The 72,089-nt window shown below is 37.3% G+C and overlaps 2 protein-coding genes across 7 annotated transcripts; one reads left to right on the forward strand and one right to left on the reverse strand.

The window, feature by feature from the left end:
• Positions 1 to 15,335: 15,335 nt before the first annotated feature.
• Positions 15,336 to 51,195, reverse strand: LOC144616127 (uncharacterized). 6 transcript variants are annotated; one of them, XM_078445665.2, is made up of 6 exons: positions 50,508 to 51,195; positions 49,700 to 49,819; positions 47,278 to 47,333; positions 45,286 to 45,378; positions 17,784 to 17,903; positions 16,944 to 17,024 (listed from the first exon to the last, which is right to left on the reverse strand). In XM_078445665.2, exons 1-3 carry the CDS (start codon positions 50,961 to 50,963, stop codon positions 47,313 to 47,315), a joined length of 597 nt encoding a protein of 198 aa, XP_078301791.2. In that variant the 5' UTR covers positions 50,964 to 51,195; the 3' UTR covers positions 16,944 to 17,024; positions 17,784 to 17,903; positions 45,286 to 45,378; positions 47,278 to 47,312. The 6 variants fall into 6 exon arrangements, with proteins under 6 accessions (XP_078301792.2, XP_078301796.2, XP_078301791.2 ...); XM_078445666.2 differs by lacking the exons at positions 16,944 to 17,024; positions 17,784 to 17,903 and adding an exon at positions 15,336 to 15,469; XM_078445669.2 differs by lacking the exon at positions 47,278 to 47,333.
• Positions 50,621 to 58,830, forward strand: NPY2R (neuropeptide Y receptor Y2). The gene is made up of 2 exons (XM_060653929.3): positions 50,621 to 50,801; positions 55,680 to 58,830. Exon 2 carries the CDS (start codon positions 55,689 to 55,691, stop codon positions 56,835 to 56,837), a length of 1,149 nt encoding a protein of 382 aa, XP_060509912.1. The 5' UTR covers positions 50,621 to 50,801; positions 55,680 to 55,688; the 3' UTR covers positions 56,838 to 58,830.
• The last annotated feature ends 13,259 nt before the right edge of the window (positions 58,831 to 72,089 follow it).

The following is a 72,089-nucleotide window of genomic DNA, read 5'->3' on the forward strand; positions in this document are numbered from 1 at the left end:
TATATGTATATACACACACACACACACACACACGCATGTATATGTACATATATACACGTATATGTGTATATATATGTATATATATGTGTGTATATACGTATATATACGTATATATATGTGTATATATGTGTATATAGATATATAATATTCTCCAGAATATTTATTTATATTTCTCCGATTTACTATAGATGGGTTTTTCCAGTTTTTAGTTATAAACAGAACTGTTATGAATATTTTTCTATATTTTTGATGCAAATACTTATTACTGTTGGGTGTATATGTAGGAATATTATTACTGAGTCATAGTGTATATTTGTATTCAGCTTTGGTACACACCATAGACTGAATGTTTGTGTCCCCACCAAATTAGTATGTTGAAACCCTACCCCTCAACGTGATGGTATCGGGAGGTGGGGCCTTTGGGAAGTCATCAGGATTAGATGGGCTGTGAGTCATGAATGGTGGGTGAATATACTAATTTATATCCCCACCAGCTATGTATACAAGTTCCATTTGTTCCATATTCTGAGCAGTATTCAGCAGTATTATTCTGGAGAATGTGTGGGAACATTTCTTTTTCTTATATAGCTTTACATTATTTTTCATTGTTTTACAACTTTATTCAAGTTATATTTATATAGTATACAACAACCCATTTGTAAGTGCATAGTTCAATGATTTTCAGTAAATTGTGTTGCAACAATCTCAATAATTCAATTTTAGAACACTTTTATAGTCCTCCAAATTTCCTTCATACCTGTATATGATCGATCCTTTCTCTTTCCTCAAATTCAGAAAACCACTGATCAGCTTCCCGTCTTTATAATTTGGTCTTTCTCAAAACTGCATGTAAATGGATTCATGCAATTTGTAGTATTTTGTGTTTGTCTTCTTTCACTTAGCATAATGTTTGGAGGCTTTGTACCATAGTATGGAGTTTCATCCATATTATTTTGTATATCAGTAGTTGTTTCTTTTTATTGCTGAGTAGTATTCTTTTGTATGTATACACCATTTTATCTATTCACCAGTTGATGGGCATTTGGATTATTTCCAAATTTTGGCAATTAAAAATAATGCTGCCGTGAACATTCACATACAAGTCTGTGTGGAAATAGGTTTTTATCTACTCCTAGATCACCAGGAGTAGAATTACCCGGTTGCGTGGCATACTTTTTTTTATATTGCTGCATAAAAAATCACCAGAAACAGCAGTCATTTATTTCCTCACAGTTCGGTAGGTCAAAAGTCTAGACTGGCTTACTTGGGTTCTCTGCTTAGGGTCTCATAAGATTAGAGTCACGTTGAAGGTCGGCTGGGCTCCTACTTGAAGATTGGAGAATTCCATCCAAACTCATTCAGATTGTTGGCAAAATTTAGTTCCTTTCTGTTGTAGCACCGAGGTCTCTGTTCCTTGTTGGCTGTGAGCCAGAAACTGCTGTCAAGTTCTAGAGATAATCAACATTCTTTATCAGGTGGCCCCTTCCATCTTCCACCCAGAAATGGCATATCAAACTCTTCTTTTGTTTCAGATCTCTGTGAAATTCCCTTATTCCATCAGTTGGAAAAAATGCTCTGTTTTTAAAGCGCTAATGTGATTAGATTGAGTGGACCTGTACAACCTCCCTTTAAACTTCAAAGTCAATTGGTTAGTAACCTTAACTATATCTGCAAAATCTCTTTTGACATATAGCCTGCTGTACACTTAATGGGTACCCCCAAAATTCATCTGTTGAAACCCTAAAGCCCAAAGTGAGGTTGAGAGTTAATTCTTTAAGAGTTAATTGGTTCAGGGGGGTAGCACCACTGGATGGGATTAGTGCTCTTATGAGAGACACAAGAGAGCTTACTTTCTGTGCTCTCTCTGCCATGTGAGGATATAATGTTCATCTGCAAACCAGGAAGAGTGATCTCAGCAGGCACTGACTCTGCTGGTACCTTGCTTAAATTTGGATTCTCCAGCCTCTAGAACCAATACAAATAAATTTCTGTTATTCAAGATATTTCGGTCTATGGTGTTTTTTTCTTATAGCAGCCCAAACTGACTAAGACATAACATAAACAAGTGTGATATTTCCTTATATTCATGGTCCTGGGGATTTGGGGAAGAAAATCTTGGGGGACTCATTTTGAAATCTGCATACCTCATATGGCCATGCATGTTTACATTAAAAAAAACAATGGAGCACCTGGGTGGCTCAGTTGGTTAAGCGTCAGACTTCAGCTCAGGTCATGATCTCATGGTTCATGGGTTTGAGCCCCGTGTTGGGCTCTGTGCCGACAGCTCAGAGCCTGGAGCCTCTCTTTCTGCCCCATGCTCTGTGTGTGTTTCTCTCTCTCAAAAATAAACAAATGTTAAAACAACAACAACAACAACACTAACAAGTGCCATACTGTTTTCTAAAGTAGCTGTAGTATTTTACAGCAGGCATACCACTAATTTATAAGGATTCCAGATTTTCCATATCCTTATGACAATTTCATCTTGTCATTTTTATGACCATTATGTTATGTATATATGAATGTATAATGTGGTGTATCATTGTATCTTGACTTTTACTATGGATAATGATGCCGAATTTCTTTTAAAAAAAATTTTTTTTTTTTTACGTTTATTTTTGAGACAGAGAGAGACAGAGCATGAACGGGGGAGGGGCAGACAGAGAGGGAGACACAGAATCAGAAGCAGGCTCCAGGCTCTGAGCCATCAGCCCAGAGCCCGATGCGGGGCTCGAACTCACGGTCTGTGAGATCATGACCTGAGCTGAAGTCGGACACTTAACCGACCGAGCCACCCAGGCGCCCCAATGATGCCGAATTTCTTTTCATATGCTTCATATTTTTTGGTAAAATGCCTATTTAAATATTTTGCCCATTTAAAAATGGTTATTTTTCTTCTTAGTCATAAGAGTACTTTATATTTCTGAATATGTCATCATCAGAAAAATTATGTAAATATATCCTATGATTCTAGCTTATATTTTCACTTTCTTGATAATTATTTTAAGGAAGAAAATGTTTAAATTTTGATAGAACCCAATTTATGTCTTTTTCTTTTATGGATCATGCTTTTGATATCAAATGTAAGTAATCTTTGCCTAACCAAAGGACACAAAGATGTTCTAGTTTTATACTTTTAAAACCTGCATTTAGGACTTTGATCCATTTTGAATTAGTTTTTGTATATTATATGAAGTATGGGTCTCTACTAATTTTCTATTGCTGCCTAACAGGTTAACACAAATTTAGGAGCTTAAAACAACACACACTTACTGTCTCATAGTTTCGTTGGGGCCAGTTTGGGCACAAGGTAGCTGCATTCTCTGCCCAGAATCTCACAAGGCCACGATCAAGATGCCAACTGGGCCACATTCTTATCTGGAGGCTTAATTGGGGAAAGATGCATTTCCAACCTCATTCAAGTTGTTGGCAGAATTCATTTCCTATGGCTATGTGACCAAAGGCACTGGCTTTCTTCTGGATGTCTGCTGGAAGCTGACCCCAGGTCCTAGAGACCACTCACAGTTCCTTGCCATGTAAGCCTCCTCATTATGGCTGAATACTTCATCAAGTTAGCAAGGAGATTCTCACTCAAGCCTGCTAGGAGAGTCTTACACAATACAATGTAATTACGGGCATCATTTCCCATAACTTCTGCTACATATAACATTACCGAATTAAGGAGTGACATCCCATCACTTTTGACACTTCTTATTAGTCACAAATCATAGGTTCCAGCAGCTCGAGGGGAGAGGATTACACAAAAGCATGGACACAATACAGTGGAAATATTGGCGGTCATCCTAAGGTTTATCCAACACAGAGTCTAAGTTGATATTTGTTTCTTGATTGCACCCTTTGTTGCAAAGACTATCCTTTCCTTATTGGTTTATAGCGGCAAATTGTTGAAAATCAGTGGATCATAAATATTATAAGGGTTAATTCTTGGACTCTCAATACTGTTCCTTTGATCTATATGTCTATGTTTATTCCAGTACCAAAGTTTTAGCCCTCCAATTTTGTTTTTCTTTTTCAAGATTGTTTGAGTTATTCTGAGTTATTTTCATTACCATGTATGTGTTAGGACAGATTGTAAATTTTTCCAAAAAAATATTATTCTGGGATTTCAACAGGGATTGTATTGAAATACAGACGAAATTTAGGGTGAATTGCTATATTAATATTTTGAATTTTCTAATCCATGAACATGGGTGTCTCTCTTATATTTATATCTTCTTTAATTTTCTCATTTTTTTTTGTAATTTTCAGAGTACAGGCCCTGAATTTATTTTATTAAATGTACTCCTATATTATTCTTTTTGATGCTATTGCAAAAGTCATCATTTTCTTAATATTGTTTTCATACTATTAATTGCTTAAATAAAGAAATACAAGGGATTTTTGTTCATTGGTTTTATATTCTGTGACCTTGCTAATCTTGCTTATTAATTCTATTATTATTTCTGTGTTTACATATAAGATCGCACTGTCAGTGAATGAAGACAATTTTACTTTTCCTTTTTAAATTCTAATGATTTTTTATTTCATTTTATTGGCCTGTTATACCATGTAAAATACCCATTTAACTATAAGTGGTGAAACTGGACATATTGATTTATTTCTGACTTTAGGGGAAAAGCATTAATTCTTTCACTATTATGTATGATCTTAGGTGCAAATTTTTCATAGATCCCTTATCAAGTTGTGGAAATTTTTTTTCTATTCATAGTTTGCTCAGAATTTTTATCTTGAAATTATGTTGGATATTTTCAAATACTTTTTTTGGATTTATATATAAAAACAATAGTTTTGTTTTATTTTTCATTCTATAATATGGTATATTAACTGATTTTGGATTTTAAGCTAATTTTGCTTTTCTGGAATAAATCCCTCTTGGACTTCTTTATATATGTTGCAGCAAACACTCTTTGCTAATATTTTGTTAAGGTGTTTTGCATTAAATTAATGATGCACATTTGTAATTTTTTTTACTTGTGATATCTTTCTTTGGATTTGGTGTCAGGGTGGATGGCCTAATAATATTACTTGAAAAATAGTTCTTTTTTTATATTCTGAAAAAAAAAATGTGTATGGTTAACATTTTTTTTCCTTAAATGTTTGATAAAATTCACCAGTGAATCCGTCTGGACCTGGGTTTTTCTTTGTGAAAATATTTTAAATTACTTAATTCAGTTTGCTCATTTCATATATGTTTATTCAAAACTTCTATTTCTACTTGAAAGATCTTTTTTGTGTCTTTGTAGTTATTTATCCATTTTACCTAAATGGTCTAATATGTTGTCATAAATTTGTTTGTAATACTCTATTATAATCCTTTAGTTGCTTTAGAATCTGTAGTGGTGCTTCCTATTTCATTTCTGCTTTTGGTAATTTGTAGCTCCTTTAATTTCTCTTTTGGTCAATTTACGTAAAAGTTTATCAATTTTTTAGATGTAAATTTTTTTGATGTTTATTTATTTTGAGAAAGAGAGAGTGTGCGCACATGGGAGTGGGGGAGGGGCAGAGAAAGAGGGAGAGAGAGAATCTTGAGGTGTTCCATGCTCAGCACAGAGCCCAATGCAGGGCTCAATCTCACAACCATGAGATCATGACCTGAGCCGAAATCAAGAGTCAGACACTTAACCTACTGAGCCAACCATATGCCCTAGATTTTTAAAACCTAGCTTTGTTTTTATTTTTTTCCTAGTTTTTAAATTTTCTGTTTCATTGATTTCTGGTCTGATATCTATTTCCTTTCTGCCACTTTGGGTTAGATTTACTCTTTTTTTCCTAGGTTCTTAGAATGAATCAGGATTATGGGTTTTAGATCTTTCTTCCCTTCCTATATAAACATTCAAAGCCATAATTTTCTTTCTAATCACTGCTCTAGTTCCATCCAATAAATTTTTATGTCATATTTTATTTTCAGTCAGTTGATTATGTTTTCCCTTTCTTTTTGACTTCTTATTTAGCCTATAAAGTATCTAGAAGAGCACTGTTTAATTACTAATACTTGATGTATTTCCAATTTTCTTTCTGTTGCCAATTTCTAATTTGATTCAGTTGTAGTCAGAGAACTTACATTGCATGATTTCAGTCTTTTCAAATGTATTTAAGCTTGTTTTATGCCCTCACATATTGTCTATAATGGAGAATGTTCTATGTGCACAAAACAAATGTATTCTGTTTTCTGTGGGGTAGAATGTTCCATATATGTCCCATATATGTCAGTTTGATCAAGCTGGTTGATAATGCTGTTCAAGGATTGTGTATCCTTACTGACTTTCTGTCTAGTTGTTATGCCATTTCCTGAAAAGAGAGTATTAAATTTCCAGGTGTAAACTTGAATTATATATTCCTCTTTTTAATTTGTCATTTTTTTGCTTCATGCATTTTAGGACTCTGTTTTCATATATATATATATGTATATATATATATATATATATATATATACATATATATATATATGTATTTATAATGGCTATACCTTCCTGACATACTGCCCTATTGCCATTTTTATTATGAAATAGGTCTCTTTCATCTTTTCATATTTCTTGTTTTAAAGTTTTGCTTTATATTAATGTAGTCACTCCATTTCTCTTATGGCTGTTTCCATGGTAAATATTTTTCCACCTTTTCTTTTCAACTTATTAGTCTTTGATTCTAAATTCTTAGAATGATGACTAAATTCTTAGCATTCTGTTCTCAGAAAATGGAATAACATCCAATTATGGTTATTCTTCACTCTTGAAATTTCAACAAATAAATGGCCATTTCTTTGGAATTTTTTAGATATGGAACTACTGAAAGGGATAGAAGGACACTAGGTAGAAAACATAAATAAACTCCCCAAATTTTGGGCAGGCAAATTTCATAAAGCTTGGAGAAAACTAAGTATATCAAAAGTAAAAAATGCTAAAATACTTAGTATAAATGTAGTTAAATAGTAGTAGTTTGCATGACTAATTAAAGGAGACCAGACATATAAAGCCATTATATTCATTCATAATGTAGGAATTTTTGTATGTTTTATTTACAGCTATATCCCCTTCACCCAGAACTGTGTTTGGTCCAGGAAAGATTCTCAATATATGTGTTTTGGATGAATGAAGGCTGCCTCCAAAGAAACATTTTATAAGAAGAAACTATAGTAGTATAACCAAGAATAAACATTAGTGAATTGTTAGAGGGATGCTCAAACACTAGTAAGGTGATTCTTATAAGAAGTTGGAAAGCTACACAAAGATTTCTGATCTCCAGTGAAAGGAAAGAAAAATCACACTATTTGGGACGAGTGGGTATTGACAACAAAGATTAAACAGAATACTAGAATTATAGTTAACACACATGTGTTCTAATCCTTGTTTTTTTCTTTTTTCTGTTCCTTTCTTTTCACTTGGACAAATCAACCTAATTGTTGAGATGTAGAGACTGAACAACCATGTTTATGGTTTCCTCTGCTTTTCACATTGAAATATTTCTTAAATGGAATATTACTTTTGCCTTTTCTGCAGAAGGGAATTATTTTCAGTAGAAAAAAAAGATAGAATGAACATTTCCATGGAAATACAGTACATATGAAAATCACTTAAGATGCAGCCTACAAATGCAAATATCCGGAATCCATTGCCCGTTCCATATATTGATTTACTAGGTTTTAGATGGTACCCAGAAATCTACATTTTTACTGATCAGTCTAGATTATTCTGATGTAGGTGCCCTGAAGGTTAGACGTTTATAAAGTATAACCTTGGTTAAGAACTAAGTTCAGCCAAGGGTTGGGGAATAGGCTATCCAAGAGCATCTAGATACTCCAAACTAAGACTGCCTTCCAGCTGAGGAATATAGAAGGAGAAATTAGTGGAACATATATTATTATGGAAATATTTTTTGTAAATTATAAATTTAAATATTTAAAATTACTATGAATACTTTATATTATTATTATTGGAGATCATAGAAAATATAAGAGGAGTATTAAAAGTTGGTGAACTTATATTAGGGCAAAATGATGTACACATAATAAAAGCTATTACATGAAAGAATATATTTTGGTAGCTCCCTGGGTAGAATTAAAACTTTTTTAATGTTTGCTTATTTTTGAGAGACAGAGACAGAAAATGAGCAGGGGAGGGTCAGAGAGAGAGGGAGACACAGAATCCAAAGCAGGCTCCAGGCTGAGCGGTCAGCACAGAGCCTGACATGGGGCTCACCCACAAGCTGTGAGATCACGACCTGAGCAGAAGTCCAATACTTAACCAACTGAGCCACCCAGGCTCCCCTCCATGGGTAGACTTAGAGCTATTTGATCAAATATACAAAGAGAGAGATTTTATCTTTGAAAAATAACTTCTTGAATATCAAAAATGTTTATATAGGTAAAAATTCAGGAATCGTTTTGACTTCAAGGATGGTTTCCGGTTATACACCAGAGATCTCTATTCTCAATTCTGTTCTCTGTAGCATTATTTATTAGTCATAAATGATAGGCATTATTATAATATTTGGAAATATTAGCCTGAGTATTTTCATCTGATACCTCCAGTTTTTCTCCTACCCAGTCAGCTGAGTGAGTAATCCTGTATTCGTTGCTATAGGGAAGGAATGTAGAACAGGGAAAAAGTATTCTTTATTGGCTCCTGAGTTTAAAGTTTAGGTCTTACAGTATTCTAATAAGATAATGCATTTGTGTAAGTACACAGAAAACATGAATTCTGGCATCTAAGATAAAGGTTCTGGTTGGAGAAGGAGAATTGGGTGAGAAATAGCGATGTGAGTTTTGATGATGGTAGCTTCCTCATAAATGGTGCCTGGGCCCTGACTTCATGCCCCACCAGGATGAGTGGAGGGAGATATGGCAGTGGGGAACTGTGTGCCGTCTCCTGGATACAGTGGATATCAATAGAGTAGCTATAACTGCCTCTTGTGTCTAGACAGATAGAAATTCCATGGAATCTTACCCCAGACTCCACGAGCTCCGTATTTGCAACAGAGCGACAGTTTGAACTGTGTGCAGGGTCCAGTGTGTCACAGAAAAAGAAGTGGATCTGAAGGGAACTTTTAGAAGGGAACAAAGTATAATACGGCAGGACCTGCATGTAACAAGACCTACGTTGTCATGAGCATGAGAAGGGCTCAACAGATTCCAACATGGTCAGATGACAACCTGAGATACATTCTTTCCTGCCAATCCCCCACCATCTGCCTCATATCTCACTGGCATCATTCGAACCTTCCTGGAATTTAAAGGCAATTCTAGATAATGTCAACTGAGTAATGTCAACTAGATAATGTCGATGTCAATTACAAAGATTCAATTTTTCCACTTGGAGGAGAGGGTCAACTTAAGTGGGGTGATAAAACCAATAAAGAGGCTCACATTAGCTCCACTGTATATGTATACAGTGTATGTATATGAAAGTTAGGTATATGATGTATATGAAAGTTAGGAGAATAACAAAACCATGTGAGATTGTAAATGTGTGGGTGTTTGGCACACGATCCAAAAAGTAATAAATAGTTGGAATTATGGGTCAAAGCCATCAAGATGATATGTTATGGGGATAATGTGAGCATAATATAAATATTCGAGTAGAGCCTGAGAGCTTAGCTGCAGAGAGTATAGTTAAGAGCTCCAATGAACATTATAATGCATTAATAAAATTATAGTGACTAAAGAAAAGGATGGCCCTAATCAACTGCATTGGAAGGATAGTAGTGAAGTGTGTGTGTGTCTGTGTGTGTGTGTGTGTGTGTGTGTGGTGGTCATTCTTTGTAATGTAATTTACTTTAAACTGGTTTGAGTTCAGAGAAATATAATAAACGGAAAATTTTTAACTGGGTCCTGTATTCTATGAATAATATGACCATATACTATATTTCTGATTAGCTCAGGGCAGTTCCATTAACACCTGTTGTCTTAGTAATTTGCAGGTTTTACATAAAGCAATTGGAAGAATGGAGACTTGTTTTTATCTGTAGATAAGAATTGGTCCAATGGGGAAAAGATACTGACTCATTAGGTGGCTGTCTTCAAACAATAAGGGCTATCACATGCAAGAGGAATTAAACTTTTCTCTGGTGCCAGTGGGTAGAATTAAGACCACTTAGAAAATATCCAAGAAGAGGTATTTTCACTTTGAAAAGAGAACTTTTTATATATCAAAACTCTGAAGATAGGGAGGCTTCCCCAAATTGAAGTGAGTTTCCTGTCACTGGTAGGGAAATAAAAAGACCAAAATGGTTTCAGTAATGATATTGCAGAGAGAATCATATATCGAATGGTGGGGTCAAGTGAAGTTTTGATCTTTCCCCAAACTGATATTTTTATAGTATTTAGGTTTAGAATCATGTGGGCAATCAGAAAAGGATTTGAAGAATAGAGAGAGAATGATTGTCAGAAACCATTATAGGTTACAAAGGGAGTTTCTAGAATAGAAACTGTTGAAAAACCTTAAGTATTTTCATGTTCTCATTTGTTACAAGCCAAATATATTATTTCCTGTGCTGCTCCTTCTACCAAATAATATAAAAATCTTGCCAGTACACTTTGCATAAAATAAATAATCTGAAATGGGGAAATTTTGATTTCTATAAGCCAACTGGCATCCTCTAGCAGAAAACACAGCCACTCTCTGGAATTGCAGAGCACCAGTGAAAGATGGCCCCTAGGCACTGCCTGCCTGTGAACAGTAGAATGAGAACATGGAAAATCTAGCACTTTCTGTTGCCTTTACATATGTATCTACTAGCATGCTTTCAGGAACAAGTAACAGAAGATCCAACTAAACAACAGAGATACTGGGGCGCCTGGGTGGCTCAGTCGGTTGAGCTTCTGACTTCGGCTCAGGTCATGATCCCATGGTCTGTGAGTTTGAGCCCTGCATCGAGCTCTGTGTGGAGCCTACTTCAGATTCTGTGTATCCCTCTCTCTCTGATCCTCCCCCATTCATGCTCTGTCTCTCTCTGTCTCAAAAATAAATAAACATTAAAAAAAATTTTTTTAAATAAAAAAATAAACAACAGAGATACTATGTGGCACAGCAGGAAGCCCAGAATAAGGCAGTTACAGGTGTGGTGGATTCAGTGGTTAAGGGTGTCCAGAAACCAGGTTGAATTCTCTCTGTGATTCTTTTTGGTTTTCCCTTCATAGCTGAACAACATGAACAACCATATAAACTGGAAGAAGCTGCACAGATATTAGATATTGTTCTCACATTATAATGTCCAAAGGCAAAGAAGAGTAATATCTGTCTTATGTTGCTTACTAAGACAAAGTAAACCTTCCCAGAAGCCCCACAGCAGATTATTGCAACAGCAGACAAGTCATTGGATAGTACTGTAAATGCGCTCGTGGCAAGAAAAAAAAATTACTTGTAAAGGAAATGGAATCACTGGGAGTGGCCAGGTACACAACGGATATTCAGTGTCTGATCTGATTCAGTGTTCTCTCAGCAAGGAAGAAAAGTGATGGGAACCAGATGGACTGTGGCTAGGTAACTAACAATGTCTGCTACAACCCTCTTGTGCCAGGTTTCAGTGCCTGCTTTGATATGAAAATGGCTGTTGTATTAGGTTCCTAGGGCTGCCATAACAAAGTACCATGGGGATTCTTGGAAGGGAGGCTTAAAGCAACAGAAATTGATTGTCTCACATTTCTGGAAGCTAGAAGTTTGAAATCACGGTGTTGATGGGTTCATGCTGTCTCTAAAACCTACGGGAGAATCCTTCATGGTGTTTTCCTAACTTCTGGTGTAGATACATCATTCCAATCACTGCCTGCGTTATCACATGACTGTCTTTTCCCTGTATAAACACCTTCTTAATAAAAACACCAGTCATATGAGATTAGGGCCCCCCCTTAATGATTTCATCTTAATTGCATCTACAAAGACCATTTCCAAAAAAAGTCATATTCATAAGTGCCTGGAGTGAAGACTGCAACATACCTTTTTTTAAATGTTTATTTACTTATTTTTGAGGCAGAGAGAAAAAAAAGAGAGAGAGAAAGAACGGGCAAGGGGCAGAGAAAGAGGGGAGACAGAGAATCCTAAGCAGGCTCTGTACTGCCAGCACAGAGCCCAATGCAGGGTTTGAATTCACAAACCATGAGACCATGACCTGAGCCAAAATCAAGAGTCAGATGCTCAACCAACTGAGTCATCCAGTCGCCCCTCAACACATCTTTTTGGTAAGGCACAATTCAAGCCTAACATCTATGTCGTGATGCTCTTTTAGGGATCCAAAAGCTGTAAGGTTGCTTCTTCTGAGTCTTCCTATATGAAACAAGGTCTAAAGTTTCCATTCAGTGAGACAGCATGCTACAATATATTAGAAAGAGCACCCAAACAAGATTTGAAGACTTTCATACTATTTGGGTCATCTTAAGAAAGTCACTTATTTTCTCTGAACCTGTCAGTTTCCTCGCCATATCAGAACTTCCCAATATGATACTCTGACCCAAGGACATTACTTATCTGGTCTCTGAGGAGCTCTCCATGCAGATGATCATCTGATCATAAGTTGTAGGACTTCATGATCTTCCCTCTATTAAAGCAGGTTCTATGAGGCAATGTGGCATTCTCATTTTCTATAATACAAAACATCTTCCCTTGATGAGAAATTTGCAATTTGAGGTGTTGGTGGTTTAATAAGAGAAACATAGGGGCGCCTGGGTGGCTCAGTCGGTTAAACATCTGACTTTGGCTCAGGTCATGATCTCACAGTTTGATAATTCAAGCCCTGAGTCGGGCTCTGTGCTGCCAGCTCAGAGTCTGGAACCTGCTTCAGATTCTGTGTCTCCCTCTCTCTCTGCCCCAGTCCTGCTTGTGCTCTGCCTCTCTGTCTCTCAAAAATGAATAAACATTTAAAAAGTTTTAAAAAAATAAGAGAAGCATAATTATTGGCTGAGATATTAAATTATGAGAATAGGAAAGTATAGAGGCAAATAAAGTCAAGTTATTGAAGATGGAATTTGTGAAGAAAAATACCCTGACCTCCAGTTACAGGAGCAGGATGGTTTAGAAGAAAAGGGGGTTTCTTGAATTCCATTGGCCTCTTTAACAAAGTTTGAAGAGTCCAATTGTATGAGTAGACAAGCCTAACACAGAACCAACTGAGATGAGATGGCATAAAGTTAGGGGAATGGGCACTACATGTATGAGATCGCTTATCCTTATACATTCTAGGAGAGTCACAAGGATTTAAAGAGGCTCAGGAAAAAATAGTGAGAGTTGGCTCTGATGCTGGGTCGGACACACACTCATGCTTTAGTGACTATAGTAATTAATATTTATGTCTGCCTGCTACCTTTTTCTCACCTTTCTCTAATTGAACATACCTCCCTGTCCTCAGGAGTGTATCTATAATATAGCTGAAACTATCATATTCCCTTACTCTGGTACACTGGATTGTTTTTTTGTTTTTTTTAATGCAACATCATCCCCTTGGGCAGGAAACAGGCTAATAAACCTGGTTGGTCTTTGAGGAGGGCATAGACCACAAGTATCTACTTTAGATTTGGCTGAGGAGGGTAACGGACAAAGAATAAACTCCCAGAGGGTTGGGCCAGCCAACACACAAAACAATGGAGAAAGACTTACAGAGAGCAGGATCAGTGTCTATTCAAGGTCCGGTTATTTCTGCTATAATATGACATATATGTTCCTAAAATTCACTGCGCTATGCAAAATCATGCTACAAAAACTACAGAGCTTATGGGGAAAATGAGGCTAGGGGCATAACAGTCAAAAACTGTCAGTTACATATAAACATAAAAAGGAGCATAAGAAAAATGGCAGCACGGTTTTATATATACTAAATGGTTAAGGAATCCATAGATATTATAGTAAGTTCATCACTTTACCCTGAAAAAGACCCAAAGTATGCTTGTCTTACGGGGGCATTGGAAGGCGTATAGCTTGTGAGTTACTGTGAAGTGGTAGAAGAGGGTTATCTGAAATTGGCCAGAACATTCTAATGCCAGATGGGGATGGACGTGGTTTATAACATGCAGTGAATGGTGCTAGCTGGTAGATGTTTAGAGATGTGTGTCTGTGCCTGTGTTTGGGTATTTCTACTCATTTTTCTTCAGCTAGCTCGTTTTCTGTGTTTGTCCAGTGTTTTTTCTGGACTCAGATTGCACATAAGTAAACACGAATTTAGTGTTATGTTCTACTTGTTTCCTAACACATCAGTCCTTTTGGAACACTCATATTTTTAAAACCAGGATTATAGTGGACTGGGTTATATTTCTAGAATAAAGCCCATTGTCTGTCCATCTAAAGGTGTTTCATGGCAATATATCTTAGTAAAACCTTTTGTGTTTGATAATCTAACAGTTTTTAAAAAACTGATTTTCACCCCAAGTTTGTGTGAAAGCCACAAAACCAATAAATTGGACACATATTCTGAGATCCCATTTTATACTGTTGTGACCTTGCTATTGATACACCTCTTGCTTCAGTAAAAGTAGGACTTGGAGCGCTGGCTGAGTATTCTATAGAGCCAGCTTAAATCAAGACTTATAATGCTGTTGCTGTGTGTTTAAAATGCATCTTTGTGCTAAATCACTTTCTTTCTGAGGGAAAATAAATTAATCAGAACAGAAAAGAGGAGAAAAATCAATTTTAGTTGGCATAGTCAAAGACCAGTTCAGCATTTCCCTTACAATGCTGATTTCCACACATTTCTAAATCAACTAGAAAAATTCTCCTTCGGGTGAATATTGCAAATATTGAATTTTGGTGTTTTTGTTTCATTTTTTTTTTCATTTAATTTTCTTTGTAAATATTATTCTTTAAATAGTTTACAAACATAATATTTTTGTTTTCTTCATTCTGTCTCAGAAAAGTGGCAACCCCAAATAAAATGTGTATTCATCTCCTAGGGCTGGCACAATAAAATACCACAAACTAGGTAAATGAACAGAAATGTTTTCCTCACAGATCTGGAGACTAGAAGTCCAAGATCAAAGTGTCGGGAGAGTTAGTTTCTTCTGAGGTCTCTTTTCTTGGCTTAAAGATGGTCATTTTCTCCCAGTGTCTTTACATGGTCCTTCCCCTGTGCGTGTCGGTGCCCTAATTACTTCTTATAAGGACGCCGGTCATATCGGATTAGGTCTCCCCATATGACATTATTTTACCTCAGTTACTTCTTTAAAGGACCTATTTACAAACATAGTTACGTTCTCAGGTAGTGGGGGTTAGAATTTCAACATATGAATTTTGAGAGGACACAATTCAGCCATAACAACGCGTTGAAGTGAAAAACATGGATAGGTTAAGTATGAACTGGACTTGGAAGGGCTTGGGTCCCAGTTCTTTACTCACCAACTCTGTGATTTGGGGTAGTAATCTAATATTTCCAAATTGTAGTGATTCTGATGGAGCAGGGTGTCTCTCCCAATTCCCAGAAAACAGTCATCCACGTGTGAGGTTCTCATCCTCCTTCCCACACTATTCCTTTCAGTCTGAAAACCAACACAGTCTATGCAGAGAAAGGCAAATGTCTTACTGGAAAGTTTAGAGTGAATTTATTTTTAAATTTTTTTTAATTAATTTTTTTTAATGTTTATGTTTTGAGAGAGAAACAGGGCACAAGTGGGAGAAGAGCAGAGAGAGAGGGAAACGCAGAATCCAAAGCAGGCTGCAGGCTCTGAGCTGTCAGCACAGAGCCCGACGCAGGGCTCGAATTCACAAACCCTGAGATCATGGCCTGAGCAGAAGTTGGATGCTCAACTGACCAAGCCACCCTAGTTTAGAGTAAATTTAAAAGAGTTACAACTTAAGGAGAAAGAAATTAAAATCCTATTTTGCACTTTCCCTTGAATCTCAAGAAGGAAAGCACTTAAATATTTGTGTCCTTTCAAAGAAGGGTATGCCCCCATAACACTTTTCTTTATTTGTCTTTTTAAAAAAAAAATTCTTATGTTGATTTATTTTTGAGAGCCGAAGAGACAGAGCATGAGCAGGGGAGGGGCAGAGAGCACAGGAGACACAGAATATGAAGCAGGCTCCAGGCTCTGAGCTGTCAGCACGTAACCCAACACGGGGCTCAAACTCATGGACTGCAAGGTCATGACCTGAGCTGAAGTTGGCATCTTAACCGACTGAGCCACCCGGCGCCCCTCTAAACTTATGTCTTTACACTCAGCCTTAAGTTCATGTACTTTGTCCACCAATTCCTCCTTCTTCATTGCTCTCTGCTCTTGTCTGAAGCTCCTTTGCACTGCAAAATTCCACTTTATCCACAAGGGTGAACCCACGCCACTCACTCTGCCATCATGCCCCAGGAATCAAGCAGATTCAGGAGCAAAACAGAACTTTAGCCATCAGTCTCTAAGCTTTGCAGAGAACTGAGGTGGAATGGAGATAGTCAGTTGGGGGATGGTTGTGGGAAGGGAGATGTTCAGCCACATGCGCAGAGATAGACACTGATTCTTTCAGATAGCCTGCTAGTGCGCTACCCTCAATGTGTCTATTCTCCCAAGGAGAGATATCCATTCATTTTTCCCCTGGAACCAGGACAAAACAAAACAAAACCCTACTATGAGAAGATAAGCAATGCCTCTCCAACTGCTATGCAGAAAAATGTTTTCCTTCTTTGGATTTTTTTCTGAGGGAAGGCAGGGGGTAGCAGGAAGAAGGTGACAAGGGGAGGAGGAAGGGTCCTGCAGGAGTTGGAGTCTAATGGCTGCTATCTCTGGGGCCCTGGGAAGTGTTTCAGTTTCAATTACATTGCTAGGATTCAGAGTCAAGCAGTTTGAATAGGTGACTTCTCGCTACTTACATGTAAGTTTCGTGTAGTTTTTAGTGCAGACTAAAACTATACAGTACTTCAAGGTCTGTAAACCCTGTTTTAAGATACATTTAAGTTTTTCAAATGATTACCTTTTGGCTAGAACCACTATTTCCAGAAATTCACCAAAATGACCAACGCAAAGGGAAAGGGGAGAGGTACCTGCTATATGTTCTCTAGGCCTTTTAGAAACATGGAGTTAATCCTTTGGCCACACCCATGTGAATCTTCAAGAAAAGTGATATTGTGGACATCAAGGAAATGGGCACTTTTCAGAAAGGAGTGCCCCACAAATGTGACCATAGCAAAACTGGAAGAGTCTACAATGTTACCCAGCATTCTTGTTGGCATTCTTGTTGGCATTCTTGTTGGCATTCTTGTAAACAAATAAGTTAAGGGCAAGATTCTTGCCGAGAGAATGAAGGTAGCTATTGAGCATATTGAGCACTCAAAGAGCCAAGAGAGCTTCCTGAAATGTGTGAAGGAAAATGATCAGAAAAAGAAGGAAGCCAAAGAGAAAGGGACTTGGGTTCAACTGAAGTGCCAGCCTGCCCCACCCCGAAAAGCACACTTTGGGAGAACCAATGGAAAGGAGCCTGAGCTGTTGGAACCCATTCCCTATAAATTTATGGCACAATAAATGTAAAAAATAAATAAATAAATAAACCCTCCAGACTATAAAAAAATAAAAAAAACAAAATTTCAAGTGATTAGAGATATCTTTTTCATGCCATTCTGATCCTATCCCCCCCCAACAATTTATTGTAGAGATATTGCTTTTTAGGAAAGAATGTATTTAAATATTAAGTGTCGAGTAAAAATTACTGACATCCTAAATTTTCCCTATAATTATAATCTCTGAATATTCACTTCTGATGAGAACATGTAAAGTCTAATGACAGGAAGCATTATCAAAGATACAGAAATATTTCATAATAAATAGTTCAACCTATTGGATATCCATAACAATTCTAATTTGTACATACCTAATAGTTTGGCCAGAGGTCAAACTATTCAGTTCTTTGAGATGTGCACCTTCCCTGTGTGGCTGTTTGCTTCCTCAAATCCAGAAAGGAAGAGTCTCCTCTCAAGATGGATGCTATAATCTGATATAATATAACCACATACATGTAATCACATCCCTCATTACTTTTGCTACACTCCATGGGTGAGAAACAAGTTACAGTTCCCACCCACACTAAAGGGGAGCATACCATAAAAGGCCATGAACATCTTGGTGGGGATTATGGGGGTGGGGGCCACCTTTCCTCCCCAGGTACATACATATTTACATGGGCTATTTCACTTACTCTCAATAACTCTGTGACATAAGTACCATAAATGCCTTTATTTTACAGATGAGAAAATTGTGGCCCTAGAAAGATTAAATAATTTGTCCATGTATATGCATTGGAGTTTTGATTCAAGTTGCGGGATCTAAAAGTTGAGGTTGCTTGCCTTTTTTGGGTTAAGGTTTATTATTTAATAATCAATAAAAATTTCATAATAAAGTATATTGCAAAAGGGTAATGTCTTTTCAACTACTTTAGAAAGAATATATTTTAAAAGATTATTAATGTACTTACTCCATATTATTATTATCTATTCAAATAAGTAGTAAATTCCCTCTCAAGGTTAAAAAATTCTGAGCCTGAAATGATCTTCTGTTGGATTATTTGGACTATATTGATGAAAAATACAAATTTCTAGTATTTTATTCACATATTCATATTGGTTACAAGATCGTGTATTTTAGTGATAAAATTCTGCATGTCAAAGATATATTTAAACCCAGATATTGAACTTAATTAAAATTTTCATTAACCTTGTTTCAGTACACTTTGAACTATTTTGTTTTAATCACATTTCTAAAAGGAAGGGGAGAGAGAGACAGAGAAAACGACCTGATCCTAAGCATTTAGTTTCTAATTAGCTGTAAGTTAGCTTTAAAGTGATGCAATGGTACACATAGGTCATTGTAATCATGAGCAGTGAATTCTTACCATGTTATCATTTAAGTTCTCTGAAATATAAAGTAAATGGCAAAACCTCACGACCCCTGGGTGGCTCAGTTGGTTGAGCATCCAAATCTTGATTTTGGCTCAGCTCATGATCTCATGGTCATGGGATCCACTCCCCATTGGGCTCTGTGCACTGAGCATGGAGCCTGCTTGAGATTCTCTTTCTCCCTCGCCCTTTGTCCCTCCTCCACACACTTGCGCACATGCATATGTACTCTTTCTCTAAAATAATAAAAAAAAAAAATGCAGAAAGTGAGGACTTAGCAGACTAAGTAACATTTGTTGCAAAACACCCAATTTACCAAGATACCATGCTCATTAGTGGACAGATTATAGGTATTTTGCCCAAACAACTAAAACTGGAAAGTGATGACCACAGTCTCTAATGTTAGCTTTCACTGAGAGAGAATGCCCACCAGTACTCAGAGCCTGGGAAACATATACATTGACAGGTCAAAGTGAAGGACTGTCTATTAAATATCTTTAGGAAAATATTTCCTAAATCAACAGCCTTGGAAAAAAATCAGCATTTTGCCAAGCAGTGAGTAATAATTTATGTATCCTTCAAAGTAAATCTTGGATTGGTCAAGCAATTTTCTCGGGATTACACAGCAAGTACAAAACAGAGCCAAGATTGAAACTCTGACAATTGGACCCAGTAAAGCCTTCATCTAGTGCTTCTCAATCCTGGTGCCCATAAGAATCACCTGCACGGCTGGGGTGCCTGGGTGGCTCAATGGCTTAAGCACTTGACTCTTGATCTTGACTCAGGTCATGATCTCACAGTTGGTGAGATCGAGCCCCATGTTGGGCTCTGTGCTGACAGTGAAGAACCTGCTTGGGATTCTCTCTCTCCTTCTCTTTCTGCCCCATCCCCATTTGCTCTCTCTCGCGTGCTCTCTCTCTCTCTCTCAAAAAAAAAAAAAAAAAGAAAAAAGAAAAAAGAAAAACAAAAGAATCACCTGCACAGCTTTCAAAAATTATAAATACTTTGGCCATATATGAGACTAATTTAAATCACAATCCCAGGATTTGGAGCTCAGGCATTTATATAGCTTTAAAAAGTATTTCTGGGGATGTTCAGTAAGTAACCAGGGTTGCAAAGCATGATTTTATGCTCTATTATCATTATATGCTTATTCATATCAGTAAATTTTAGTACCACATCAAATTCTCTCAGCTATGTCTCCTGGTTTTATTGTTTGTTTTTATTTTTTTAACTTTTATAGTTAAGAGGACATAAGTATTATGTATTTTGGGAACCATATTCATTCAGATTAAGCCACAGACACAAATTCTCATAGAAACCTATCAAACATAAATGGGTAACAAAATGTGATTTTTTTTTTAAAGCAGTGTTATCTTAGTTTTGATTAATTTGTTTTTACCTCTTTATGTTACTTAAAAGAAGACTTCGTTTTTCCTGGGGCCTGAATTCATGCCAGTAAATGGATGTTTTTCTAACCCCTGTGCTCATGTGCTTTAATAAATGTTTTAAAGCTTCACAAAACATGGATTTATACTGTTCAAATCATTTTGGGATTAGGTCCAAGTTAATCATTTGTTCAAATGTCAGTACAAGCTGCAATTTTAGGGCAACTTTAGGTAGTTCATTTATTTCTTTTCTGAGCATTAGATAACAGGGTTGTCCTAGCCTTCTTTTTTTTTTTTTCAGTATATGAAGTTTATTGTCAAATTGGTTTCCATACAACACCCAGTGCTCACCCCAAAAGGTGCCCTCCTCAACACCCATCACCCACCCTCCGCTCCCTCCCACCCCCCATCAACCCTCAGTTTGTTCTCAGTTTTTAACAGTCTCTTATGCTTTGGCTCTCTCCCACTTTAACCTCTTTTTTTTTTTTTCCTTCCCCTCCTCCATGGGTTTCTGTTAAGTTTCTCAGGATCCACATAAGAGTGAAACCATATGGTATCTGTCTTTCTCTGTATGCCTTATTTCACTTAGCATAACACTCTCCAGTTCCATCCATGTTGCTACAAAGGGCCATATTTCATTCTTTCTCATTGCCATGTAGTACTCCATTGTGTATATAAACCACAATTTTTTTATCCATTCATCAGTTGATGGACATTTAGGCTCTTTCCATCATTTGGCTATTGTTGAGAGTGCTGTTATAAACATTGGGGTACAAGTGCCCCTATGCATCAGTACTCCTGTATCCCTTGGGTAAATTCCTAGCAGTGCTATTGCTGGGTCATAGGGTAGGTCTATTTTTAATTTTTTGAGGAACCTCCACACTGTTTTCCAGAGTGGCTGCACCAATTTGCATTCCCACCAACAGTGCAAGAGGGTTCCCATTTCTCCACATCCTCTCCAGCATCTATAGTCTCCTGATTTGTTCATTTTGGCCACTCTGACTGGCATGAGGTGATATCTGAGTGTGGTTTTGATTTGTATTTCCCTGATGAGGAGTGATGTTGAGCATCTTTTCATATGCATGTTGGCCATCCAGATGTCTTCTTTAGAGAAGTGTCTATTCATATTTTCTGCCCATTTCTTCACTGGGTTATTTGTTTTTCGGGTGTGAAGTTTGGTGAGCTCTTTATAGATTTTGGATACTAGCCCTTTGTCCGGTATGTCATTTGCAAATATCTTTTCCCATTCCGTTGGTTGCCTTTTAGTTTTGTTGGTTGTTTGAAGCTTTTTATCTTCATAAGGTCCCAGTAGTTCATTTTTGCTTTTAATTCCCTTGCCTTTGGATAACAGGGTTGTCCTAGCTTTCTGATAAGAGTTTCACATTGATCTTATTCAAGAAAATCAGGTTTACGATCATGGTAATAGTGAATTTCTAGCTGTCATTGGTTTTGAAGAAACTAAGAACTAAGTTTGCCTTAATTAACTCCAGATACAAATTAACTAAAATATATATTACCAGGTACTCTGCTAAATACTTTTAACTTATTATCTTATTATTCCTCACAAATATTTTATTCTTATTTTTCAAAGGCTGCTATTTCCTTTTTATGCGTGAGAAAACCTAGCTTCCCAAGCTGATGAGCAACAGAGCTCGTATCTATCTAGACAGGGATATTTGAGATATCACATGCCACACTTAAAAATATATATGGTTTTTCAAATCCCTACATTTAAATCTGTTTCAAATCTTTGGATCAAGATATGTTTAATTAAATATACAGCCTAAGAAGAATACTTTTGTCATGTAAAGCATAAAAAGAAGACTGTGGATTAAGAAAAATGCATTTTTGGAAATTGAAACTATACTAACCCATTCTAAGAAAAAAGTTCTCCTTCAGCCTTAAATACCCTGAGACATAATCATAATGGAAAAGAATTTTGAGAACAACAGCAAGAGTCTGGAAGAGTCTGTTTGACAGTGTACAATTTGGGAAGTTCAAGAGACATGAGGATATTAATGAGAACTTTCTGATATTAAGCCACTGCCATGATTTAAATGATTAATTATGATAACATGAAGATCATCCCACGATACTAAATCTAGCCATGACCGATTTTTGTTCATTATGACCATTTTATTACAAAGATATGAAATTGCACAGAATAGAACTGAGTTATTCTGAAACTATTCTCTAATAGGTAGAAAATTTAAAAATCTTTAAAAATGGAATTGGATCTTAATCTTCTACTTCTACTTAATCTTTCTAATGAGAGGGAAGAGATACCTCATTCTATACCAATTTCCCATAGTTAGCTTGACAGTCTTCTTCAGAAGTAATTTTAGCATATCATTAAGGCAAATATGGTTAACCAAGTACCATTTGAAGATAAACAAAGTGTGGCTTTACATAATAATTGCAAGGAATATGAAGAAAGAAAAAGAAGGGATGTGAACTTTTGTGACATCTGCACACGTATTTGTTAATGCACAAGGGAAATGCAATCGGTGAAAATGGCATTATTTTAAAAGTTTTTCAAAGTTGAAGAAAACGAGATTGCTCTAGATGAATAACAGTTAAGCCCCAATAGGGAAAATAATTCTATCTCTATTAAAGCCAACCTCAGCCCTGCTGTGTAATCATGTCTTTAAATACCCAGCCCTTATAGCCTTGTCTTCAGTCTGTTTTTCTCAGTATTGCTGAGGAAATGGAGAGATCATTTTGCTTCATATACAACTCGTGGGTTTTAATGTTGGTAAAGACAGTTAATTGCAATATCTAGATGATGGTGCCTTGTCACTTTTTATGCATAATTTTTTATTAAAGGGCTGGTCTAAAGTGTAGTTGCTACTAAAAGTGACAAGATGGTAAACTACTAGTTACTGCTGGGTTGCATTTCTAAGAAATGATGTATATTAGTTTTCTATTTGTTGCAAGTAATATAATTTAAACTCAAACCAGTTTAAGCCAAAAAAGAGAATTTAACGGGTCACATACATGAGAAGTACCAAGGGTGATGCCTCTCTCCCTCCATCTCTCAGTGCTACCTTCAGCTGGGTTGGCTTCATTCTCAGGCAGTCTTTCTCTGTGGTGAATGTCCACCAGTAGTCTAAGGAGTACAGTGTTCCCATAGTGATCATACATCCTGGTTCACTTAGGACCGTCTGAATTTGTGCCTATTGTATTGCAATGTCGATAGTCTCCCCTTTCACTCTCAGAAGTGTCTTTCTTGGACCATAAAGCATACGGTCACCCTCCCTTATAGCCAGGGTAACCACAAAGCTTGCGACATATGCACAGTACAACACAGTTTTGTCATGTGGCATCTCTTTCACATTTACTCAGTGCCAGTTCTCTCTCCTACCTTGGTTGGAGACTTAGCTTCTATGAGTTTTTTGCTCACTGTAAATGATAGACAGCTCTGTGGTCATATGTAGTCACAGAATGGCTTCAATTCAGTTATAAGAATGTGTCTACCAAGAATTTAGTTTCTTGTTTTCTTTTTTTTTTTAATAAAGTTTCACATTTTAATCTTTCTGCAAATGTTCCACCTCTCTTCCCCTTCCACCAAGAGGTTAGCAACTGACTACCTTTGAAGAATACTGGGGTCATCTGATTTTCCCCTCATTCACATCTTTCCTATTATGGTACCTACTGTTTCAAACACACCAAGAGGAATGTAAGGAGATAGAAGAGAGGTGTCGGGTGAGGATAGCTCTTAGGAGGCTGGACGTCTTCACAGGCTTTGTATGGCAGCTGATTAAACTTAATCTTTTGTCCTTGAGGCACTTCTAGTTTATTCGACTGGGGCCCACTGAAGTTTCTTTTATTTTTAAAAAAAATTTTTTAACGTTTATTTATTTTTGAGACAGAGAGACAGAGCATGAACAGGGGAGGGTCAGAGAGAGGGAGACACAGAATCTGAAACAGGCTCCAGGCTCTGATCTGTCAGCACAGAGCCCGACGCGGGGCTTGAACTCACGGACCGCGAAATCGTGACCTGAGCTGAAGTCGGCCGCCTAACCGACTGAGCCACCCAGGCACCCTTGAAGTTTCTTTTAACCTGGTAGATGGGTGTCAGTTTTAGGTAGTTACTAGCAAATTCTTTGACAGCCCCTAAAGGTTCAGCATTCACATCTCACTCCCTGCTGCTAAGGTCTCTGCACCTTTCTAGGCAACCATGTTGAGCTAGACCCTTAAATAACTCTGAACTGCCTCCATTCTTCTTTGTGATCCACTTTGGTTCACAAGAGACATTTATGAGTCTTCTGCCCCGTTATACTCTAAGAGTTCCAGATGACCCCAATGCACCTCCCTCTCTCTTGTTAGCACAGGCTGCTACAGCTATTTTAGAAATGAAGCTACTACAGTCCTGTGTCTCCCAATTGCAGGAATATATTCCAAACTCTCTGAGAGGTCCCATGGAAGCCTTCTCTAGAGGCCTAGAGGTGAAGATCTCATACCTTCTCCCTCTTAGGTGGATTTAAGGACTCACAGGATGGCAATGAGGATCCCCAAGGAAATCTTACAACATCCTACTTTTTTTTAACACTTTGAAACTTTTGCAGAATTTATCTGGTGAAGGGATCAAAGTATTGTTTGGCCATTTCTTTTATATAACATTCTAGCTTTGGTTTTTCACATTTCTTGCATCTTGGTGTCTCTGTGGAAATTCCACTTAAAACTTCTATTACCTTAGTGATCCCAGAAAGAACACAATTCTCTTTCCTTTAATGTCCAAATAATCACCACAAAAGGATTATGTTTGATCTTGCTTGGGACACATGCCCATGGAGAGAGGCTTATATGATGGTCAGTCTAGGTCATATACTTATTTTTGTGATGGGGGAGATGGGTCTGTGTGAGTAGCAGCTCTGCCAGAAGAGACAGTGTGGTAAAGTTTCACCTTCAAGACAGGAAAAAAGTGGCAGTAGCTATATATTTCTTTTGTTTTCAAATATAATTTCATTTTTTTCAGAGAGCATTTTAATTCTTTTAAGCTAATTGAGACTTGCTTTATTGACCAGTGTATGGACTATCTTGATGTATGTTACATGTATACTTTATTTTTTTTTATTTTTTAATGTTTATTTACTTTTGAGAGGCAGAGAGATAGAACATGCGTGGGAGAGAGAGAGATGGAGACACAGAATCTGAAGCTGGCTCCAGGCTCTGAGCTGTCAATAAATTTCAATAAAAACAAGTTGGTTGATGTTGTTTGAGTCTTCTATAAATTCATTGGTTGTCTCTCTACTTGTTCTGTAAGTACTGAGAATGAGTGAGAATCAGGTTGAAATAGGCAACTATAACTGTATTTTTCATTTAGTTCTTTCTGTCAGTTCAACTGTCTCATCTTAGTTCTTTAAGTTTTTGTTTCACATCTTTTGAAGAATGTTTGAAGCATATTATGCATTTAGGATTATCATAACTTCTTGGTAAATAGAACACTTGACATACTTATTTTAGAAGTCCCTCTTGTCTATGCTAATATTTTGTGTTCTAAAGTCTGCTTGGTCTTAGTTTTCATTAACTTTGGAAAACTTTCAGACATCATTTCTTCAAATATGTGTGTGTGTGTGTGTGTGTATGTATATGCATATACTACATATACATACATAAATACATATACATATAAGTATTTTTCTTCCTTTTGGCTAGTTTTGCTTGCTTTAACTTCAAACTCACTGTTCTTTCCCCACCCCACCCCTAATAGGCTCTAACTTGATGGTAAGTTCATCTAGTAAGATTTTTATTTCCAATACTGTATTTTTCCTATCTAGAAGTTTCTTTTTTCATATATTCCATCTCCCTCTTAATTATGAGCATTAAGATGTACCCATTTACATATCTGAGTATATTCAAACACTTAGGGTAACTGTATTAATGTTCTTAATCTGCTAATTTTATTATAGTTGCCATTTTGGTGTCTGTTTCTATTATCTGATTTTTCTCTTTGTTATGAGCCACATTTTCCAACCTCTTTGCTTATTTATTTATTTTTGACTGGATGCCAGATATTATAATTTTTACATGGTTGAGTACTTGATTTTATTGTATTCCTTTGAATAGTGTTGGAATTTGTTCTGGTAGGTAGATGACTAACTTGTGGGACAGTCTGATCTATTTAAGGTTTGCTTTTAAGCTTTTTTCAGGGTAGTTTTTCTAGTATCCTCTAACCTTGGGTTTATTTAGCTCTATTTCTTAGCCATGACCATTTTTTAAATCTCTACTGATTGCCCTGTATATCAGGTGAGCCCTCTCAACTCTAAATAGTGAGAATTCAAAAGATTTTCAGCCCCTGCATGAGCTCTTGGAGAGTTTCTGTCTCACATTTCTCTAGTAATTGTTCTTTCCAAGGAAGTGTTATTTTTCTAGTCTCATGAGGACCTTCTCTATGCATTCACAGATTAGTGTTCAATCAAAAATTCAAAGGACAGGTTTTATAGTTCTTTTTTTTTTTATATTCTGTCCTGTAAATCTTTGACCTTATGACCTCTCCAAACTCTGATCACTGTCTTCTCAACTCAATGAGATAAATGAGCCATATTTAGAATTTCATACTCTTCTCTTGAAATGTTCTCTGGGAAGAAAGCTGGTTGAATTATAGACGTCATCTCATTTGTTTATTTTGTACCAGGGACCATGGTCCTGCACTATTCTCTTATCTGTAAGGATAGCTGTTTTCTATATCTTGTTCAGTTTTCTAGTTGTTTACAGCAGGAAGGTAATTCTAAACTCTGTTACTTCCACATGGAAGGAAATGCTGCCATCAGTAATTTTAAAAATAACATTTCCTCTGTGATTTTTTTTTTTAATTGCTTATAAGCCCTACGTGTGCAACTGGGGAAGTGGTTTTCTTTAACACAAAAGGTGCTCATATCTACTTGTCCTAAAAATTTGCTTGAATGAAATTCATTACACAGATGATTTTCTACATTTTTCCTCATCTTGAAACAATATAACTGCTCAGTGGAATACACAGAATGATTTTAATTTGGATTTTCTTTCATCGTTATATTACTCATACAGCTGGCTAGATTGATTTTTCAGCAATTTGTATGGCTTATAAAGTTTGTGATTCTTTCTGTTATTTTGTAAGAAACAATGAAATCCTTACCTTTATGCCTAGATTATTTTTAATATTCTAGGGAAAAACAATCTTCCTTTAAACCTGGGAACTCTAATTTATATATTTGATTTTTCATATTTTTTTCTTTGCAAAATGTTAAGCTTTTTGTTTTCATAGTTCCTGTATTAGAGTAGGAATGTTAGTAACTGTCCATTTTTATGAAAAATTCAAAAATTTAATATTAAATATTTACTTGGATATTGACATGTTTAAAACTATGTGATATAGATAGACAAATAGATAGAAGCATGTGCAGATGAATAGATAGATTCTCTGTGATAGTAACACCTATAAATTTGGACTCATGAAATTATTTTGTGATAATTCAAATAATATAAGTAGCCTACTAGTGATGAGATTTACCAAAATGGTGAAAGGCTCTTAGTAAAGTTAAGCATTTAAACAAATTACAGTACCCCCTCAATTTATATGTCTCTGTATTACTAGGAAAGTCAGAATGTTTTAAAACTGTGAAAAAACACTTCGCACTTTTTATAAGACAAGGAAATTAATTCCTAGGCTCATCTAAGTTTTCACTTGCACAATTACTTCATGGTACATTCAGAAATTATATGGTACACAGAATATTTGTAGTGAGGATTTGTCCTGATACTTGAAGACGCCTAGAATCCCTTGATCTCACGCAATAAATGGCAGTAGTACCTTCTCAATCCCCATCCTCGTGGCCTCTAAATACCCCTCACAACATTTTTAAGTGTATTCTTTAGGATGGCATCATCTGTAGATTGAAATATTATTCAAAGAGTTAGGAAGAAATAAATCTTGGTATTTATAATGCACCAACCATTTATCTGTCCCTTTAAGTATCTTCTCTAAAAGAGAATGGAGAACAGTCTCCTAACCAGAACACTGAGAAAAACACTGGTGAGAACAGCACAAACTCCCTTGAGAAACATGGTGGAGGCTATTCTTCATAGAGTTTATCATCTCCAGAGAGACATGGAGAGGCTGCCACTAAAATAGACTTCCTGGTTTCAGTAGGGAATGATGGGATTCCCAATGGAAGAAGCCAAACAATAGAATTTAACCGTTTAAGGTGGGTGTAATTTCCATTATTGTGGAAATTATGGCATTAGTCCTAGAAGAGTAAGTAGAATGTTTTTATCCACCTAATAACTAATGGCTAATCAGTATGGGATCCCTAGGGCCAAAAGAGTTGTTGCCCCTCTCAGTTATTGCCTAAGTTAAATCATATAACTTTTTAATCTCTGCCACATTGCTCTGCTGCCCACACCCCCGCCACAAAAAGAAAAGAAACAGGAAAAGAAAACCGGAATTTATTTGAGTTGTCATGAGGGAAAACCATGGAACGTAACTCAACTCTTGAGTCTGAATCAGTTCAAAGACCCATAATTCTTCAGTGAGGAGCAAATTAGTAATTCCTGGGGCTCAGGAGCCAGAAACCACTGTGCTTCATTAATCACAGTAAAGGGTAATTAGAGTGATTTGGTTTAAGGAGTTTGGGTCATAGTCTGTGACTCCAGAATGTAGCGATCATCCCAATTTCTGAATGTATGGTTTGTGTTGATCTACTTGGCAACTCTCATGGCAGCCACATTGCTTGTCTCTTCTGTGAAATGAGAGATATCGTGAAGTACCAAGTAATAGTTTGTGGGGCCCTCTTTCCTTGCCAAAAATGAAGAAAAGGAAGTTTTAGGAAATCACAGATGTTAGTGTCACCATCAAACACAGATTCAGAAGGAGTGATTCTTATATTTCCCCACTTAACTCCCCTATTTAGTCTATACAGAAATTCAATAAGGCAGTAACTCCTTAAAGGTGATCAAGGTATATTTCATTTACTATTTGGTTTAGTAAGCCAAAACAGTTCCTGGCACCTGGAATTCAGCTTTTGATATCACATATTTCATAATTTGATCACAGTGAGTAGAAAACATCAGAAGAGGTTTGCTTTTGCCTGGCAGATACAGCCACGCCCCATCGCCCTCTGGCCTTTCAAGACTGTGTCAGGTCCCTGACTCTGGGCCATAAGTAAATCAATAGAAATTTTGATTATTTCATCATACTACAGGATTATACATGTGTTGACTTCATACCGACAAGACCTACTGAGAAACAACATACCCTAAATGTTCTAGTAAGAATGAGAAATAAATCCCATGAAAATTCAGGGTCTGTTACTTTAGTAATGTTTGGGGGGGGGGGCAGTAGTGGTCTTAGTTATGTAGAAATACCCCATCGGAATGTAAGATTAGTTGCATTAACTACCGCTAAAAGTGATGTACATCAGTCACTTGGTGGATATCTTTGGAGTTTAGGGATAACAAAAAACTACATTTGGTCAGAGTCACCCAACTAATTTACCAACAATCTAGAAACCATTAAATTTGAATAGATCCTAGAGAAAGAGAAGCATTTGTGACTGGATGACAGAGAAGTGTAAGCTAATGTCACTTGGCAATTTGATCCAACAGATCTAATGATGCTTTATGTATGTGTGTTATGCAAAGCCTCTCCGAGGCCCCAACAGGAGAATCACAATGACAGCCCCTTGGGCTTTCAAGTAAAGTCTTCTTGGTTAGAAATATTATTTTGAGATACTGCTGTTGGTTTTCAATAGGAGCTTTGAAGAGAGTGACACAGGACACCAGGAGAACATGCAATCCGTTTCCCATCATGACTATTTGGGTTTAGCTAATCTGCTAAACCATAAACTTGAGTACTCCTAGTGGCATTCCATCCCCAAATAAATGTATTAAGAGCAATTCCATGGCCTGAACAAATAATGAATCTACAAGTTGCAGAAGCAGTTGGCCCACATTCTTTATGTGTTGTGCCTACTTTGCCAATGGATGCCTCTCTTTCTTTTTTTTTTTAAATGTTTTTTAATGTTTTTTTTAAATTTATTTTTGAGACAGAGAGAGACAGAACATGAGCAGGGGAGGGGCAGAGAGAAAGGGAGACAGGCAGGCTCCAGGCTCTGAGCTGTCAGTACAGAACCTGATATGGGGCTCGAACACACAGACTGTGAGATCATGACCTGAGCCGAAGTCGGATGCTCAACCAACTGAGCCATCCAAGCGCCCCTGGATGCCTCTCTTTCAGTACATATTTATAACCTCTGGGAGAGTTCTCTCTGACACAGTGATGAAAAATGTGAGTTTAATTTCCAAATTCTTTTGCATAATAAACTGGCTCCATCCAGGAGTGAAAAACTGTAGCATTCACCAGTAAGGGGTGGCCCTGAGAGACAGTCTAGGAGGAATTACTTCAAGTTGGGCATAATTTCAAATGGAGCCTATGGTTTTCCCAAGATTTTCTGGAAGAGGAGATGGCCAGAAGCATGGGTTTACATACATTTACAGGAAATTTCCAATGATTATTTGAAAGGATTAGAGGAATAGAAAGAAGCAGGCTTGCAGGAAGAAGGGATCGTGGATATCTGAGAGATGTCCTAGAGTGAGGACACTTGTGAACCATGTCAATGCTTGCTCCAAGACTAAAAGTACTCAGTAATCAGGTGGATAAGAGGACCTACTCTGTAGAGCGATTCCTTACTGGGTGCATGAGCAAAGCACCAACAGTGATGGGATAGAAGTTACACAGGGACTCGACAACATAGACTACCTCTGCAAAGCCCAAACCTCTCCCAAAGCCCCTAACTGAATCCCAAACCCACATTAAACAAGCCAACATGACGTCTACTTCATAATTAACATAACAACTATTGGGAACCTGGGGGGCTTAGTGGGTTGAGCACCTGACTCTTGATTTCGGCTCAGGTCAGGATCTCAGGGTTTGTGAGATGGAGCTCTGCATCAGGCTCTGTGCTGTCAGTGCACAGAATCCTGCTTAGGATTCTCTCTCTCTCTTTCTATCCCTCCCCCACTGTCTCAAAATAAATAAATAAATAAATAAACTTATTAAAAATCTATAAACTTAAAAAAAAATCTATAAAATAACAGCAGTTAAGGTACATCTTTAGTAAATTCCACCCTCTGCCTACAAATGTATTTGTATTTGGTAATACAAATATTTGCCTTGTAAATGTATTTGGTATTTCGTACCCAGCTAAGTCTTATGACAGAGTCCCTAACTCATCTATCATCACTTTCTCAAGTCTCCCTTACCCTGCAGATCCAAAGGTCATTCTTTGAACCAAATCTTACTGGATAAGAGCCATGTAGAATGATTACTGGTGCCAGAAAAATAATTTCTACTTGGAAATGTTTTAGGGTATTTCATGTTGGACTTTGAAAAGCCCATGCTATTTGCTTTCATGTCAAGGCTAAGAAACAAAGCCCAGTAAACCTTCTCAACCTATAAATAAATTTGAGTACATTTCTCCCTCTTATAGATCCTACAACATACACTTTCAGAAGTGACTTTCATTAAACTGTGAAGTAGGGACCCCCCCCTAAGCCATAAAAGAGTTACCAGATCTGTACTACTCAGTTGGCTTTGTAGGTACTGGCTCCACATATAAAGTACAATCCTTACTTCTTACTGTTGAGCCTGCCATACTCGAACAAATGAGATTCACTCTCAAATATTGTACTCTGTGATGGCCTTCACTGCATAACCAATTTGTCCAGTTGTGCCCTGGTAAAATGTGGGACAGATGATGATGACGATGATGATGATTGTTAAAGTCTACTTACTTATAGGGTAAGGTGCCTGGGTAGCTCACCCTGGGTGAGCCTGGGGTGCCTGGGTAGCTCAGTTAGTTAGGTGTCTAACTGAGAGACAGAGACAGAGAGAGAGAGAGAGCGAGCACATGATTGGGGGAGGAGCAGAGAGAGGGAGAGAGAGAATCCCAAGCAGGCCTAGTGCTGTCAGTATGGAACCTGACACAAGGTTCCAACACAAGTCTAACGTGCAACCAATTGAACCACCTGGGCACCCCTAGATCCTATTTTTAAAAATGCAAATTAATATTCTCATCTTCTGTTTTTTTTTTTTTAACTAATCAAAGGCATGATACAATATGGAACACAAAATATTATTTACCATCTGGGTGGATTGCATAGAAGGTAAAACAAACATACTTTTACTATACATTGTTACGGGCAGACTAAATACTTTAAACAAATTTATCCTACCAGAAAGAAAACTGTTCTAGATGTGTTCATACAATATCTGGGAATAAAAAGGTTATAATATCCTCAAAATAAATAAATAAATAAATAAATAAATAAATAAATAAATAACACCTGAATAAGCCCATCAATCTGGGTGAATTTTGCCAAGGGTTGAACATAATTCTTTTATATCTCAGGTAATATAATATAATCAAAGTAAATAAATTTCACTTCTCTCAAACCTTCTCCAACTTACTGTACAAAATCAAGTTTTGCCTTTCAGTATGTTCTTTCAGGCTTTAGGACAATCTTATACTTTATTTTAGGACAAAACTTTCCCATTGAAAACAAGAGAAGAACCTCATATTTCATACACTATTCTATTTCATATACATATATGCTCCTGCCCTAGGCTCAAATTACCCATAAGAACTACAAAATTTAACCAAATTAACTAACTTCTATTTAACTGGGAAGTACATATGGATGATTATTTATCACATACAGGCCATTCAGCAAACAAGCAAAACTCACCAACTAGAGCCCCACACATCACTTTTATATCTCTTAAATGTGACAAAAATAACAATATATATTTATGAACAAGACCCAAGAAGATAGCCACTCTGTAATATACTGAACTAAGGACAAAAGTTTTGTATACTAAAAACTATGCTTTATGACCAAGATATCAATATTCCTTCTTACTTAAAAAGTTATCTAGGAATTCAAAGATTATTTATTAACTAGGTTTAATATTAGTCTGAGGTTGTAAAGTTAACTAACAATCCTGGATATCATGTTTTAAGCTTACACATTAGAAAATATTATGACTGCTGATACAAAACAATTTTTCAGCCCTGTGATCCAATTTAGAGGGACACAATTTTTACATTATCCATAATTATAAATATTTTGTTTTTGATCACTGAAGCAGTATAAGAAATCTAGGCAGTTTAGATGAGCTAGTATAAACTAGTATCAAAACAAACACAAATCTGGTAATCACATCAGGGAAAAGTCATATAACTGTGCTTTTAAATCACACTTATTTAAGTAATCTGATCTATCTCAGGATTTGCCTTGATTACATGAACTTGGATTTTTTTTTTTTTTAATACTGGCTTTACTCTTATTTTTTCTTTTTTTTTTTTTTTTAATTTTTTTTTTTTTCAACATTTATTTTATTTTTGGGACAGAGAGAGACAGAGCATGAACGGGGGAGGCACAGAGAGAGAGGGAGACACAGAATCAGAAACAGGCTCCAGGCTCCGAGCCATCAGCCCAGAGCCCGACGCGGGGCTCGAACTCACGGACCACGAGATCGTGACCTGGCTGAAGTCGGACGCTTAACCGACTGCGCCACCCAGGCGCCCCTTTTTTTTTTTTTTTTTGAGAGAGAGATGTGAGTGGGGGAGAGGAGAGGAGCAGGGGGAGAGGAGAGGAGCAGGGGGAGAGAGAGAAAATCTTAAGCAGGTTCCGCACTCAGCATGGAGCCCCACCCAGGGTCTCAATCCCACAACCCTGTGATTATGACCTGAGCTGAAATCAAGGGTCAATGTTCAACCCACTGAGCTACCCAGGTACCCCTGAACTTGGATTCTTACATAAAAATATTTCTTAGGTTTCAGTGAAAAGGAAATTTTTTTCTAAAAGTCTAACATAGGGAAATATGAATAGTTCAGCATCTTTATTTTGTACAAACATGGGGAAATATGAGTTTTACATTATTATTCTTATTAGTCTTATTATTCTCTGAAAACCAGTTACAACAAAGCTCCTTTAATTAGAGGAACTTCAAAATCTAATTAATTACTACCTAATGGAAATAGGAAATATTTTACACTCTTACAAAAGATAAAGACTTTGCCTTATTATTGACATGTAAGTACACAACTTTCAACTTCACTCCCATAACCTCAGCTATGGGTAAAGTGAACACAGAAACACAAAAATACACTACTCCAGACCTCAAAAAGATGTTCTCTTTTCTAGTGGGCACAGAATGATTCCTTAGTTGATTTGTGTATACAAGTAGATAAATGATCACAAAATAATAAGAAAGTGAATTCCCTGTCACTTATCACGCAACAGAGAATAGATCCCCATCATCTTGGTAGGGATCATCCAATGGCCAGATCATTGTTTTCTGTTCATTGTTGCCATTATTGAGGAATAACATTTCCTATGTGCAAACTGAAACCAGAATCTATAAAAGACAAGAACCGGAAACAAACAAAAAATCAGTAGAAATAATAAAACCTAGGGTATCAAAGAGTCAGCAAAGGTAAAGTTTGATTGCAAGTTAAAATATTTCAGAAGGAGAGGAAGTGACAGAAAGAGAGAGAGAGAGATCTCTTGGTTGGCCAGTACAGTATAATTGGCTCCATTAAGAGAGTTTGGTTGGGGGGCATCTGGGTGGCTCAGTCGGTTGAGCACCTGGCTTTAGCGCAGGTCATGATCTCATGGCTCGTGGATTCAGGCCCCGTATTGGCTCTGTGCTGATGGCTCAGAGCCTGGAGCCTGCTTCAGATTCTGCGTCTCCCTCTCTCTGTGCCCCTCCCCTGCTCATGCTCTGTCTCTGTCTCTCAAAAATAAATAAATGTTAAAAAAAAAAAATTAAAAAAAAAAGAGTGTACTTGGGCATCTTGGTGGTACCTCCCCAATCACTAAAGTATAAATTTCAAAAAGTCAAACTAAAATAAGGAACATGAATCACACAAATATAAACGTGTCAAATATTTTATTCAACTTATTAAAAATGGCCGAAACAGTGAGATGATAGGGTTGATTCAGAAAGCATTTGAGGGTCTGGTTATTTATAGACAAGTTGATGAAGAAATATTAACATAAGATTTCTAATTTGGTAAAGAAAGCACTTAACGTCCTACAGCAAAATAAGCTACAACCTTTGGGTTATCTCTCGTACCAGAAAGAAATCATTTGCAACTCTACCGGTCAAAAATATATAAGTTAACGTGTAACCTAACTAAGTCTGGGAACTTTAATCAGTTGTAAATAGAGAGTTGAACAAAGAACATTTTCCTAGGTAATAAATTAAACCTTTGGAGGGCCTGGTAAACAATGCCACTGTATATCATTGAAAACACATGCTACTCACTTTTTTTTTTTCTGGCCATATTTCACAGTTGTAAATACTTTTTCATAACATCAACTGATGGGCACATCAACTCCAACAGATCTAAAACTAACTCAACTGTCATTCTTTCAAGACAGATTTCTTTCTTTCTTTTTTTTTTTTTGACTTCTTATTTTGATTAAAGCCATCACTATATCCTCAATCATCAAGTTCAAAGTTTGATAATCAAGCTATCCCCTACATCCCTACAAATAATCACCTACTCTAATTCTTTCTTTCTTTCTTTCTTTCTTTCTTTCTTTCTTTCTTTCTTATCTTTCTTTCTTTCTTTTTGAAAGAGTGGGGTAGGGGCAGAAAGAGAGGGAGAGAGAGAGAATCCCAAGGGGGCTCCACACTGTCAATGCAGAGCCCAATGTGGGGCTTGAACCCATGAACTGATGAGATCAGAACCTGAGCCAAAATCAAGAGTTTGACACCTAACTGCCTGAGTCACCCAGGCAACCCTAGATATTTCTTTTCCAACCTTTTGAGATCTCCCCTCGAAGTTTCATCCTTGTCATGTTTTTGTGTGTATTCCCTAAGTCTCTAGGTCAGTGTTTTCAAACCTGAATGAGTAGCAGAATCACGTGGAGAGTGTCAAAGACAGACTCTAAGGTGTCTCTCATTTTCCCTGAATCCTGGTATTCAAGCTCTGTGAAATGTCCTACTCTTGAGTATGGGCACCATGTGGATTATTTCTAACCAGTAGAAGAAGGCAAAGGTGTTGGAAGGTCCCCTCAATGATTATGTTACATAAAATTGTAACTTTCCTCTTGCTAGTAGACTCTCTCCCTCCCTTGGTGGCTTTGATGAAGTAAGCCTCCATATAAAGAGGCCCATAAAAAGGAGAGAAAGAGAGAAGCTTCCAGGCAACAACTAGCAAGGAGCTGGGCAATCAGTCCAACAACCCACAAGGAACTGAGTCTTGCTAACAGCCATCTGAGTTTAGAAGCAGATCCTCCCCCAGGAGAGCCTCACATGAGACCCCAGCCTTGGCCAACATCTTGATGGTAGCTTTGTGAGTGACTTGAAAGCGGAAAAACCTGGCTAAACCACTCTCCAGTTCTTGATCCACAGAAACTCTGAGATAGTAACTGTTGTTTTAGCCGAAAAGCTTGTACTAATTTGTTATGCAACAAGGTATAACAATAAGGGCACTTTTAAAAACTACAGGACCTAGTCCCATGTGAGTCTTTAAGTTTGGATGAAAAGCAGAAATCTGTAGAGTACTTTGAAATTCTCCATGTAATTCTTTTCTTAGAATCTGTCTCTATTGTAAATCACTGCTCTAAGACATACCCAACCCTTCCAAAAAACTTTTACATAGCTACCAGAATGTTCTTATCAAAACTCAGAAAATAACACTTTTTGTGTGCTTTAAATCTCTCAGTGACCACAGATTACCAACACGATAAAATGCAACTATCTAGGATAGAGTACAAAGCCTTCAATTACGTGGCTACTACATGTTTCCCCCTATAATTTCCTAGTCACTCCTATAAAAAACATACCAAAATTCCTGTCAGATCCTTTCATATCTCCATAGGTTTGTGACTGCTGTTTCAACTGCTTAGAATTTCCATCCTCTATCCCAGCTTCCATCAAATAGCAGACTATTCATTTGTATCTGCAGGATACAAATAAAATTTCATCTCCTCTATGAATCACACATCTATTATAGGACTTATCACCTTGCAATACAATTAACTTTAATAATTTGTCTCTTGTGCACCAGATTGTCAGCTTTTGTATGGCCAAGGCCTGATTTCATTAATCTCTGTTTATAGCAGCATTGTTAAAGATTAGATCTCAATCATAGGCACACAGTAAAATTCATGCCACAAAGTCGTTGCTCAGTGAAATCCAGAAAGAATAAAAAATATGTGTTCAGCCCCAGTTGCTTATAAACTACCAGACCCACCGTCTTGCTGTTGCCCTTATCCTTAACATATGCATTTTTCCTGGTAATTCAAGTTTTTATAAATCAAATAATATGGTTGACTTTCACTACCAAAAGGAATTCTTTAGCAAATATTTTGTTAAGCAAAGAATCCTTTTGAAAGCACAAAGTTATTATCTATATACTTTAGTCTTTCTTGCTCTTAAGTTATACTGAGTTGTCTTTAAAGCAGAGCTCATCTGAATTTTGCCTTTCAAATTGTATATCTGAACAAAGGCTTTTTTCCTCTGTGTTAGTCTCTGAATACACATCAGGACTAATACCTTGGTTTTTAGATCCCCAGAGGAGAAGATGCAGCTCAAGCTCGTACAGAAACTGATTTTAGATGAGTTTTGAAAATGAGGCAATGACAATACAAGAATTGCATGGGTCACATTTGAATGCAAATAAAAATTTTAAAAATTCCAATTTCAAGCGATAGAAAAAGCCATCTTTCTGGTGCCCCTAACCAGGAAAATACTTAGAAGATTATAGAATGATTCTAGTACTTGAAAGTGGCTTAGATGCCCATTTTCAAGTATTAGGTCCTTTAAGTGAAAGGGTCAAGAACATGGCTATTAGTTTTAAGCTTTTAAGAAAAGCAAGGTATTGAAAACACATTTTGTAATCATGAAGTGGATTAAATAAAGGAGAGGCTACTCAAGAACCAACAGGCAACAATTTCTCTGCCACTTTCCTATTATTTGTGGCCTTACCCTGCCTCTGTCTGCTATTGGTGAGGAGGGGACAGATAGTTAATCAAATGAAGACGCTTGTCATATATTCCCGTTGTCTTCGCAGATATTCCTATGTAATTTTTAAATTAAACACTTGTAATTTGTGCTCTCTGTACAAAAGGTACATACGGTTTAGGAATTGGGAAAATGTAAATGAATATTCCATGCATAATTAACCTAGAAATTCATTGAATGACCTAAGTCAGGATTGCCAAATATCAATGGCAATTTACCTGGAATTTATCTGAGTGTTCATTCAGAACTTTAAGATACAAGGTTACATCTACATTGATCAAATGAACAAACAGGTGGGTCAATATCCAAGCCACTTACTTAGAGGAAATAAAGCAAATTGGTATTTTCCCATTTTAGTTCTTTAGTTTTTTACACAAAAAGCATTAAAAATGAGTATTGTTTGATTTTTGTTTCCTTCAGGGTTTCAAGGTGGGAAGACAGGTGTTCATCAGGGAGTGAAATAATCACATAAGATGTAAAACTGAAGGTATTCCAAGTGTTGGGAGAGAGACACAAGTGGGTAATTGCTCTCTGACAGAAATATTTGACCTGCAAGGCTTGGTGAGGTACTATATCCCTAAGGAAGTAACTTCTAGTTCATGACTTCTAGCTAGAGAATTAATTAAGCAAAGAGATGTATTCCCACGAATTTACACTGGATAATTTATATCTACAAATAATTTTCTCTATGGAAACAAGATGCATTGACACATTAAATCTGTATGAGCCATGGGAAGTGAAGCATTTCCCAGCAATCTCTGAAGAACAGAAAAGTCTAAATAATTCAGGTACTACAATTCTATCTCTCTCTCTGCCATTATTACTTATTCATTTCTTTGTTCCCTTACTTATTTGCATATTAACAAGATGCTCCTCTAGATTAGCGCTGGTCAAAGCTAGATATACGTTCCCATGATCTGGGAAGCCTGCTGATTGCTGATCGTATCCCTCACTCCAAGAGATTCACTGGCTGCAGAGTCTGGGGTGAGGTCTGGGAATCTGCATTGCTGTGAGGGACCTCAGATGACTTTGATGAAGGGAAGCCTAGCACCATGGTTTGACAAACATAGCCCTGGTTTATGTAATTGTATTCCACATTTGTATTGTCTCCACTATGCTCATCCAATCGTAATCTTAGTATTATACCTATATAATCCACTCAACAGAAGGCATATTTGCATTTTCTGTATGCTTTCACTGTGACAGGTAAACTTAAGTAAGTAATTGGCATCTCCAAACAAAACAATTTCTTTATCAGATTTGATGTGCTCACAAACCAAGAGCAAGATGAATGAATCCGTCAAAACCCTTATTAGAGCTATTTTTTATACTGCCACATAAGAGAAAACATTTTAAAAAATGCCAGAGGACAGATCGGCTAGAAGACTATAATACTCTATAATATTTGCTCTTGCTTATTAGTGTTGAGGGAATAACTCAGTGGTGATAAAGAAAACATAGATTAAATCCCAGGAAATGGAATTTTCACTCAAGTGTGGTCTAAATGTTAAAGGGTTAAATTGAACATTGAACATCTTAGTAACTATTTCTAAGAGTTAGCGCAAAATCCTGAATGATCACCCACACACGACCATGCGATTTTCAGAAGGTCAGGAGGTTCTGCTGCTAAAATCTCCAAATAGAAACAAAAGCAGAAGCACATCCCTTCTACAGACTGGCTGGTGCTCACCATTCCACCATTAGAGCACCTTTCTCTCTGCTGCACCTTTCTGGTAAGATGGCAGGCAAGCCAACACGAATTACCTCTAAGGCTTTCCTGAGAGTAGGTTATGATGGAAAGAAAGAGAAGGAAAAAAAAACACCAAAGAGAAAATTCACGTCCTTTATCTTTTAAACTTTTAAGGGGTTGTGGAAGAGGGAAAGAAAGACAGTGAAGAGAAAGGACATACACTAACATAATTATCTTGAACAGAAGTTGCCCAATCGTGGCCACAAAGAAAATGAAATCGAGGGAGATTATAGATTGAATTCAGGGGAGTTTGGAATGGCTGGAGTGACTGAAAATAAATAGGAGTCTGAGAGAAAGGTGTCTGTGGCCTTTTAGTGTGTGATTGTAATTGGTTCTAGATTCGAGTTTGGAGTAGTAGTTTGAATTAGGGAAGAGACAAAGGTAACCACGCCACTAGATCAGACCCTCTCATCTTTGTATTTATAAAGTTCCATGTGCGATTCTAATGTGGGCTCCCTGTTGGGAAGAGCTACCGTGGGCTGTGGTGTTTGAAGAGCACTCTGTGGACAGAACAGTAAATCTATTAATCTTGAGAGATTTCAGGAATATCTGAAGAACAGATTCTATATGTTTCACTTTGCCAGAACCGCCTCTGTTAAAATAAACGTTATATGATACATATTTTCATTATTCAAAATAGGTTAACTTAAGAAAATGCGAGAAGAGGGGTGCCTGGGTGGCTCAGTCGGTTGAGTGTCCGACTTCGGCTCAGGTCATGATCTCACAGCTCGTGAATTCAAGCCCCGCGTCGGGTTCTGTGCTGACAGCTCAGAGCCTGGAGCCTGCTTTGGATTCTGTGCCTCTCTCTCTCTCTGCCCCTAACCCACTTACATTCTGTCTCTGTCTCTCTCAAAAATAAATAAACATTAGAAAAAAAATTCTTAAAAAAAAAAATAAAGAAAATGCGAGAAGAAAGATGAAAGAAAAAAACCACATATAGTTTGTATGGCATAAAAAATATAGTTAGCTTTGGAGTATATTTCCTTCCAGTCATTTTTCATAGTCATAATTAAAAATATGTGGTTATACTTTAAAGACAGATTTTTTGCATTTATTTTATTTTTATATTTTAAATTTTATTTATTTCATGAGAGAGAGGAGAGAGACAGCATGCATGAGCACGGGAGGGGCAGAGAGAGAATCCCAAGCAGGCTGCACACTGTCAGTGCAGAGCCTGATGTGGGGCTCAAACCCACCAAGTGTCAGGTCATAACGTGAGCCCAAACTAAGAGTCGGGCGCTTAACCCACTGAGTCACCCAAGTGCATTTTTTGCATTTAAAAATAAATATTTGTTTGCATTAAAATTTTCCACATTATCATATGGTTTTCCTGATAATGATTTTAGTAGAACTATAATACCTGTGTTATTATTATATTGTATAGATATCATATTACTGGATAAACCTAGTCACAACTTGGAGTTTAAATACTATGCATGATTTAGTACTCACCAGACAAAGTTTTAGTCAACCAGGATGAATAAGCTATATAACTCTACTGTACAACATTGTACCTATAGTCAACAATCATGTATCATACTCCTAAAACCCTAAGAGAATAGACCTAAATTAAATGTTCTTACTACAATATCATACATACGTACATGCTACTTATGATTTCTGTTATGAAGTGTACCCTCTCTACTTTCTTTTATGTGCCTATGTCTCTTCCTGCCTTCCTTCCTACTTTCCTGTCTAGGAGGAGCTCTCTGTTGTCCATGCTAGGGTGGGATGAAGCAGAACAATTCCAAGAGCTCTGTAAAACATAGGCGCTGCATTCCTACACCTGCACACAAGCTTTTATTAAATCCTTTTTCTGTAAGTGAACGAATAGTTTCCCAATAGTATCTTTCACTGAAAAATAGCTTTCAAATCAAATGTTTCAAGTATTATGAAACTAACATGATTAACTAAATTAAATGAACTCCTCCTACATGAACAAAATGTTACTCCCAGATAGACAAGGCCCGAGGGCAGAAATTTCATGATGACTTGTAGGCCAAAACACAGCTAACAGTGCCATTTATCAGGTAGTTAGGTACAAATAACTTTATAAGCTTGTATGTTCTAAAAGTTTACTAGCCTTTTGCAAGAAGAAATTGCGCATAAATTGAAAGAACGTAATATGTGTTCACTCTTGAATATAGTTCTCCAAGACCAACTTGTGTGCATTACTGAGCAATAAGGCCATGTAGAGAATAGAGGTCTCCAGTCTCTCCTGGGCTATATTGGTCAATGAAAGCGGTGTTGAGAATGTGGTGGTTAAATGTTGGGATTGGCTATCAGGCAATGTTATGCTGCCATATTACCTGGGGTTTCTGAGAACAAGTTTGAGTACTATTTGCATTAAGTAAATCATTATGGGGGAAACCTACCTAAAGTTATTTATTTGTACCTATCACAATCACTGTGTTCACTTAAGTGCAGATGTTGGAAGCACCTCTTCTATTTCCATCATATATTCTTGCCTTAGGGCTTCCATTGGCAGAGATGATCTCAGATTTTGCAGTCTAAGATCTCGGATAATTTATGAAATGCAAGCCAAAACAGAAAAATTCATTGTGGTATTTCTGAGGCTGCTGTTCTTTTCCCAGAAAAGCCCCTCTTTAATGGACGTATTGCACACTCACGCAGGCACACACGTGCACATGTGTGCACACACATACACACAAATACATCCAAAATAGTATAAGGCAAAGGGATGTGTGATGACATTTCTCTCAGGTCATCAATTCCTTTCCTCCTGGTACACACATGCCTTTCTCTCATGCAGAGGTGGAGTATATGCCTCTTCTCCCATTTTATAAGCTGACCCAAGAGACTTGCTTCAGCAAAAGAATGTAACCAAAGAGATGTTCTAAGACTTGGGAGATTTGATCATAAGAAGCCTTGCAGTTTCTGCCTGGGTCTCGTAGAATACTCTCTTTTAGAAAGTCCTCTCTAGGGGAAGCCAAAAGCTATGCATTAAGTCTGGCAACTCTGAGATTGCCATGTGTGAAGAGAGATACATATGAGGCATCCTCCAGCTACTATGGCAAATCCAGCCCAGATCCAGGCATGTGAGTGAAGGTACCATCTTAGAAGAGAATCCTACGTCTCCAGCTGAGGCCATGTCGGTCAGAGATGAATTACCTAACTAAACATTTCCCAAATTTCTGACCCACAATGGAGCAGCATAAAATAACTGTTTTATGTCACTAGGTTTTGGGGTGGTCAGGCAATGAAAAAGCAGAGTGAAACGATTGTATGCTTTTTCAATGTCAGATTGGAGCATTGCCTTATGAGCCTGAAGATCAGTTGACTTGTCAGGTGATGGTAACTTACTTAATTTGACTTATTATTTACTATTGATTAGAGCCCAAGCTCTATAAGTTTGATGCAAACTTATAGAAAATTAAGTTTGATACAAATTTTTAGAAAATTAAGTTTGATTATTGTCCAGTAGACATGCAAATGATTTCTGTCTGGTGGAAAATATAAGTTTGTAACTTATTGCTTCATTGTACAGCAGGCCATCAACTTGTTTTTTTAAAAATATTTATTTTTGAGGGGCGCCTGGGTGGCTCAGTCGGTTAAGCGGCCGACTTTGGCTCAGGTCACGATCTCGCGGTCCGTGAGTTCGAGCCCCGCGTCGGGCTCTGTGCTGACAGCTCAGAGCCTGGAGCCTGTTTCAGATTCTGTGTCTCCCTCTCTCTCTGCCCCTCCCCTGTTCATGCTCTGTCTCTCTCTGTCTCAAAAATAAATAAACGTTAAAAAAAAAATTAAAAAAAAAAATTTATTTTTGAGAGAGAAAGTGTGAGCAGGGGAGGGGCAGAGACAGAGGGGACGGGCTCAATGCAAGGTCCGATGTGGGCTCGAACTCACAAACTGTGAGATCATGACCTGAGCTGAAATCAAGAGTCGGGCACTTAAACCAACTAGGCCACCCAGGCACCCCGATCAACTTGTTTTATATCTAAGATCTTAATTCTATGCAAGACTTTGTCTTACACTGGTAGATATAGGTATCTACCTTTGTGATCCTACTTTAATCCAGCTTTACCATTGTGCTGGTGCTCTTATTAATCAATTAAATATGTGATATGTGCTCACTATATATTTTGTTTGAGAATAATGTTTTTAACTTTGAAAACTTCACTTTGACATGTGTAAGTGATTGTTCTTCCTCAGAAAGTTCCGCATTGTCCCAGTAGCACACATCCAAGTTAATGCAGTGGAGAAGAAAATGGCATCCCAGTGCTGGGTAAAGCCAAGAATCGTTTCTATCCAGGTTTACACTGAGTTGAGTCACCTCCCCAACAAAGCATTTCCTTAATTCTCCCAACACATAACACTTATAAAAAACAAACAGAAAACTGACCATTCCTTGTGGCCCCAAATCTATAATGTCAGAGTCTACTAGAGAATCTTACTCTGTTTATGGTACTTCTTTTTTTTTTTTTTTTAATTTTTTAATGTTTATTTATTTTTGAGAGAGATAGAGACAGAGCATGATAGGGGGAGGGGCAGAGAGAGAGGGAGACACAGAGATGCTAGCACAGGGCCCGATGTGGGGCTCAAACCCACAAACCATGGGGTCATGACCTGAGCTGAAGTCAGACACTTAACCAACTGAACCACCCAGGCACTCCTATGGAACTTTTTTATTTAAAAGTCTGTACACCTTTAATGGACTAGAGACAATCAGTGGCAGGTCTGTGTGTAATTCATGGTGTTATGGACATTGTCTAGTATAGTGTCCGTAACAAATTAGACACTCAATAAAGATTTATCGGTAGGAGTTGTAATAAAACATTTATATGGATTGTATATAATTCATTTTTATAATAAAGAGTAGCGAGTCCTAAGCTAAGTCTTACTTGCATTATACAATTAATGTTTTAAAAATTTTACTTTGAATGGCCATTTTACCATCTCCAAAATGATATGTAAAAATTATATAGAAATCTTTGGTTTCTCATCTGTCAAGAGATACCAATAATAATTTCGTATGAGAGAGAGCTTTAATTTTGCTTGCATTTTTTTTGAGAAAAAATTAAAAATTAAATTTGTTTTGAGTGTATGACTCAAAAAATATATATCAAATTATGTCTCTATATGCTACAAGGATAAACACTTATTAAATAAAATTGAAATTTCTAAGAGGGTGCATGTTTCCTCTTTAGCCACGGGCCTTCTGTGCATGTTTCAGATAATCAAATGAAAATTTGCATTGATTAAATTCTGAATTCCACATAAAAATCTCCCTTCCTTTGTTCTATGTTAAAATTTGAACTGTGAATCATTTGCATTTAAATATTCTTTTAGATTTGGTTCCTTACCAGTCTCAGTATACTTTGGATGATCACTGAAAGATAAAAATCTCAGCAAAATGCTGCATATAGTGCTTACAATCCTGTTTAATCACGTTGAATCTGCAATTAAAAATTCAAAACAAAAATAACTCCAAATCCATAGAAATACAAATCATAGCAAATGATATTTATGCTCAACTTAGGATTTAGCATACATTTCACTTTGAATGACTAGTTGCTTTTCTTGACTGAGACACCTGTCTTCATAACATACTGCTGCCCACAAAATTTTTAAGAAAATCTAGCCCATCAGCTTTGTGAAACTATTTTTTGACCACTTCTTATCCATTCACATGTTTACTGGTCCACTTGTTACAAATGAACCAAGTTTGTAAGGATGTAGACGGAAGTACAGCCTTTTCATCACAAATGTGATTAGACTGACCAGTTTTTAAAAACTTAGTTTATTTAAAGACTTATTTAAAAAGTTAACACACTTCCAGCTCCATTCATATAAACTGGTCTCTCTTTTCTATGTCAAGTTGATGCAACTTCCATCATCTCTGATCAGTTATTAACTTCACTCCCACTGTGCTTTTTTCCTGCCTGAAAGGAAAGGTGAGCACACATCCAACCAGAAATCTATTTACAACCAATTGAACATCATTATTATACCCAAATGGCCATTAGGATATCTAGGTTCCATAATTTTTACTACAAGGGAGTATTATTGAAACTTTACAAAGAATTTCTGTAAGGACCTAATAAACCTGAGGATAAATAAATAAATAAATTTATGAGAATTTATTTTTATTTTTTTTTAAGGTTTATTTATTTTTGAGAGAGAGACACACACACAGTGTGAGCAGGGGAGGGGCAGACAGAGAGGAGACAGAGAATCTGAAGCAGGCTCCAGGCTCTGAGCTGTCAGCACAGAGCCCAATGCAGGGCTCCAACTCACAAACTGAGAGATCATGACCTGAGCTGAAGTCGAACGCTTAATCGACCGAGCCACCTAGGTGCTCCTATTGAATGTTTGAATAAAGCAAGACAGAATCATTTTCAAATATACTAAACACTGTAACTAACTGTTAAGTTAATGTGATTATTATTTCCTTACTAGGGACTTGTCATTAGGCTCTGTTTGTTTAGTCTGTGTTAAGTACATTATTTTATTAGCTTCACTGAGCTTTTCTTCCATTACTGGGGTTTAGAGAATTCCTTGCTTGGGCTTGCTACTCTCTTTTGGTGCTATAATCTTCTTCCTTTCCTAGGCTGCTGTCCTGACTTATGGAGCTTATTTCTTTCTTCTTCTGGAATCAGCTTCCACATTCCAGCTGCACCACACTGTTTTGTTCTGTGATTTAGGTTGGTTTGGTATGAGTTGAGAGTTACTTAATAGTCTTTCAGGGAAACTTGACATTAAGGTGAGAAAACAAACAAACTAGCTTTCTGGCAGAAATGACCCCAGGAGGACTTTCCATTAGGAACCAAAACATACTTATTCTTCTTGGTGTTTTTGAAAAATTTTTAGATATAAAATTCACTCTCTAAGTTGTACTAGCCACATTTCAAGTGCCCAATAGCCACGTGTGATTGGGTGGCTACCTTACTGGGCAATGCAGAGATAGAACATTACCATCACTGCAGAAAGTTCTATTGGACAGTGATGTTTTAGATCATGTGTATTCGTTTCCTCGCTTTTTTTTTTTCTGTTTTTTCTTTTTATAGTGTAAACAATGAAATTATTTACAACTTGGGGGAAGCTTCCTTGCTTTCAAAATAAATTTAGATGGAAGGAAATCCATATCATCATGTACTTTATCTAAAGTAAGTGCATCACAAGTGGTTTTCTCTACTGATGTGATCTAACTTTGTCTTTTTTGACAAAGAGTTTGTCTGAAATTTCTTCACTGTAACTATATAAATACTGATTGTTCAGTTATTGACCAGGTCCTTTACTTCAGAGTCTCATTGGGAATATCTATTCAACCAGAAGTGGAAAAGAAAAACGCTTACTTGGCAACTAATCTTTGGTTGTATTCCTTTTATATTCATGTGCACTGAGGAATGGTCTGTGAGGTAGGGGAAATGATAATAGAGTTATGTTTTAGGTATTTTAGGAGGTTTATCAAACCTCACATACTAATATCAGATATTGGAGGCCCACAGGCCAGGCTGCAGGTTTTGCTCTATCTATCCGTGTCTATTTATTTTGGCCCACCTGGGGGTTTGACTTTTATTTTTAAAAAAGCTTTTCTTTCAATATTTTAATTTTAGAGAGAAAGAACATGAGCAGAGGAGAGAGGCAGAGGGAGAGAGAGAGAGAGAGAGAGAGAGAGAGAGAGAGAGAGAGACTCAATCCCACAACCCTGGGATCATGACCTGAGCCAAAATCAAGAGTTGGACGTTCAACCTACTGAGCCATCCAGGCATCCAAGGGGTTTGACTTTTTTAAAAATTAGTTTCCTTCATTTAAAATTGGAAAGATTTTTAAGAATATGCATTTTTGTTCTCTTAAAATGTCAGATCTGACAATACTGAATTGAGATTTTTGCAGGGCAGCTCAGTGGAATCAGCAGCCTCCTCCTTCAGAAAAGGCTTGTACTTTTGGGCTTTCACGGGTGTGGCAGTGCCCACCACTCCCCACCGTCTCCCACAACTTAGCTGGGCATTTATGTCACTGGCCCAGGCCAGGTAGGCATCTGAGTTTGAGTCTGTTCCCTATCTGAGGAACAACCAACGTATATTCTTCTTAGCTGTGGAACTTGCCTGAGAAATTCCGTGATTTGACACAAGAGAAATCAGGCAGCAATAATCCTGTCCTGTCTCCCTATGGATCAATCCATATTTCACCACTCCTTCCACAAACTTCTACCAGTGTCTTGATAGGTTTTATTGGCATTCATCAGAGTGGTTCATTGTTATGATAGCACACAGTGTATGCACATCAAAAGGTATCAGGCAGACTTGAATGAACAAAAATGTCATGAGTTCATTGCCAAAGCTATCCTTGATGATATGACACACAATAAAGCAACTTTAATTTCAATAAATCCATTTTTTCATCCAATTCTGTACTTTATTGGGAGAGAGAGAGGTCATTTAGTCTTCTCAAAGTTGCTGACGAGATGTCTGTGGAACTATGGGTGTTTCCTAAGACACGCATGTCTGTAAGGGAATAAGATAAATATTTGTATAAGACTGCTAGGCTGCTTTTAAAAGGCAGTTGTATGGGAGGCAAAAATGTTTGTAGAATCAATGTCATCGAAGTCAGTCAAACCCTCCGAAGCAATTAATCTGATTGCTCTTCTGTGCTTTCTATATGTTTTTGTAGTTGTTGTTTCAAGCCACTCCTACTCTTCTAAAATTACAACTCCTGGGTACAGAGTTCACTATTCACAGGTGCAAATATATTAGGAAGCATGGAACCTGTTGCACAAAACACAGGCGTGACAAGGAATATTTCCCCAAGTTGAGAAATATTTACAAAAATATTTTAAGTAGAATTATATGGAACATCTTGTATATTTCCAGTTCAGTTTACTTTTCTTTCATGGTAACCGAGAAGCCCAAGCTGCTTTGTTTTATAAAAAACGTCTATGCTCCTGTAGGCATAATTTTACATTAACCAGATAATCAATTTCAGATTAAGCTGTATAAAGATACTTATACATGCAATATTATGAAGGTGTGGGCAAGCCCAGAAAAGACTGAAAATCCAATCTTCTTTAGGGGAAGCCATAACTAATATTTTTGGAAGGAATATTATTTTGAGTTGTTTAAACTGTTTTTTTTTTTTTTCTACTTAAGAGAAATTCCAAGTGAACTGAGTATGGCCATCGTCACTTCAGAAATAAAGACACTAACGAATAGAGGGAAAGTAATGTGTGCAAAACCTCAACACGGGCTAGTTAGGAAAGACTTTGGTTTCCAATTTCAGGCCTTTGTTTTCCTAACTTGGCAGGATCTGCTTCCCCCTCTAAAACTGAACAAGGGACAGAGAAGCTGGTTGCAAATTTCTATAAGGAATGGTTCTAACTAGAGTTTCTGGGAGGAATCCCAAGGAAACAGACCCCTCAGCGTCGTGGACTGATGCCACAACCCTGTTTTGCTCTGATCCACTAACTCAGCTTGATGGCTCAAGGCATTAACAAGGCTTCGCCACAAAAAGATTAGAGTATTCCACAGGCACTCACTCATCCTGGCATTAGTGGCTTGGGTCACGATCAAAGAGCGAAGGATCAGGAAGTCAACTAACTGGAGAAAGATTGTCACCCATTGTTTTCTCTATTTTACCTTTTGCAGGAAGAGTGCACATCACACACGTTGCCCGCCGGATTTTGAATCTGAACTCGCAATACCCAACTTGTAAACTGTCAGCAGACACCCGTTAGGGGAATTGTCAGTGGTGGGCAACAGGCATCTGAACTCGTTTTACCTTCCCGTGGGAGCGCGGCGACGGGTCCAGCCCCTGGTGTGAGTGCCCTGGGTTTGTCCTTGGCGCAGTTGTGCGACGCTCTTCTGTGGTTCTGCGAGGGTCCGGGTCCCCACTCTGTTCCTATGAGCAAACAAACAAACAAAAACAAACAAGCAAAACAAGAAGCAACTCCTGGCTGGAAGTTGTGGGGTTTTCTCAGCCCTTCCAAGGCACGGCCCTCTGCCTCCACGTCCGCCTCCCTCCAGCTCGAGGGAGGGAGCTCGCTGCGCCGTTGCTCGCTGCGCCCCGTTGCTCGCTGCGCCGTGACCTCAGCACCCTCGCCCGAACCTGAGTTCCCCCGCTCCGCCTTCGCCTTCGACTTTCCCTGGCTGATTTGGTGAACCCCGAATCTAGGAGCTTTTTGCAGGGCCATCTCTCGCGGAACGGAGAAGCGGAGAGCAAAGGAAGGGGTTCGTGGAAGGGAAAGGAGGTTGGAGTGGTGCAAACCGCCAGAATATCACAATTGGGGGTCGCCGGAGACTGGGGTGAAACTAGCAGTTGCAGGCGATAGTTGGGATCCGCGAGGGGGCGCCGCTCTGAGTAGGGTCCCGCTGCGCGGGCTTCGAAACCTGGAGACAGCGGCGACACCGTGGACGCTGTCCCCCTCCCTCGCCACGGAAACTTCCTGTCCAGCTTTCTGCGCGGCGGGACCCTCGCCCCCCGCCCTTCTGTACCTGTTGTTGTCGTTGTTGTTGTTGTTTCTCCCAGGGAAGGGCTGCCTCTCCCCGCACCCACGTGCCCCCGCCCCCCACCAGCCTCGCATCCTCACCAGCGCAGCCGACTGCTCTGTGCCGCGCAGCTCGGTGCCCCAGCGCGCTTGGCCCCGGAGGTCGGCGGTAGAGCGGAACAGCGCCAGCTCGCAGCGGCTCGACTGCCCGGCGGACGCCGCGCTCCGCCGCGCTTCCGCGCGCCGCTGGCGGTCCTGCACCATCGGAACGGACGGAACTGGGCTTGCGTCTGGGGACCTTCCAGTGCCGTCTTCAGCTCTGAGGGCTAGATAATCGTTGCACGGACGGGCCGTACACGTCTTGCTTCCACGTCTCAGCAGAAACGCCAAGACCGGGTAAGTAAGTAAGTCGTAACTCGGATTCACACTGGCGAACGAGAATACCCCCAAAGAGCTCTGGTCCTGAGAAGAGGGTATGGGGGAGGTCCTCATGAGTGTGGGGACTTTTTTTCTCTCATTTAGGCTGAAGGTGGGGGTTGGGGTGATAGCCATCCCCATTTTCTACTTTCGCTAGAATTTTCCCTTTCTGCTGAAGGTTCTTCACTATTTCCTTGACCCTTCTTAGAGAGAAGTTATCATCTTTCCAGAGCAGCAAGTTGTTACTGTTTCTCTTAAAAAAAAAAAAAAAAAATCAAACACCTGTCTAAAGCAGGAGGTCATCTTGAATTCTCCAAAGCTGTTCAAGAATGAATACATTTATTTAAGCACTCACTGGTTTTGCACCAGAAGGGCTCACCCACTGGGTAGGAGCATATGGTGCACAGGGAGGAGGCAAAAGTAAAAGCTTTAAGACGTTTTGCAATAGGGGCATGTCATTTACACGCAATCACATGAAATAGACCATGCTATTTGCAAGGAAAGGCCAGAAGTTCAAACATAGGGAAAGTGATTTATTACCAGACTCTTCAGTGAATGTTTTCAACTTTCTGCTTGTGAACCAAACAGCCTTGTCTTATATGCAGCATTCTTGGAGTCCACTCCCCTCCCCCAGGACTAACCAGTATAGAGTATGTAGCATGATTTCTGGGATTTTTCCCCGGGACAAATGCCTGGAAGGTGTTGTGATTGATCAGATGTTAAGTTTTACTAAAGCCAATCTGTGGCAATTAAGGTACTGTAGCAAAAAAAAAAAAAAAAAAAAAAAAAAAAAAGCCCCACAAATTTAAACATGCAGTGAAAGTATAAACTGGTTTGTCACTCAGGTGATTTGAAGTTCTTTATCTCTGGAAGAAAAAAAAAAAAAGAAACTTGAAGTCATTTTCCTATTCTACAAACAGGAAAATATTTCTGTAACAGAATCTCTAAAGATTCACTTGTTCAAGAAAACTGCACCATTCACAGTTCTTAAAAGACCCGACTGATGTGAATGCTTCATATTGTCTTGTTTCAAAGAAAGGGTTTTTCCCTCACCTACTTATCTTTTAATGTTTGTGCTTTTGAGTTTAAATCAGTCAGCTCCCTCTGTGTATCTCTTTTCCTCTTCCACTTTTCCAGAAGCCTAAACATGAAATGATGCATTCTCTGGGCAATGCTCTGCCCTGGCTGAGGGCCAGCAGTGTGCTTGAGAACTGTGATTAGTATCCATATGCTAATTGCCTGTAGATCAATAACCATTCCTGCAGAGAAGTTTTAAATAAAGGGGCTTTGAAATGAAGAAAATGGAACTGAACAGGAAAAGCAAAACAAGTTAATAAACAAACTCATATCCTTCTATCTCAGGCTTACTCTCAATTTAGCTTGTGGCAAACCTCAAACTCAGACCTCATGGAGTCTTGTTAATCCTGTTAATGACTTGTCAGCATTGATTAATTGTACTCTGTAAAGTCTCTTTTAGTTTAAGGGAGAACGTGTAGCCTATTAAATATACACTCCAAGATGTAGATAATTAGTTTCACTTTTCCCCCTAATTTCTAAAGAATGGAGGCAAATACAAAAGAGAGTCAAGGCTCCTTGGAACATGCTATTTGAAATTTATGCAGACAGAACTAGAAAATATCAGTAAAGCAAAATATGACTATATGGAATTCTCTCTCTCTCTGCAGTAAGGCTCCTTGAAAGGTGTGTGTGTGTGTGTGTGTGTGTGTGTGTGTGTGTGTGTGTGGTAGGCCCCTCAGATAGAAAGTTTCCTTATGGTCTATACTGACTGGCAGTTTTTAATGCTCTAATCAGGGATTGATTTAAGAGGGATCTTGGAACAATTTTCTTGCAGGGGTGGTTACCTAAGAACAAGAAAATAAGCTCAAGGATGTCATATCAGAACAAGGAATTATGCTTTCCTGTAGCTTCTTATTTGTTTTGCCAAATTACTGGGTGCTGTTAACATGTTAGCGTGCTAAGGATTACACAATGGATGGAAAAGATCCAGTTTCTGTCCTTAAAGAGATTGCTGTGGTGGGGGAATGATTGCATTGGGGCTTGTGCTTCTTGTAGTATTAGAAGTCAGCACAGATTGTTGGGTAACCGAGAGGCTTCCCAGGTCAGAACGGGAAAGCAGAGAGGCATGAGAAAAGCTGATGTATTGAAGGAATCCGAAGTAGTTTAGTATGACAGAAGCATAAGATACCTATTGGCGTGTCAGGAGAGATGAAGCCAGAGGGTAGATAGGCAGGAATGGGTTCAAGAAGAGCTTTGAATGTCATATAATGGAGTTGGATTATCTTCTGTAGGCTGGTGCAGAACCATTAGTGGGAGAGCAAATTAATGAAATCATGTATGCCTGGTATCAGCAGATCATGCAGAACAGAACCTATTCAGGAATGTGAGGGAGGGAAAATTAAATGCGGAGAATTGATTACACAAGTGATGGAAGCCAAACAGAGGATATTGAAGCCACTCAAAGATTAGCAAGAACACAGTCATTAGTGCCTCCAGCCAGACAGACACAGGGAGTAGGTGGTGTGACCAAAGCCCAGGGACCAGGGCCATGCACTGGAAATAGAATCACTAGGATGGCACAGAGCCCAGTGTGGGGCTCGAACTCACGAACTGTGATATCATGACCTGAGCTGAAACCGAGTCTGATGCTTAACTGACTGAGCCACCCAGGTGCCCCTTAGACTGATTTTATACACCTTTCTCACGGGTCCTCATCATTCCTACCACCTTGGCTTTGTCCTTGATTTCTTACCAAAATTACTCTAATAGTCTTGTGACTTATGTCACTTCCTCTTCTCATTCATTCATTCATTCATTCACTTAGCAATAATAATTGAGCATGTGCAAAATGCCAGGCATGGCTTCACCCTCGTGATGTTTACACTTATTATAACATGCATTTAGCAAGCATTTAAAAACCTATGCCAGGAACCAGGATTTGTGCAGGGAGAGGGGAGGAATAACAACGGGGTAGTGCCTCCACTCTCAGGCTCTTGCCTTTTACTAGAAAGAGCCTACTCTGACATTAAAATGGTCTTTCTGAAATTCGAATGTGATCATATCATTTCCCCCATGTCTCCAGATTGCTGAAAACAATATCATATGTTGGTTTCTAATGTGAAATTCTTTTTTCAAGTTTGTAAAAACATCCAGAGCCCAACATCTTAGTAATTTTTGAATGTATTCACAATGACAAAAGGCTGCTGTCATTAATTCTGAACCTCTTTTAAATAAATTTGGTTTTTATTAATCATAATAGCATCTACCTACGTTGGTAGGTGAGTCATATTTATTCAGCCCACAGACAATGCCTAGTTGGGCCCTCAGCTCCATTCCTTACCCTTCCTCTAGAGGGCTGACTCCTGCAGACTAGATTTTCAGGCTCCCAAGTCACCGGGCACTTGGCTGAGTTTGGTCATAGGAGGCATTGGCAGGTAATTAGAGGGCAGAGGAATGGAAAATCCCCTGTATTCTTCTCCTTCCCTTTCTCTTCTGGGCAGTGCCTCAGTAGCCTCTCTCTGGATCTCGTTCCCACAGGACTAGTCCATAGTGATTCTATTTCCAGTGGATAGCCCTAGTCACTAGGTACTCTGCATTTAATTTTCCCTCCCTTACATTCTTGAATAGGTTCTGTTTTGCACGATCTGTGGATACCATGCATACATGATTTCATTAATTTGTTTGGGATTCTCTCTCTCCCCACCCATCTCTTTCTGCCCCTCCCCTGCTTGGACTCTCTTTCTCTCTCAAAATAAATAGATAAACTTAAAAAAAAGTCAGTCTGAGGGTTCTCTTAAATGTGGAGACTAAATGAGTTGACAAAGTCTAGAATGGTTACCTGCTTTTTAACCTTCCCCACGGTGTAATCAATGGGGATAACATTGACTGAAGTAGGGCATGCAGAAAGAAAAGTCTTGAGGGCGTGTGATTGGAGAAGAAAAGCGTCAAAACTTTTATATTTAGAGGTTAGAGAGAGAGATGCTTCAGATTTGGACATATTTTTTTTTCATGTAGATCCCGTGTGGGATTCTGCTGTGTGTCAGTAGGAAGTTTATTTCAGATCTTCAAAAAAAGCAACCATTTTACACAGGCTACCTAGTTTTAACACTAACCCAAACACTAGAAAAAATGGCTATAAAATGAATATGCTCAGTTTATATTTATGTGTTTTATGTTATACTTCCAAAGTCCAGGCCCCACTCAAAGGGCTTTAATATTTTTCTCTTTTCTGTGAAATTTGTTGCTGTATTTATAAATTTGAAGCAGTTAAGATATTGAGGGTAATTTTCTTTGTCTACCTTAAAATAAATTTGAAGAGTTAATAGAAATTATAAAATTAATCGGTAAAGTTTGTAACATTTATCCCACTCAAAATAGATTGACTCAATTTGGTAGCATTCACACTGGATTTATGTCTACACTATAGGTATTACATTTTACTGTTGTAATATACATTTCAGGGACCTGGTTTAATTCATCCATATTTGTGAATAAACTATTATAATGGTCCTGCTTTATTAAGATGTTACACTATGCGCAGTTACAGGGATCAGGGGACATGTATTTTGAGCCCTAACCAAAATGAAACCAATCCATTTGTGATATTCCTTTGCGTCACCCTTGTGTTTTCCTTGCTCCATGTTATTTCTTCTCCTTCCCCTCTTCCTCCTCCTCCCCCTCCTCCCCTTCCCCCTCCCCCTCCCCCTCCCCCTCCCCCTCCCCCTCCTTCTCCTCCTCCTTCTTCTTCCTCCTCCTCCTCCTCCTTCTTCTTCTTCTTCTTCTTCTTCTTCTTCTTCTTCTTCTTCTTCTTCTTCTTCAAATTGTATATTCTTGTGCTAGGTGCTGAAAATGGGCCCAGTAGGTGCAGAGGCTGATGAGAACCAGACAGTGGAAGAAATGAAGGTGGAGAAGTACCATCCACGGCAAACCACTCCTAGAGGTGAGCTGGCCCCTGACCCTGAGCCAGAGCTTCTAGACAGCACCATGCTGATTGAGGTGCAGATTATCCTCATATTAGCTTATTGCTCTATCATCTTGCTCGGGGTAATTGGAAACTCTCTGGTGATTCACGTGGTGATCAAATTCAAGAGCATGCGCACAGTAACCAACTTTTTCATTGCCAATCTGGCTGTGGCAGATCTTCTGGTGAACACCCTGTGCTTGCCATTCACTCTTACCTACACCTTAATGGGGGAGTGGAAAATGGGTCCTGTCCTGTGCCACCTGGTACCCTATGCCCAGGGCCTGGCAGTGCAAGTGTCCACGATCACCTTGACGGTAATTGCCCTGGACCGGCATCGTTGCATTGTCTACCACCTGGAAAGCAAGATCTCCAAGAGAATCAGCTTCCTGATTATTGGCCTGGCCTGGGGCATCAGTGCCTTGCTTGCAAGCCCCCTGGCCATCTTCCGCGAGTACTCGCTGATTGAGATTATTCCCGACTTTGAGATTGTGGTCTGCACTGAGAAGTGGCCTGGTGAGGAGAAGAACATCTATGGCACCATCTACAGTCTTTCTTCCTTGTTGATCCTATACGTTTTGCCTCTGGGCATCATATCTTTTTCCTACACTCGTATCTGGAGTAAACTTAAGAACCATGTCAGCCCTGGAGCTGCTAATGATCACTACCATCAGCGAAGGCAAAAAACGACCAAAATGCTGGTGTGTGTGGTAGTGGTGTTTGCAGTCAGCTGGTTGCCTCTCCATGCCTTCCAACTTGCTGTTGACATTGACAACCAAGTCCTAGACCTGAAGGAGTACAAACTCATCTTCACCGTGTTCCACATTATCGCCATGTGCTCCACCTTTGCCAACCCCTTTCTCTATGGCTGGATGAACAGCAACTATAGAAAGGCTTTCCTAGCAGCCTTCCGCTGTGAGCAGAGGTTGGATGCCATTCACTCTGAGGTGTCTGTGACGTTCAAGACTAAAAAGAACCTGGAGGTAAAAAAGAACAATGGTCCCAATGACTCTTTCACAGAGGCTACCAACGTGTAAGTAAGCTCTGGTGTGAAAATATGTAGATGAATTCCGACCAGAGCTATAGATCGGTTGAGAAGGGCTCCCAGGTGCATCCTGATTTCCCATTTTAAGGCAGGAGAAGAGGATCCGAGTGGAAGCAATTGCAGTGTGATCTGTGGAAAGAAACCTGGTTGGCAGAGCCTCCGTGAAAATACTCCTATTCAAAGATAGGGCAGTGAACAGTTTGCTTATAGTTGCTTGGATGCTAGGTCAAATTATGAGTAAAAGCAGAAGAATGCTTTTGACTATTTCTCGGAGTGAAGGAAACCTGAACAAGGAATCAACATGACATCAGCATTGCTAGAAGTGGTTGGCTGAATAAATTGCCTTTCAAATCATATTAGGGCATGGACTGGGGGTGATGTGCTGCTCACTGCCCCCTCATCTGATGAAAAGACTACCAACACCAATTTCCCTAGGGAGCTGCAGGCTCTTTTGTATTGTTTTTTTGTTGTTGTTTTTGTTTTTTTTTAAATTATTCCTCCTATGGACCAGTCCTTCAGGGAACGTTACCAGCTATTTGAATGACTTCCAGGTGATAAACTGAAATTTGCTGTATAATTAGTATTTTGGCGAGTGATGAGGGAAATCTTTAACACTGAGTTCACCAGGTGTTCTTAAAACCAAATACACATTTAGTGAAAAGTTTCTGCAACTCAAAATTGAAAGCTGAAATTCTCAGTTTTAGAAATGTAACCCATCATTTAGCTTCTCATTTCAAGTTGTTGCTGCTTTGTAAATACTATTTATGTGACAACAAATGAACATACAGCTCAATACTTTTAACCATTGCTAACTGTTATAACTTTCTGAACATGTATTATTCCTATGTTGGAGTTGAATTTGTCTTCACGAAAATTGATTCAGATTAAAAAATAATTTTTGTGGCATTTTGCCACGTTTTGTGGTTATTGGTAAACAGTTTTTGCACAGATACATAGCTCTATTGTGTTTACAGAACACTGTAGTGTTATTTTTTGAAATTCATCTTCCATGGACGTGGAATTCATTTTCCATGGTTCATGATTAATAAAACAATATAATTTCATCAAAATGGAACCCATCTGGTAAGAAATATTAAAAACACTGCATGCATTCCACTTTGCAAATGTTCTATTTGGACCAATTTCAACATAAATTATCCTCTTCTCAAAATAATTAGCTATGTATTTTTGGATAACTTATGAATATATACATAATAAAATTTTACCTATAAATAGTGGAGTGTGGACGCTATAGTACTCTTCATTGAATGATTTTGTGAATACTATTTTTATTTCAATAGTACCCAGTCAAAGATGCTTAAAACCCTAGTATGTTTATGAAAACACACTGGGATGTGAAAATAGTTGTACTTCTTTGGATTCTGTTAAAGAAGTTTCATTGCAATCATATTTTTGTAAGTATGACTGGATTTGGGAATAGATTTCTTAAAGTTTAAAAACTTCAGCATGAATATTACGTTTAGGTACAAACATGAGCTTCATGAACGGAGAAAGTTCAACTTTACGGATATATTTAAAAGTCATACTGTGGCTCTTGTTGAATTATTTCCGATGTAGAAGTAAAGATCTTGAAGTGGGCTGTACCTCTGGAATACTGAAAGAGAATGAAAACAGCGGAAGACTAATTAAGAAGCAAACAAAAAATAATATATATATGTAATGTACCATGTAACGGACAAATTCGTTTTTTTTGTGTGTGTGTGGGACTCTACATAACTGTTCAAGAAAAAACTTTTTGTCCTGTAAAAAGCAATTAGTTTGCTGAAGATGCTAATAGATAATCGTGGTTACAATGTTTTGTTTTGTTTTCCCTCTTGGAGAATTCTTACCCTGTAAGGAATGCGTATGCCACTGTATTACCGGTTGTAGTAGTAAATTATCAGAATCATTTAATGATCCAGTTAATACTTGTGATGTAATTGATCTTTTTATGTTGTGATTTTATCTGTTGAAATAAAAGACATTGGGAAATTAGAGAAATTGCGTCATATTTTATATCGAAGTTTCTGTCCAAAGCGAAATCGTAAGCCTCTGACACAACCAAAAGAAGGAAAATAATGGTGGCTTCTAGGCAGTTTAGCTTTCCTTCTTTCCTGTACTTGAACGTGAGTGAATGGATTCACTCCTGTGGCTGTAGTTATAGTCCGTATTTTGACAATGTTTGAATCTTTAAGACCAGACCTTTCTCCTAAACTAACTTCAAACCTGTATCCCTATCAGCTGACTTGACACATCTACATGGGTATCTCATCAGCAAATTAAATCCAACATGTCTACAACAGAACCTGCCATTTTGATCCACACCCCACCTCACCTCCACTTTGTTTTCCTGTATTCCTGTCCTAATCATGACACTGCTACTCACCTAGTTCCCCAAGGTCTTATACTTTGGGGTCACCCTGGACTCTTGGGTCTCTTTAGTACACATGTCCAAACAATTCCCACATTTTGTTCTAATTTCTAGATGTTCCTTGAATCAATTCATTTTTCTTCATCCCTATGCTCCCCACCATAGTACAAGTTGCAATTATCTTCTCAGACCTGTATTATCTCTCCTCTGGTTTAATGTTGCAGCTTCCTAATTGGTCTCTATATCCAGTCATCTTCCTATCAAATCCAACTTTTACCCACTAGCCAGTGTGATTTTTCAGAACCTGAAATTTTATCACATCACTTTCCTGATAAAAACTCTTCAATGTCTCCTCATCATAGTTATGATAAAGTCAAAATCTTTTTATGACTTGGAAGGCTATTTAGTACCTGACTCTACCTCTATGTTTTATCCCTTGCAAATTCTATTTCTCTAATCTTTGCTGCTAGATTTTAAGCATATGAGGGCAGGGGACAGGGACTGGTTTAATCATTGTGGTATCACAGGTACTTGCAGCTTCTGGCATCAAGTCTGTGATCAATAAAAGGAAACTAAGTCAATGAGTCAAGGAAATACTAAAGCCAAGATTTGAAGAAAGATTTTTAAGATTGTAAACCATAAACTTTTCCCAGTTTTATTATACAACTTGCAGGAAAGTAGAGTTTTAGCCATACAGGAGTCAAGTAAAGATGTATATTTGTTCAGGATTAAGTTTTTTTTGAAGACCATTAAGTATAGACACTTGCATAATTGGAAAAAGCTCTATACATACACATAATTTAGGGTTCACTAAAAATTATCTAGAACGTTGCACAAGGGAAGCATGGAAGGGCCAGTAAACTGTACTAGTCATGATTCAGATAGCTAAAGAGAAGCCATGCTAGGTATTTAAAGCAAAAAGTCATTTAATACAGGAAATTAAAGTCTTGGAAAATCACTGGAAGAACTGGAGAAGTGAAGGTTAAGAAAAGCTTCCACCGTCATTGAAGAAACCAGGAAGCACATAATTGTATGAAACCACTGCTAATGCCTACAACAGAGAGTGGATGATACACAGGAAAGAGTTCAGGTTTATTATCATATTGCCTGTTAATATCTATTGATAGATGAATGGACACACACGCACAAACACACACAAACACACAATGGAATATTATTCAGCCATAAAAGATAATGAGATTTTTGCCACTTGTGACAACATGGATGGACCTGGAGGGTATTATTATGTTAAGTGAAATAAGTCAGACAAAGAAAGACAAATACCATATGATTTTACTTATATATGGAATCTAGAAAACAAAACAAATGAACAAACAAAAAGCAGGAGCAAACCCATAACTACAGGGAACAAACTGATGGTTCCCAGAAGGGGTGTGGGTAGGGGAATGGACAAAATGGGTGAAGGGGAGTGAAAGATACAGGCTTCCAGTTATGGAATGAATAAGTCAAGAGGATAAAACGTATAGTATAGGAAATATGGTCAATGGTTTTGTAATAGGACTGTACAATGACAGATAGTAGCTACACTTGTGGAGAGCACAGCATAACATATAGACTTGTCAAATCTCTATGTTTTGAGCCTGAAACTAATGTAATGTGTGTCCACTATATTTCAATTAAAAAAAAATCTTATTGCTTCCGGATAAGCCCACACTCCTGCCCACCCCTGCCATAGAATCAATAATGTCTTTTGCTTCTCTTTTGCATCTCAGAATTCATGTGAGTATCTCTCATTTGTGGACTATAACTCTAGCCTTGCTGTCGGGGATTTGGGGAAAACGTAGTTCTTAGGTTTCTAGCCCCTAAGATATAGGGAGAGCATGGAAGGGAAAATATGGTGCCTAATTGCTATCAGACAATCTGGCAATCTTAAGAATTGCCCAAATGGTGAAATTTCTAGTTTCAGCCTCATCCCAGGTTCTTCAGAGTTACAATGATGCATGTTGACTGTATATTTTCTTTTTTTTTTTTCTGTAATCAAGGCCAGTGTGTTAAAGATTCTCTTTAAAACTTCCCCATTAGTACAGATGGACTGAGGAGGAAAGTATAAGGAAGGACCATTTTCTTCCTGTGGTATGTTGATTGGAATGGAAGAGTAAAGAATTATATCAAGATTTAATGATCTGAAATCCACAGAAGAATATAAATTCTCGATTAACTTCCTGGGATGAGCAAAAGACGTGATGCCTTACAGAGAAAATAATCTTTGACATTTTCAAGTTGATAAAGGGATGAAATATTAATATATATGGCTGCAAAAAAACAATGCATTTACTTTTCCATAGGAAAACAGAGAGCCTAAAGAAACAACACAAGAGTAAAGAATGCAGACATCTTCATGATTATGTTTTATGACATCAAAGGTAGGAATTTTTTTAAACAAAGGTTCACTAAAGATTGACTTGTGAGGATTTGTAAAAGACATCTGTTAGATCATTGACCTTTTTTCTGCAGTGGTCCACTAGTCAGATGTTCACAGACTTCACAAGTTCTGGATATGGGTGAACTTACAGGAAAGATGGAATGTGGGTTAGACAATTCACATGTTATCTGTAACTCCAACTCTTTCTTGTTAGTCCATGAATATGTAACTGAATGGAAGTAAGTGAAAATGACTAACTCTGAATCTACTGTCCTTTATGAATAAATCATTGTCAAAGTTTTTTTTTTAATGTTTATTTAATTTGAAAGAGAGAGAGAAAGAGAGAATGAGCAGGGGAAGGGCAGAGAGAGAGAGAGAGAGAATCCCAAGCAGGCTCCGTGCTGAGTACGATGTGGGGCTTGATCCCACAACCGTGAGATTGTGACCTGGGCTGTAATCAAGAGTCAGATGCTCAACCTACTGAGTCATCCAGATGCCCTATCACTGCCAAGACTTAACACTTTAACAAATTACTTGCCAAACACCACATAGCTTGTCATGATACAGGCGTATGTTATAACATTAAAATTTTAAAATGCTGCATTATCTCTCAAAAAATAAAGGAAAAAAACCCCAAGTGAATAGTTTTTGTCATTATATTCTCAGACGTGAAACAGATAATTAGAGTCATGAGTTTTATACTTAAAAAAAACAGGTCCCAACAGCTACTTTTTTAGTGGATATAATTAGAGAGTACAAGTGGAATTATGAAACTGTAAATATTGTGATGTGCTGCTACTTTTGTGCAAAGCATAGTTGAGCATATATCTTGAACAGTTGTGCTACTGGTACTAATCGTTTGTACTAATATATTCACCATGTCTTACTAAATACACTTTGCCCACCAGCACATTCTTAAAGACAGTTGCATGAATGTGCAATTGTGTCATTCTTGCAGAGAATTCATTATTTCTTATCATAGGTTCTGTTACTCCCAAGCCCATGTCCTTCTCATAGCTTCTCTCTCCTATCATCCTCCTCCCTAGTTCCGTTTTCCATTGCCAGAGACTGGCTACAAGAACAGGCAATGCAATGGAAATCCCAGGAGCAGGTAATGAATTCCATAATGCAGGAGAGGCCCACAAGTCAGTCTACATCAGACAAAGCTTAGAACTGAATCTAGGAAGGTCAGAGCAACAGCCAAGTCCAAGGGAGCAGTGTCCATGGAACTAAGTGGCCGCATCTGGGCAGGGATTGGATTGAACCAGAAACAAGGAATGCTGAAAAGAGAGGGAGGCAGGAGCAAAGTAATGGCTGCACCACAGGGTCTGTAATGCTGAGCAAAGCATCCTGGAGCAAGGTGGAAAATCTTCGACAAGCATCTCCTTACCTGGATTGTGTGTACTCGTGAGACCAACACTGACCCTTTTTAATTAAAATCACCTGCAAGCTCTCATCATTCTCTGGAAGGAAACACATTTTAATTTAGTCATTGATTTTTTTTAATAGCTGGAAGTTCATTCATTCAATAAATAATTACATAAGTTTTTTGAGCCTTAACATAGCAAATTCTTGTGATAATTGGTTCCTGCTTTTTACCAGCTAGGGATGAAATGTATGTGAGAGCGTGCTCTAGCAAGTGGTTTGTTGTTGTTGTTGTTGTTGTTGTTGTTGTTGTTGTTGTTGTTTTTGCTGTTTTTCCTGTGGGGAGAGGGAGATATGGAAGGGAAAGTAAGAATGGTGGGGAAAGAGCAGCAACATTTTAAAGAAATGGGGCAGAAGACCGCCAGTTCTGTTTGTCTGCATTGAGTAGATCAAATGGGTACCGACTCACTGGAAGATTCCCTGAATGTCTGCAGCGTTGCTGAGATCTCAACCAGCCCCTGCACTCGGAATAAATCCTCTATTTTTATATTTTATATTTTAATTAAAATAAAATTTACAGTTCTATGCACAGATTTATGTATATGATTTTATGAGTTTCGACCGGTATATACACATGTGATCACTTACCTCAGTCAAGAAGCAGGCTTTTCATCACTTTATGTCCACTTCCAGTCAGTCTCTGCCCCATCCTCATAGCAACCATTGTGCTGATTTTTGTTGTCATAGATTCGGTTTGTCTCTTCTTCAACTTTATACTCTTGGAGCCATAGAATATGTATTGTTTGGTATGTGGTGCCTTTTACATAATACAATGATTGGGAGATTCATCCATGTTGCTGTGTATATCATTAATTCATTCTTATTTTATTGCTGGGTCACATTCATTTGTGTGAATACACCACAATTTATTTATCCATTCTTTTAATATATGTTTGGATTATTTCAAGTTTTTGGCCTTTATGGCTAAATTTGGTGTAAATATTCTTCCCTAAGTCATTTTGTAGGTCTATATTTTTATATTCCTCAAGAAAATTTAAAAAAAATAGATGAATTACTAGGTCATAGCATAGATATATAGTGAACTTATTGAGAAATAGCCAGTGCATTTCCCAAATGGTGACTCTCCCACTTGAAAAGTTTGATAGATCTAGTTGTTCCACACTTTTGTAACACTTGGTGTTGTTAGTGTTTCTGTTTTTTTCCGTTGCATTGGAAATCCTATTGTGCCTTTGACTTGCATTCCTCTGATGACTAATGATGTCGATCACTTCTTGATATGCTTATTCATCATTCATATGTCTTCTGTAGAGAAGTGTCTGTTTATATCAATTGGCCATTACCCATGGGCCAGAAAGATATTGTGTGTTTTCCAAGAAGCTTTAGAGTTTTAGCTTTCACATCTATGATTTGTCTCAATTAATGTTTGTATTTGGGTTTATTTACTTTTCATATATTTATTCAATTCTCCCGACACCTATCATTTGAAAGGCTTTATTTTGCCACAGTGCATTGCCCTGACATCTTTGCTAAAATTTAGTTGACTGTTTAGAACTATTTCTGGCTATTTTATCTGTTTGCTCTATTTGTTTATCCTTATACCTATACCAATATCTTAAAAATATCGTAATTATGTCTGTCAGATTGGTCTTGTTTTGCAATATTAGTTTGACTATTCTCAGGTCTTTGTATTTCCATATAAAATTTAGAACTAGCTTGTCAATTTCTGTAGAAAAATACTCTGGCATTATGATTGAGGTTATATTAATTATATAGATCAATTTAAGGAGAATTGTCATCCTAACAACATTTTCTTTTAATACCCAAACACGGTATATCTCTTCATTTATTTGTATTCTTTAATTTGTCTTAATATTCTGTTCTTCTCAGCATAGCTGTCTAATATATCTTTTGTTAAATTAATCAAGTATTTTATGCTTTTAGATGCTATTAAAATTGGAATTGTTTTTTAATATCATGTCCCAACTAGGTATTGTTATATAGTTAATTTTTTTCTAAACTTTGAAACTTCACTTATTAATTCTAGCAATGTGTTGCAAGTCCCTTAAGGTTTTCTGTGTAAACAATTATGCCTTTTGTGAATGAAGATAGTTTTCATCCTTCTTGCCAAATCTGAATGCTATTATTTCATTTTCTTGAATTATTTGCACTGGCTAGGACTTCTAGTAAAATGGTGAATAGAAGGGATGATATCTTTGGTTTGTTTTTAACCTCTGGGGATGATTAGGTGGAACATTTGATATTTGCCCATTAAGTATGATAACCATAGGTTTTTTTGCGGATAACTTTTATCAGATTAAGGAAGTTATCTTCTTGTTTTAGTTTGCTGAAGTTCTTTTTTAAAAATTACGTATGAGTTTTGCATTTTCTCAATTTTTCTGCAACTATGAAATACCTTTGTATTTTAATGTATGAATTTGAATTATATTGATTTTTTAAGTTAGTTTATTTTTGAGAGAGAGAGAGAGACAGAGTGAGAGAGAATGCACATAGGGGAGGAGCAGAGAGGGAGAATAAGGATCTGATCTATGAGGATCTGATCTGCACTGACAGCACAGAGCCTGACATGGGGCTTGAACTTGCAGAACCATGAGATCATGACCTGAGCTGAAGTCAGAAGTTTAACTGACTGAGCCACCCAGGTGCCCCTGCTGATTGAATTTCTAATGGGAAACAAACCTTAGGTTCCTGGTATAACTCACACATGAGTTTGATGTATTATCTTTTTAAAAATATATCCTTAAAACCACTTTGTTAATACTTTGTTGAAGATTTTTGCATCTATGCTCATAAGGAATATTGGTCTATATAATTATTTTCTTGTAAACTCTATCAAGTTTGCATATCAGTATTAAGGTGACCTCATAAAACATTATATTTCTTTCTCTTATATTTTATGAATGAGTTTGCATGGGATTAATATTACAATGGAATCATCTGGGCTTAGAGTTTTCCTTGTGGGAAGGTTTTCTTCAAATTTCAAATTCAATGTGTATAGTAAATACTGGACTCTACGGATTTTCTTTTTTTTCCTTAGATTGGTATTGGTATATGATATCTCCCAAGGAATTTGTTCCTTTCATCCAAGCTATTGAAATTTTTTTTACATTAAATTGATTGTAGGGGCACCTAGGTGGCTCAGTCAATAGAGCACCTGACTTCAGCTCAGGTCATGCATGATCTCATGGTTCGTAAGTTGGAGCCCCACGTCAGGGCTCTGTGCTGATAGCTCAGAGCTTGGAGCCAGCTTTGGATTCTGTGTGTGTGTCTCTCTCTGTCTCTGCCCCTCCCCCACTCTTGTTCTGTCTGTCTGTCTGTCTCTCTTTCTCAAAAATAAACATTAAATCAAATAAATAAAATAAAATATAAAATAAAATAAAATAAATTTATTGTAATATTCCCTTAACCTTTCAGTTTCTGTTAGAGGTATATTGATACCTTTTCTTTAATTCTTGATTTTGATAATTAGATTTCTCTTTTCCTTCTCCTTGATTATTTCTGTCAAGGTTTACCAATTTTATTAATCTTTTAAAAAAACCTAACCTTTGGCTTTGATAATTTTTCTATTGTTTTCATGTTTCTATTTCACTGATTTATGCTATTTTTTCTCTTATATACTTTGGGTTTAATTGGCAATTTTTCTACCTTCTCAAAACTGAAGCTTAAATTATTTTTTTAAATTTCTTATTTGTAATGTAAGCTTTTAGATGTGTAAATTTTCCTTTAAATCTTTTTCAACTATATTCCCCTCCTAAATTCTGGTGTATAGTATTTTCACTGTTACTCACTTAGATTATCTCCTGTTTTCTTTTATGATTTCTTCTTGATCTGTGGACCTGGGGAGTGTGTTAATCTTCAAATATTTGGGACTTTTCTAGACATATTATTGATATTGATTTCTAATTTAATACCTTAGTTATCAGAAAACATATTCTGTATGATTTCAATTATTTACAACACACATTAAATAATAATCTCTGAGAGGGGAAAAACCTTAAGATTAGTACTAAAATTTTCCCAAATTGTTTTACTTAGAGAATCCTCAGCATTCAGCACATAAAGAGGGAACACAGATAGAGTCCAGCAAAATCCTTGAGTTCAGGAAATAAAGTTGGAAGTTGGAGAAGAAAAAGGAGGATAGAATTTGCAAGTCAGAGTCCAAAAAAAAGAAAACTTCAAGGATAATGATCTACAGAGAACCACAGGGCATTTCCTTTGAGTATTCATCAAAGTGTAGAGGTACCTATATGTTAAGAATATATCCAAGATTATAAGGCAACTGATAGAATGGGAGAAGATATTTGCAAATGACATATCAGATAAAGGGTTAGTATCCAAAATCTATAAAGAACTTATCAAACTCAACTCCCAAAAGAGCAAGTAATCCAGTGAAGAAATGGGCAAAAGACATGAACAGACACTTTTCCAAAGAAGACATCCAGATGGCTAACAAACACATTAAAAATTTTTCAACATCACTCATTATCAGGGAACAAGAGATGTTGGTGAGGATGTGGAGAAAGGGGAACACTTTTGCACTGCTGGTGGGCATGAAAAATGGTGAAGCCACTCTGGAAAACAGTATGAAGTTTTCTCAAAAATTAAAAATGGAACTAGCATACAACCCAGCATTACTAGGCATTTATCCAAAGTATGCAAAAATGCTGATTCAAAGTCACACATGCACCCAATGTTTATAGCAGCACTATCAGCAATAGCCAAATTATGCAAAAATCCAAATGTCCATTGACTGAAGAATGGATGAAGAAAATGTGGTATATATACACAGTGAAATATTATTCAGTAATCAAAATGAATGAAATCCTGCCATTTGCAACTACGTGGTTGGAACTGGAGTATAAGTGAAATAAGTCTGTCAGAGAAAGATAAATATTATATCATTTCACTTATATGTGGAATTTAAGAAACAAAACAAATGAACATAGGGAAAGGAAAGGAAAAATAAGATAAAAACAGAGAGGGAGGCAAACCATAAGAGAGTCTTAAATAAAGAGAACAAACTGAGGGTTGATAGAGGGTTGTTGGGCTAAATGAGTGATGGGCATTAAGGACAGCACTTATTGAGAGGAGCACTGAGTGTTATATGTAAGTGATGAATCACTAAATTCTATTCCTGAAACCATTACTACACTATATGTTAACTAGCTTGGATTTAAATAAAATTAAAGAAAAATATTCCTGATTATAGAAAGAAGCTACCTTAGAATGTTAGAGTTATAATATCCAGAGAACATGCAAGGGTAGAAAATTTAATATACTGAAAAACCTTGTAATTAATTCACTGGGGGTTGGGCAGAGTACCTAAAATGTTCTTGCCTCAGTAGTGAGGAATCATTAGACCTGACAAAATTCTTCTCTTGTTCTTCTCAAGAAATCTCAAAAGCGAGACCTGAAAGGACTAAACTGTTTCCAAATAGCTTAACTGTATTACAAAATGCAGCTCAAAAATGTTTGTAGTTATAAAAATATATATACAGATCTCCATTAAGTAACATGGAGAAATTCCTTCTTCTGATCAAGATTTTCAGGTACACAAAAATCAAGAAAATATAACCCATAATAAGAGGAAAAATAAATCAAACTAAACTGACCAAGAACTGACATAGATGTTAGAATCAGCAGATAAGAACATTGAAACTCTTATTATAACTATTCAATATATTCAATATTTTTATTTATAGACTGGAAAGTATAAAAAATTATCCAAACCAAATTTCTGGAAATGAAAATTATGTCTGAGATAATGGAAGGACAATTAGGAATTGCAGTAGAACAAATTAGTGAACTTGAAGGCATAGCAATAAAAATTATCCAAAAGGAAACACACAAAGAAAAAATTATAAACATGTAAAGAACATCAGTGATCAGTGAGACAACTTCAAGCGACCTTAAATATGTGTAATTGGAGTCAACAAAGGAATGAAGTAGCGACAACATATTTGATGTAATGGCTGAAAAGTTTTCATAAGTTATAGATAGATAATAACCCAACAAAAGAGTTAATATGAATTCACAAAAATACTCAAGAATCCAAAAGATGACAAAGATAGAAGAGGAACAAAACCATTGGGAAGAACAGAAAACAAATGGCAAAATAACTTCTATCTAATCTTATCAGCAATCATGTTAAATGTAAATAGTCTGAACACTATAATTTAAAAGGCAGAGATTGACATATTGGATATAAAAGCAAGACCTAACTGTACGATATTAAACTATTTTAAATACAGAAGGAATTCAACAAAATATGAAAGCTCTCATTAGAGCCCAGAATGCAAATATTGTAACTCTTGTTAATATAGGAATAATGCTATTATGCAGTAGCTGGGAGGGGATGTGAAGGCAAGGTAGGAAAAACTGGACACACACTGATTAATTTTATTAGTATCTCAATTGATGTTTTTAAAAGCTACTAGATCAATCTATAAAAGTTCAAATATAATAATTAAACATATAAATAAAAATGTAAGTATGACCAAATATTAGTGTGTATAAGTGTCTGATGTTTATTTGTTTGTTTGTTTGTTTGTTTATTTTTGAGAGAGAGAGAAAGAGAGAGAGAGCAAGCCAGAGAGGGGTAGAAGGAGATGGAGAATCTTAAGAAGGCTCCACGCCCAGTGTGGAGTTCAACTTGGGCTCAATCTCAGGACTGTGAGACTGAGCCCTGAGCTAAAATCAAGCGTTTGATGCTTAACTGAGACACCCAGGCACCCTCTCTGATGCTTTTTTAAATGCTTTTAAATTCTCAGATCTTATTTCCACAGATTCTGTTTCAGGCTTTTGGTCTGGACTCAGAAGTATGGCTTTTAAGCAATTATCTTGGGTATAATTGGTATATAAGTGGTGTGTTTGTGTCACGTTAAAAAGTAATATGCAGATTTAAAAATAATTAAACTCAAGCCAAAATGTGATAGTGGGGAAAGATGGAAGGTGGGAGTAAGGGTAAGTCCTTTAAAAGAAAACCACAGATTAATGTCCTTTATGAGGATAGGTGAAATCATCCTAAACAAAACTTTAGCAATAGTATCCGATAATGTATAAAAAAGAAAATACTTAATGATCTAGTGGGTTTTATTTGAGTTCACATTAGATAATCAATATACATTATTTATTATATTAACAAACTAAAAAAGAAAATCATTTTAATAGACACACATAAAACACGTAACAAAACAAAGTATTCATTTCTGATAAAAAAATCAATATTATGAAGTATATAATTTTCATCTTCTATTTATTATTTACCAACTTTATATCTCACCTATTGAGAGAATTAAATTAAAATTTTCCTATAAATATTTTATGACTAATTTTTGTCTAGATCTCTTGAATATTTTATAGATTTTTCAAAATTAATTTTGATATTACTTTGTGCAAACAAAAAAAAAAGAAAAGAAAACCCTGTAAGAGAGTTGAATCTCTATTTTTACCTTGAATTTGCTTTCTTTGGTCATACTAACACAAAACTCATTTAAATTTAATTTGCATCTTTTTGTTACATATTTGTCCATCTTTTTTTTTAATTTTAATATCTTGATTTTGCTTTTTGAAACATGTTTATTTTGTATAGAATATGATTGGGCTTTGAATTTACTCCTATATAAATCTCATTATTTTTCAATTCAGTTTATCCTTCTTGTATCAATTGATTTGCAGACATGCTAACTCACTAAGTCTGTATGTTATACGTTTTGCGACATTGAATGTACCTTTTTTTTTTTTAACTATAACTATATGGTCTGTGCTTTCCTTAATTTGTTGGTTGAAGTCGCAGTGATGGTGACAGTGGTGGTAATGCATGTGGTATATTTTTGATATTTTCTAAGATTTCTATTCTGTTTTTAAGTTTTCCAGTGTTTTTAAATCACTATCTCTTGATTTACCAATTTTAGAGCATATCTATTGACTCCCCACCGTGAAAGATTAAGAACATCAATTTTAAACGGTGTGGTACAACTACACATACCAAATGGTTAAGAAGAAAAGGAAGAAAATACGAATATTAAGATTGGTTTTAAGGAGGATTTAAAGCAACTAGAAATCTTATGCATGAATGGGCATATAAATTGGTCAAGTCACTAAAAAAAAACCGTTTGGCTGCCATAGCTCAGTAGTCCTACCCTATTACTAAGCAATTCCATTTCTACTCACATACCCAAAAGAAATGCATGTATATGTTCACCAATACACATGACAAGAATATTCATGTGTTCATATGCACCATTTGTAATAGCCGAAAGCTGAAATGTAACCTCAATGTGCCCTAACAGTGGATTAGATAAATTGTTGAGTTATTATTACTGATACACAAATCTGCTTATATTTAATGTATACAATTTGATGAGTTATAACATATGCACATACTCATGCTACCAACTACAATCAAAGTAATAAATCTGTCACCTGCAAAAGTTTCCTTCTGTCGGAAGGAATAAACTCTTGCCACGTGCAACAATTGGAATGAATTTCAAAAACATCATGAAAGCATAAGAAACCAAACACAATGGATTATATACCATATGAGTATTTTTGTATAAAGTTAATAAGTACTCAGAATGAATCTATCTTGTTAGAAGTCAAGATAATGGCTACCTTGGTGGTGAGGTAGTTTTTTGGAAGCAGGCAAAAGGGAAGGTTCTGAAATGTTTTTAATGTTCCGTTTCTTGATTGGATGTGCATACATGGGTAAGCTTCGCTAAGCAGGAAAAATGTTTCAAAGCTACCAACATTCAGTGCTGGTGAGATCAGGAGTACTAGGCTTTTCTTTTTCTTTTTCTTTCTTTTTTTTTTTTTTTTTAGAGGAGACAAAAAAAATGCTGTATTCTCTTAGGGTGACAGAGGTGAATAGCATAAAGAAATGGCATACAGAGGTGATGATCAGCTTCAAATTGTGACTATTCAAACACAAAGCCATGCTTCAAAAGTACAGTTGGTGAGAAATTATTGCTACAAGTAATCTGCCAGATCTCTCCAAAGCCTTATGGCCACTTCATTTGTTTACGTGATCCCTGATTTTAAGGAGTTGTTGAGGTTAATTTGTGGAATCAAATAATAGGCCAGTTTAT

The sequence above is a fragment of the Panthera onca genome, chromosome B1 (genome assembly GCF_046562875.1).
Source record: "Panthera onca isolate mPanOnc1 chromosome B1, mPanOnc1 haplotype 2, whole genome shotgun sequence".
In the NCBI taxonomy this organism is placed as follows: Eukaryota; Metazoa; Chordata; class Mammalia; order Carnivora; family Felidae; genus Panthera; species Panthera onca.

Excerpts from the sequence above, each read along its gene's own strand:
- LOC144616127 (XM_078445666.2), bottom strand. The coding sequence starts at position 50,963 with ATGGGGATGGCTATCACCCCAACCCCCACCTTCAGCCTAAATGAGAGA. Across the intron at positions 49,820-50,507 it reads CAGAGCAGTCGGCTGCGCTG|GAACAGAGTGGGGACCCGGA; the intron begins GTGAGGATGCGA and ends GTTTGCTCATAG. Across the intron at positions 47,334-49,699 it reads CGCCGCGCTCCCACGGGAAG|ACCATTCCTCAGTGCACATG; the intron begins GTAAAACGAGTT and ends CCTACCTCACAG.
- NPY2R (XM_060653929.3), top strand. The coding sequence starts at position 55,689 with ATGGGCCCAGTAGGTGCAGAGGCTGATGAGAACCAGACAGTGGAAGAA.